Source organism: Lathyrus oleraceus, chromosome 2 (genome assembly GCF_024323335.1).
Source record: "Lathyrus oleraceus cultivar Zhongwan6 chromosome 2, CAAS_Psat_ZW6_1.0, whole genome shotgun sequence".
NCBI classification, from domain to species: domain Eukaryota; kingdom Viridiplantae; phylum Streptophyta; class Magnoliopsida; order Fabales; family Fabaceae; genus Lathyrus; species Lathyrus oleraceus.
Genome location: NC_066580.1, coordinates 392,376,447 through 392,448,535, shown reverse-complemented (window position 1 = coordinate 392,448,535; position 72,089 = coordinate 392,376,447). Strand labels below are relative to the sequence as shown.

At 36.9% G+C, this 72,089-nt stretch overlaps 1 protein-coding gene across 1 annotated transcript; it reads right to left on the bottom strand.

The window, feature by feature from the left end:
- Positions 1-22,997: 22,997 nt before the first annotated feature.
- LOC127121471 (UDP-glycosyltransferase 73D1-like) lies at positions 22,998-24,678 on the bottom strand. Its single transcript, XM_051051961.1, has one exon. It carries the CDS (start codon positions 24,586-24,588, stop codon positions 23,104-23,106), a length of 1,485 nt encoding a protein of 494 aa, XP_050907918.1. The 5' UTR covers positions 24,589-24,678; the 3' UTR covers positions 22,998-23,103.
- Between the last annotated feature and the right edge of the window lie 47,411 nt (positions 24,679-72,089).

The following is a 72,089-nucleotide window of genomic DNA, read 5'->3' as shown; positions in this document are numbered from 1 at the left end:
CATGATGTGTGGATTGGTACTTGATGAACTTTCATAATTTCAAATCTACCTTCTAAGTGATCATGGATCATTTAAGGTACTTTGGATTGATGCATAAGTTTGTCCTAAGTGTCATGAAGTGTGGATTGAAGTAATGAACCATCCTCTTAGCCTTTGTGCTTGATCATTCCCTCTTTTCTTTTTTGTGTCGCATGACTTTAGGATAATGATTTACATATCATTTCTCTAGCATGTATTAACAAAAACATTATTATTCATCGACCTCAAATAGTTGTGACTTTTACATAAGTCCAATTGTGATTGCTTAACATAGCGCTAAATTTGTCCCAAAAGCAAAATACATTTTTATAAGTGAGATTGTAAGTCTCCTACTCCCCATGGTATTGTGTGAAAATATTTCTCCATTTTCATTTGTGAGAGCTAGTGGCATACTTGTTGATTCCATCCAAGTTGAAGCCCTTCTCATAAATGATGTATATGTTCATATTTCATGCTTGTGGGTGAATAGTTGGATGTTTTCCAAAAAAATGACCAAACCATCCTTTATTATAATTTCTAACCTCATTTACTAACATTTTACTTGTATTAACTTTTATTTCCAAGTCATTTATTTTATGCTCTTTTACTTTATGTCATTTACTTTATACTTTATGTTTAGTATCCTATATCATATTATTTGTGATCTAGTCATTTGTTCTTTGTCCATTTGGACTTTACCTTCATATCTTTGCAAAGAAAACACTAATAAGAAAAAAAACCTAAAAAGAAACTTCGTTATCCTGATTCATGGACTTGTGGTTACTATCCTTGGCATCATTGTGGAGTTATGGACTTAAAATTAGGATCTTGACCTTTGCTTTGGGACTTGTGATTTGAGACCTTAAAATCCATCTAGTACCTTTGACTTTGGACTTTCTTTGGAGACTTGGTTGAGTTACTTTAGTTTCATCTGATTAATGGATTATTATTTGCTTATTCTTACTTGCTTGAGGCTTAATCCAAAGAAGAGAATTCTTGCTTGACTTATATCATAAAGCTTGCTATTTCTTGGTTAAATACTTCCTCTCTACCTTTTACTTTATGCTCTAGGATAGTCTCTTCTTCTCCTCCCATTCTTTAATTTTCAAAATCTTCTCTCTTTTTCAAAAAACATTTTTGTCTTTTAAGCTTGAACCACTTTCTCAATAAACCTTGACTTTTGTCAAGTGATTTTTAAAACATTTTTTCTAATAAATGCTAATTCATATTAAGCATATTGAACCAATTTCAAAATACTTAAAAAATGCATAACTCACTCAAATCATTTTGTGCTCTTTGTGCACTTTTCCTTTTAAAACTTTTCTCAAGGCATTAGACATAAGTTATTTCCATGATTGAGATATAATTCTTCCATCTCCATAGTATTTATGATAATTTTTTTCCATCTAAGAGAGTTAGTGACATACTTGTTGGTCCTTATCCAAGTTGAAGTCCTTCTTGAAATTCTGGTATAGTCAGAGTTCAGATGTTCTACACGAAGTCATGACATCTGATCCAACATTGTTCCTAATACAGCAAGACAGTTAGGAAAAATATAACCCAGTACTCATATACACACAGTCCCAGATGTCAGGACATCTACTAATCTACCACCATAGACAGAAGAACATCCAGTTTTGTCCATCTAGTACAAAGACACAGTATAGAACAAACATAGCCCTTTTGTATGATGTCTCAACATTGATTTGAACATCATTTGTTCCAATATTACAGAAGGATGAACTGTAACAGACCAACCAGTCTATCAGTAACAGCAGTCAATAATGAATGTCATAACATTTTGTTTTGCAATCATACTGCAGGCTATGTGTTAGGTCTGTTATTCCCTTCATAAACAGACTAAAACAGACTGAGTTATAACAAATAAAATATAGTGTGCAGAAGGTAAAAACACCAGTAATTGTTAACCCAGTTCGGTACAACGTTACCTACTCTGGGGGCATACCAAGCCAGGAAGAAGATCCACTATTAGCAGTATTAATTCAGAGTTAAACTCCCCCGTTTACAACTCTTCACTTAATCCCTACCCAATGCAATCTATACCTAGGCACTCCTAGATAGAAACCTCCAGTTTCCATTCCTATCATTACAAGTACCATGTAATGTTTAAACAACTTGAACTTGCTTCACAACTTTGTTCAAGAACACAATCACTCTTGCCTACGGGCTCTGAGTTACAAATAATCTCATGCTTTCAAGCACTGAGAAACACTTGGTAACCTTCCCACAGGTTGGGAGGTTTACCTCACACATACCCCTAATTTCTACATTGTTTGAGGCTTACAAAACCTAGGTTACAATCTCCTATTTATAACCTAGCCACCCAACTGGATTTGGGCCTTCAGAAATCGCAGCAAATCTTCTTCTTTGCTGTTACAGAGCTGGCAGAAATCTTCAGGTATAATCAAGGTCTTCAATCAATCTTTTATTTCCTAAAAGATCTCCATATTTGGGAACTGTATATTCACCAAATATATTACCAAATCTTCTGATTGAATCTTCAAGATCTTCACATAGGAGATAGGATATTCACCAGATCTCCTAATTAATCACAAACCAAACCAGAATTAACTGATTCAGTTTGATACACATGTGAGATGTCACAGTCCCGATGTCGTGACATCTTACATGACATGTTGGTCCAGATGTTGAATTTCTTCAACCCAACATATTAAAACAACAGAGGTGAGTACATTATTTGTTTTACAAAATTAATGCCAATCTTAAGGTACTAACAATCTCCCCCTTTGGCAAATTTTAGCTAAAACAAATAACCCAATATGGGTTTGCACTTCCTCTTTGTCCTCGACAGCCCCAATGCCACCACCACTGTTGGTGTACATGAGGAAGAAGCTGTACAAGACACAGGTGCATCACAACCCTTCCCCTCAACAGGAGGGCTTCCTGAAGAATATGTAATACTGAGTACATAGATAATGTAACTCAGATCACAAGACACAACTGATATACCCAGTTAGTGACTTTTGTGTCTGAATCCATCTTCTCCTTGCTATCAGATGTTGCTTGCTTCTGGTGCATCCTCAGGACCATGTTTCTCTCCCCCTTTTTAGCTAAACATTTACAAATGACACCTCCACAAAACCAGATCCAGGAGCAGTATGCCCAGATTTTAACAAACCCCATGGTTTAGAGGGAATGAAATGTCGCTCTTGTGAGAAGAGGAGTGCTGAAACATCCTTTAAATAGGCCAGACCATGCTTAGGAATTAACGGTAGGAGTAAATGCTTGGTCAAGATTCATAAATATTTGCTGAGAATCAGTCAGAGAATCACCACCAATATCCCAGACAATCTTTGAATACCTTTTACAGCTCTTGACTATTTCCAAAAACAGCGGTTCCAAGATTATTCCATAAATGCTGTCAGACACGTTACAAGCTATCTCTTAACATTTGATACTGCTTTTGTCTGCATTCTCCATATATTCTCCCTGTCACCATTCCCTAAGACCACTTCTCACCTCCAATGATAGCTTGACATCTGGCACCACACATCCACATTTCCTTATAAAACATCCAGCAGGAACATAGGATATCTTATGTTAAGACATCACATATGACATCTTGTGAACACTCTGTCCTTTTTGTTCACAAGGCAAACTAGCAGCACTTAAACCATACACCAGTAGTTTAATCACTAGCAGAAGCAAAAACAATTACTAGCTATGGCTACTAGTAATACACACATGCACAAGGGTACTTCTCCTCCCCCTTAATATGTGCAACAATCAGAATTACTAGTTATGGATGCAACTAGTAAGACACACAAATGCACAATGCACCAGGGTACTTCTTCTCCCCCTAAATCTGTGCATTCATAAAACAGCTACTGAAAACTCCAGCACCTGTACCAACCAGACTGTCATACTGACATCTGCTTTCATACTTCCTTATGACTGTAAGTTTCAGAAGGAAATAACAGTTTTGTCCAAGGCAATGTGATGACATCCGGTCAGACATTCTTCTGCTCACTCAGCCTTGACACACACCACATCATGTTGGTGTAAGCCCTAGAGGCCAATACTTTTGGTACTTGTATCGAATTATTTAAAGGCATTTTCTTTATTATGGTTGATTAATAAAGTCCCTAGAATAGATAGTCCGTTTAATGTATTAAGTGTGACTTAATCATGAGAACACATTAAACATAAGGGCACTATTCTTAAAGTATCCGTAGTCGAGCTTTAATGTGAAGTGGGATAACATTAAAGCATTAAGACTATTATGTTTGTAGACTGATGATCACATCTCATGGATCATGGATAAAGAGTTATCAAGTCTTAAACATAGGTATGAATATTAGGAGTAATATTTATACCGGATTGACCCGCTATGAGAATACTATATAGAAAGTTATGCAAAGTGTCATAAGTTATTCTCATGGTGATAATAGTGTATACCACTCTTCGACCTGAAACCACTATGGATCCTAGATGTAGAGTCGAGTGCTTTGTTGCTGATCCAACATTGTCCGTAACTGGATAACCATAAAGACAGTTGATGGGTACTCCACAAAGCATGCTGAGGGACATGAGTGTCCTAGATGGAATTTGCCCATCCTGCGTAACAGGATAAATGTCTATGGGCCCAATATTGAACTGGACAAGGGTGACACAGTCTATACCTTGTGTTCAATATAGACATAAGGGCAAAGGGGTAATTATACACATAATTATTATCACAGGAGGTTTTGTCAGATCACATGACATTTTCGTGACTTGGGTAGCAGTGATGTGTTGCTAGATACCGCTCACTGTTTCTTATGTTAAATGCGTGATTTAATATAATTGCCAACGCCGCGAAAACCTATAGGGTCACACACAAAGGACGGATTGATGAGAGATAGAGTAACTAAGGAATACCGTAAGGTACGGTGCACTTAAGTGGGAGACGAAATATGGTAAGGTACCAAATACTTAAGTGATTTTGGGCATATTATAAGATATGGGCCAAAATACACTTAAGTGGGCTTTTTAGCTTGAAGCCCACACAAGTGGTTCTATAAATAGAACCCCTTGGGTAGAAGCATTGTCACTCCACTCCACTCAGACAGAAATTCAAGTAGAGACTTGGAATTTTGTTTCCCTCTTTCTCTCACTCAAAGCCTTCATTCATAACAGCTAGCACTGCGATTGAAGGAATCCGTTCGTGTGGACTGAGTAGAGACGTTGTCATCGTTCAACGTTCGTGATCGCCCCGTGGATCTGTATCAAAGGTTTTGATCATTATCAGAGATATGCACCAAAGGTTTGAATCGCCACAAGAGGTAACGATTCTATCACTGATCATGCCCATTCGTAAGGATCACTAAATGGAGAAATTTTTTAAATTTCGCTGCGCCTTGGATGGCAATTCTCTTACAGTGGTATCAGAGCCACTTACGAAACCATGAATCTGATAACTGTTTTTGTTCTGTAATAATATGATTAAAGACAGAATGAATCAAAGGTTAAATTGAGATCGATCAAGTTACATATATGTGATATATGTAATCCTGATGCAAAATACATTATATATGATATAGTGTTCTTGTTTCGTTCATTCAAACCCTCAATGATTGTTTTCCTTTGAGCGATCAATGTTCGTTTGCTTCTTGATCCGACATTAGTATGGTGAAGCAATGACGTGTTGATCAATCATACTGAATTAACAATCGAGATGTGTTTGACGGTCTGAAATTGGTGCATCAGGGTTAGTGACGACACAAGGGTTGTGTTGTCAGAGAGTTATGCGATTGGGGTTTGACTGCACAAGAGTTGTGCGTTCTAAACACTTTTCCGAACAGTGTTAACCGGTTAACGCGTATGGTTAACCGGTTAACGCAATACGAAATAAAAATTTTAAGGTTTTCAAACAGTGTTAACCGGTTAACGCTTTTGGTTAACCGGTTAACGCAATACGAAATAAAAATTTTAAGGTTTTCAAGCAGTGTTAACCGGTTAACGCTTTTGGTTAACCGGTTAACGCAAGGCGGAAAACAGTTTTCCAAGACATTTTCAAACAGTGTTAACCGGTTAACACATATGGTTAACCGGTTAACGCAAGGCAGAAAAGAATTTTCTAAAAGTTTTCAAACAGTGTTAACCGGTTAACGCATATGGTTAACCGGTTAACGCAAGGAAAAATTCACCCGTTCGGCTAGAAAAAGTGCTTTGAAGTATCAAGTGTTGATACGAAAAACGAGGTCAATTTTAAATGAATTGTTCATTAAAATTTCTGGGCAGCGGAACACCTGTTCCCGCTGTCCGGGCAGCGGACCCCCGGCTAACTCTGCGTAGTGTGATCGGTCGTCGAAATTTAATTTGATTTTAATTAATTAAAGGAATTAATAATAATAATAAAGTGTTTATTATTGTCTTGTGGTGATCGGTTATGGCCTTAGTTTTCCTTTGTTTTGTTTTTGGTTTTTAAAATACGACCTGCGTGTCGTGCCTCTCTCTTAATCTCCCAAATGTAACTTCTCTTCTCATCTCACTCCCTCGTATGTAAAACGAGTTTCTTTTATGTAATGTAATGATATGAAGAAAGCAAAGAAGTCAGTGCCAAAGGAGGACAACCTTGAAGATCTTGCTTGGAGAAGCTTAGATCGTTGTTAGGTTAGCTTAGGTTCTCTCATTGGCTTAGGAGAACAATTGCGCTAGGGGCCATAACTGTTTCATTTTGTTTGTATGTATGTTGATGCATGTGAATGTATGTTGATGCATGTGAGAGACGGTTTATATGATAAACAAGCCGGTGAGATCAGAAAAATTGCAATTCCCTCAAAATAAATATTAAGTTTAAGCTTTCCAAGTTTTAACACTCATCAAGACTAGTATCGAATAATGTAGGTTTCGCCTACGCGAGATGCATGTTCTATATTAGTAAGGTGCGATGGGATAATTGTAATATCCAACTGTTAAAACAATGGGTCAAACTTAACTAAACAAATTATAATAAGATTATATATATGTTTAGAAGCAAGAGTTGGGAATGATCCATATGATGGATTGGAATAAGGAGTTATTCACCCAACTGAAATTTTCGAGAGTTGTATGAGATACAATTGGAAGGAGTTCCTACCTAAATAACCTAGTTTTGTGTAATCCGCCTACGCGGACTTAGAACGAAGTGAAATATGGATCTCGACCCACTAGAAAATCTTCCAACGGGATTTTCCGAATCAAATGATGAGGGTCATTTGTTTTGAGTAAAATAGTGGGAGCATATTTAATTAAAGGCCTAATTGAATATGTCAATGATACTTATATTTTCATTAATCCTTATGTAGATTACCATGACAGCAAACACCTCTAACAACATCCTGCGATCAATCCTTGATAAGGAAAAATTGTCTGGGACAAATTTTCTGGATTGGCACCGAAACCTGAGGATTGTCCTCAAACATGATAAAAAGCTGTATGTCTTGGAGACACCTGTTCCTGAAGAGGAACCTCCTAGTTCTGCACCTAAGGCAGAAAGAGATGCTTATAAGAAGCATGTCGATGATGCCAATGAAACTGCTTGTCTCATGATGGCTACCATGAACTCAGAATTGCAAAAGCAACATGAGAACATGTCAGCGTTCGATATGATCGAACACCTGAAGTTGCTCTATCAAGAGTAAGCAAGGCATGAGAGGTTTGAAGTTTCAAAAGCCCTTTTTCAAAGCAAGTTAGCTGAGGGAGCCCCTGTAGGTCCCCATGTACTCAAGATGATTGGGTATGTGGAAAACCTTGAGAGATTGGGTTTTCCCCTCGAAAAGGAACTTGCAACTGATTTGATCTTGCAATCGTTGCCAGATAGTTTCAGTCAATTTGTCCTAAATTTCAATATGATTGATATGGACAAATCTCTTCCTGAACTGCTCGCCATGTTAAGAACTGCCGAGCAGAATCTGAAGTCAAAAGGGAAGCCCATTCTGATGATCGGAAATGGAAAGAGACAGAACAAAAGACCCACTAAGCAGAGTGATAAGGGGAAGGGCAAGGAAGTTGCCAATCCCAGATCCACTGCTGCTTTGAAGCCTAGTGGAGGCATAGCAAAAGAAGGCACCTGCTTCCATTGCGGTAAGACCGGACACTGGAAGAGGAACTGCCCAAAGTACCTGGAAGATAAGAAGAATGGAGTAGAGACTTCAACTTCAGGTATTTTTGTTATTAATTTATCTACTTCTGCATCATAGGTATTGGATACTGGATGCATTTCTCACATTTGTACAAATGTACAGGAACTAAAAAGGAGTAGAGATTTGGCAAAAGGTAAAGTCGACCTACGAGTTGGCTATGGAGCAAAGGTTGCTGCTTTAGCCGTAGGAACTTTTGTATTGACTTTACCTAGTGGTTTAATAATTCAGTTAGAGAACTGTTATTATGTACCTGCAATTAGCAGGAATATTATTTCCATTGCTTGTTTGGACAAGTTTGGTTTTTCATTTATAATAAAGAACAATTGTTGCTCAATTTATTTGAATGATATATTCTATGCTACTGCACAAATGAACAATGGACTATATGTCCTTGATCTTGAAATGCCTATTAATAACATTAATACAAAAGGGTGAAACCTAACGAGTTAAAACCAACTAGGTAAGAATATTAAAACTCTTCGATCAGATCGAAGTGATGAGTATTTAATCCTAGAGTTTGATGACCATCTGAAAGAGTGTGGGATCCTATCCCAACTTACTCCTCCTGGAACATCCCAATGGAAGGGTGTATCTGAGAGAAGAAATCGAACCCTGTTGGACATGGTCCGATCCATGATGAGTCACACCAATCTTCCAAACTCCTTTTGAGGACATACACCATTGACATCAGCTTACACACTTAACCGTGTTCCATCCAAAAGGTTGAAAAGACACCATATGAGATATGGAGTGGTAAGAGACCACATATGTCTTACATGAAGATTTGGGGTTGCGAAGTTTATGTGAAACGACAAATTTCAACTAAGCTTGAGCCCAAATCTGACAAATGCTTATTTGTGGGGTATCCTAAAGAAACAAGAGGATATTATTTCTACAATCCTTCTGAGGGCAAAATGTTTGTCGCTCGAACTTGAGTTTTCCTAGAAAGGGATTTTATTTCCAAAGGAATCAGTGGGAGGAAAGTAGAACTTGAAGAAATTAAAGAATCACAAAGTATCGATACACCTATGGAGGAATTAGAGCAGGAAACACAAGTAGTTGCGTAAGAGCAACCTGCTCAAATAGAACAAGACCAGCGTAGGTCAGGCAGGATACGTCACCTACCTGAGATATATGGATATCTGATCAAGGTGATGTATTACTCATGGATCAAGATGAGCCTGTGACCTACTCATGGAATCTTCGTTTTGATGAAACAGTAAAATTGTATGGATTCATCAAGAACGAAGATGAGCCTTGTGTCTACAAGAAGGTTAGTGGGAGCATGATCGTATTCCTGGTATTATATGTAGATGACATATTACTCATTGGAATCGATATCCCTACCCTGCAACAAGTAAAGTCTTGGTTGGGGAAATGCTTTTCTATGAAGGACCTGGGTGAAGCAGCCTATCAGAATCTATAGAGATAGATCATTAAATGCTTGGCCTAAGTCAGAGTACATAGACAAAGTGGTAAGACGCTTTAATATGAATGATTCCAATCTGGTTATGTGTTTTGCTTAAATGGTGGCACTGTGAGCTTGAAAAGTTCAACGCAAGATGCAGTTGCTGATTCTACAATTGAGGCCGAGTATATTGCTGCCTTAAGTGCAGCAAAGGAAGCTGTTTGGATCAATAAACTTGGCATAGTCCCTAGCATTGTGGATCCCATTGGTCTTTATTATGATAACAATGGTGTTATCGCACAAGCTAAGGAGCCTAGATCTCACCAACGATCCAAACACATACTTAGGCGTTATGCGAAAATATGTAAAGTACCTACACTTGACAATGTTGCTGACCCACTGACAAAGCCTCTTGCGCAGCAGAAGCATGATGGCCATACTAGATCAATGGGCATACGGGGCATGCCTGATTGGCTCTAGTGCTAGTGGGAGATTGTTGGTGTAAGCCCTAGAGGCCAATACTTTTGGTACTTGTATCGAATTATTTAAAGGCATTTTCTTTATTATGGTTGATTAATAAAGTCCCTAGAATAGATAGTCCGTTTAATGTATTAAGTGTGACTTAAACATGAGAACACATTAAACATAAGGGCACTATTCTTAAAGTATCTGTAGTCGAGCTTTAATGTGAAGTGGGATAACATTAAAGCATTAAGACTATTATGTTTGTAGACTGATGATCACATCTCATGGATCATGGATAAAGAGTTATGAACTCTTAAACATAGGTATGAATATTAGGAGTAATATTTATACCGGATTGACCCGCTATGAGAATACTATATAGAAAGTTATGCAAAGTGTCATAAGTTATTATCATGGTGATAAAAGTGTATACCACTCTTCGACCTGAAACCATTATGGATCCTAGATGTAGAGTCGAGTGCTTTGTTGTTGATCCAACGTTGTCCGTAACTGGATAACCATAAAGACAGTTGATGGGTACTCCACAAAGCATGCTGAGGGACATGAGTGTCCTAGATGGAATTTGCCCATCCTGCGTAACAGGATAAATGTCTATGGGCCCAATATTGAACTGGACAAGGGTGACACGGTCTATACCTAGTGTTCAATATAGACATAAGGGCAAAGGGGTAATTATACACATAATTATTATCACATGAGGTTTTGTCAGATCACATGACATTTTCGTGACTTGGGTAGCAGTGATGTGTTGCTAGATACCGCTCATTGTTTCTTATGTTAAATGCGTGATTTAATATAATTGCCAACGCCGCGAAAACCTATAGGGTCACACACAAAGGACGGATTGATGAGAGATAGAGTAACTAAGGAATACCGTAAGGTACGGTGCACTTAAGTGGGAGACGAAATATGGTAAGGTACCAAATACTTAAGTGATTTTGGGCATATTATAAGATATGGGCCAAAATACACTTAAGTGGGCTTTTTAGCTTGAAGCCCACACAAGTGGTTCTATAAATAGAACCCCTTGGGTAGAAGCATTGTCACTCCACTCCACTCAGACAGAAATTCAAGTAGAGACTTGGAATTTTGTTTCCCTCTTTCTCTCACTCAAAGCCTTCATTCATAACAGCTAGCACTGCGATTGAAGGAATCCGTTCGTGTGGACTGAGTAGAGACGTTGTCATCGTTCAACGTTCGTGATCGCCCCGTGGATCTGTATCAAAGGTTTTGATCATTATCAGAGATATGCACCAAAGGTTTGAATCGCCACAAGAGGTAACGATTCTATCACTGATCATGCCCATTCGTAAGGATCACTAAATGGAGAAATTTTTTAAATTTCGCTGCGCCTTGGATGGCAATTCTCCTACACATCACCCCACTAACTAACAAGGTGCCATACCTTGTTATCTGAGAACACATAGACCACAAGCTTGATGATTACTTGCAGTGCAAAGACAGAACTCCCTCTGTCATGAACAACCAACTCTCCTCTTGAAACTTGGAGAAGAACATATCCAACACCCCAAGGTTGGACCTTTACAAACTTCCTGATTCAAGGAGAACCCAGACCACTTGATGAGTGGAAAACATAAGACGCATCTTCATGTCTTCAAGAGCACGCTCTCTGTTCAACCTTCTTGGATGAACACATCCACACTCTATGACAATCTCTCTTCTAACCAGAACAGAAAACAACATAACACCATCTGATATTCTTTAGATATCACTGAATCACAAGCTTGATCCACAAGAAACCAGACACAAACCCTAGCTCTCTCTCTAAATTTAGCTTAGTCTAGGTTGTGCTTTCAAACAGGTTTTCTAAGTCCCTTTTTATAGAGGTATTGGACATCTTGAAAACCCTCAGTATATTTTCCAATCAAATCTTTATAACAGCTGTAAAGATCGTCCTGGAAAATAAACAAATCTGGTTGATATCCCTGATAGAATGCGCCAGCTAGCCATATCTTCAATCAACCACTGATTGCCACCTAATTGTGCAATCACAAAACACCAGACATTCATACTAAATGTTTTGTGTACAAGATGTCATGACATCGGGTCTGACATCTAGGAAAAATCCTGCATTATCCAGTTTCCTTTTATAGCAGGTACAACCATATCAGTTACCATGACAATGAGTATGTCAACTGAAACAACCCTGCAGCATATGTCTTCCAATTTAGCTCCAGCAGGTACATCCAATATCAGAAGCCTTAGCATTGTAAGTGGCATTCTGAAACAATCCTGCTTGCATAAGTTCTTCAAATCCAGTAGTAAGCTCCAAGAGATGACTAGAAAACACCTCCTTTTGTCTTTAACTTACTACTTTTCTACTCAAAAGTAACTTGTCTTAGACTATCTTCAAGAATAATCAGTTGCCATATGTAGATTATCTTGAACCTTCGAACTCACTTCTGAGATAGACCAAATGCCACTGGTTGATTACCTCCTTCATGAATCCTCATATGAAAAAGTCAAATGCCACTCTTTGACCTCTCCACGTTTATCAGACTTCTCCCAAAGATATTCTGACCTTCCAAGTGAGACTGTACCTTCAAGCTTCTTGAAGTATCCAATCTACAACCCAATAGACCCTTCTATCTCAAGTTGATGTGCCACTTCACCAACTAAGATTCTGATGTTGAACCAAATGTCATAACCTTGTGTTTTGACATCTAGCTGTTGAATTTAGCTCCTTCTTCTGCCACTTGAAAGAACTTCCTCCCTTCACAGAACAAGAGTCCAATGTTCTCATAGACTTGATTGTGGAACCAAGTTTGAGTAAACAACCTCCATCCTGCATGTTTGCAGTTAAGTCATCCAAGCTCACACCTTGATGAATCCCTGCTTCTTCTCCAAAGGCCTCAGACACTCTGATGCATGAGTCTTCAGAAGGACCAGTTAGAAACTGTCCCTTCAGCTATACCAAGGATTCCACTTCCTCAAGCATAGTTGTTTCCATGATGTCAAGACTGCTGCCACTTGTTCTTGACTCCATAGTGAGCATTAGCTAATGCACTTCCTTACCTAGATCAGAAGTAAACTGATCCAAGTAACCACCATCAGGACTATGATGTTTGCTTCTTGTACACACCAAGGCTGAACATGTTTCTTGCTAGGAAACCTTTTCAGAGATCATATGCTTTTGCTTCCACCAAAGTGATAGATCATAAACCAATGTACTATCCTTCCTGTGATTCTGCACAGGATCTTGAAGATAAGATGTTCCAACATCTTTCAAAACATCATTTATCTTGAGCTCCAAGGATAATCAACTAACTGCTTGTACTTGGCACAAGTAGAAATTGATCTTAAATCCTTTCCCAATATTCCTTTCAGATACTTTCACCATAAGACTACTTTTGAAAATACTCTTCTAGTGTCAACATCTTCTGCTTGCAAGCACCTCAACAGTTTTGAAAATCGTCCCAGATTAAATTCACCCTTAGGAATGAGAGAGATGAATTCTTCCTTGCAAATGTGTCACACAACCACCAGAACCCATGTGACACAGGTCAACAGCCAACCAGACCCTAGGCTGACCGAACGTGAGGAGGTTAACCAAGACTCCCCCTCAAATTAACAATCATGGAAACTCCATACCAATATCCATGCATTGTGCAGACATGTCTCAACGTGACATACATTATCCCTACCAGTGGCAACTAACTCTATGAGTTATACCTATACATACTCCAATCACACCAATCAGACTCCAGCTGACCATCAGTACTAGTGAAGGAAGGCAACACCAGTCAATAGTAGATATGCATTGCCAGAGCATACTACCTTAACCAACCTCTGAATCTTCATATTCTCACTCCTTGAAAGAACTGCCACTTCTGAGCGTGGTGTTTGAATAACAAGATTCATGGTCCCAATCCTCTTAAATGAAATAACAATCAGGTTACCCCATTACTGACTTCTAACATCCAGGGAACTTGTCTTCCAACACAACATAGTACTTCAGGGAACAACTATCCAATCCTGATCAATCTATAGGAATAAGACAGACAGCAGGAAATTGCACCGTGTCACATCTCAACCAGCTCCACTTCTAGAGATCAGACGTCTAAAAGTGACCTTCTTGAGCACACAAACAGTTGACCCTACCCTTGTCAACTTAGCACCCACAGATGTCTCCTCTTCCAGGCCAGGAGTAGGTTCCAAACAAAGTATCCCTTTGTTTGACACCTACACACATCTGCTCTTCAACCAGTAGGTGCATACTTGTTGGACAACATGTTCTAACATCGCATAGAACATTAGTTCCATCTCCTTGGAACAAACCCTCCTTGAAAAACTTCAAGGTCTTCATATACACTACCCAAGAGAGTAAAAGAATCAGTGATCAGGTGATTCTTACCATCTGAAGTGAGAACGTCATGATGAGTGGACTTGTGGAGACTCAAGTATCTTTGACATCTTCAGTAGATTATGATGAAATCTTGAATACAACAGCCTTTCATCCACATGAGGGGAACCTTCATCAGAGTTTGAGTTTTGCCAGGTATTATGCAGCGGAAATCATAATACAACTCAATCTATGACCACACACTTCACCAGATCAGCCTCCAAGAACATACCAAGTTTGAGTATGTTTCAATACTAGCACAGCTGTTCCACACAAAGGCCAATTGCCAACTTCCATAGACAGGCACACACAGTTCCTGTCATGAGTAGTCCATCCACCTACTTCAAGGGACCATTCAGGGAAATCACAGAACCTTCCATAGGTTCCAACATCAGTACTGGCATAACTCCTTGCAGGATACCAGAAAGTATCACCCATGGATCTCATCCAGAAACAGAACAGGATGCCTGCTCTGATACCAATTGAAATTCTGGTATAGTCAGAGTTCAGATGTTCTACACGAAGTCATGACATCTGATCCAACATTGTTCCTAATACAGCAAGACAGTTAGGAAAAATATAACCCAGTACTCATATGCACACAGTCCCAGATGTCACGACATCTGCTAATCTACCACCATGGACAGAAGAACATCCAGTTTTGTCCATCTAGTACAAAGACACAGTATAGAACAAACATAGCCCTTTTGTATGATGTCTCAACATTGATTTGAACATTATTTGTTCCAATATTACAGAAGGATGAACTGTAACAGACCAACCAGTCTATCAGTAACAGCAGTCAATAATGATTGTCATAACATTTTGTTTTGCAATCATACTGCAGGCTATGTGTTAGGTCTGTTATTCCCTTCATAAACAGACTAAAACAGACTGAGTTATAACAAATAAAATATAGTGTGCAGAAGGTAAAAACACCAGTAATTGTTAACCCAGTTCGGTACAACGTTACCTACTCTGGGGGCATACCAAGCCAGGAAGAAGATCCACTATTAGCAGTATTAATTCAGAGTTAAACTCCCCCGTTTACAACTCTTCACTTAATCCCTACCCAATGCAATCTATACCTAGGCACTCCTAGATAGAAACCTCCAGTTTCCATTCCTATCATTACAAGTACCATGTAATGTTTAAACAACTTGAACTTGCTTCACAACTTTGTTCAAGAACACAATCACTCTTGCCTACGGGCTCTGAGTTACAAATAATCTCATGCTTTCAAGCACTGAGAAACACTTGGTAACCTTCCCACAGGTTGGGAGGTTTACCTCACACATACCCCTAATTTCTACATTGTTTGAGGCTTACAAAACCTAGGTTACAATCTCCTATTTATAACCTAGCCACCCAACTGGATTTGGGCCTTCAGAAATCGCAGCAAATCTTCTTCTTTACTGTTACAGAGCTGGCAGAAATCTTCAGCTACAATCAAGGTCTTCAATCAATCTTTTATTTCCTAAAAGATCTCCATATTTGGGAACTGTATATTCACCAAATATATTACCAAATCTTCTGATTGAATCTTCAAGATCTTCACATAGGAGATAGGATATTCACCAGATCTCCTAATTAATCATAAACCAAACAGAGAATTAACTGATTCAGTTTGATACACATGTGAGATGTCACAGTCCCGATGTCGTGACATCTTACATGACATGTTGGTCCAGATGTTGAATTTCTTCAACCCAACATATTAAAACAACAGAGATGAGTACATTATTTGTTTTACAAAATTAATGTCAATCTTAAGGTACTAACACTTCTCATGATGATGCAAAGTTCTCATACTTGTGGGTGACTAGTTGAGTATTCTCCTTAAAATGACAAAATGTGTTTCTATTAAAAACAAATCAAAAAAAAATCTTTGTTATTTTTACCACGAACTACGAGGTTTTGATCCTCAATCGCACTTTGTTGGTACGTAGACATGAGACTTTAAAAGATCTTGGCAAACACATAAATCATAAAAAATATTTCTTTTCCCATCTCTTCAATCTTTTGCAAACAACACCTTTTTCAAACTAAAATGTACACATTTTCAAAGAGGTTCCCATAGAGTACCATGAATGTTTAGGGTGCTAATATCTTCCCTTTGCATAACTAACTCCCGGATCCTTGTTCTCTTTTTATTAGTTTTTATCGTAAAACTTCTTCGGGTTTTGTTCGTACTTTTTTCCTTTTTCTTTGGAAACAATAAAAGCGCAGTGGCGACTCTTACTTTGTGAATTAAGCTAATAGATAACTCAATCTCAAAAAATTTACCGCTACACTTACCATGCATTGTTCATCATATTTATGAATAATGTTTTTTTTTTACAATTTAAAAAAAAATGTTATTTACAAAATAAAATATTTTAAAATTTATTATGTAACACAAATATAAGATTGTGTCATTAGCCAACTTTATCATTTCATCAACCACAAAAATGTATGTTATTAACCACTTATTATACTTATAATTTAGTAATCGTTTTCACTACTTCATTAACCAATAAAACACATAATATTAATCATTTTCTGACATTAAATTATAAAATATATTAATCAATCTTTACATTCTATTAACCAACTTTATTTTACTATTTAAGATTTTTTTTATGATTAATAACGCATTAACTTTATTTTACTATTTAATTTTTTTTTTATGATTAAAAACTTATTAACCAAGTTAGGATATGTATTAACCAATTGTATACGTAACATTACAAAAGTTGATGTACCATGTAAGACTTATTTTTCAATGTCAGAACACTCAATAACCAAATTATAAACTATAATAACCAACTTATTACACTACTATTTTTTAATGTCACCTCACATATTAACCAAACTATATGTTGTATTAACCAAGTTTTTACACACCATTAACCAAAATTATTTAGGAAGAAGAGAAAAAATGTATTTTTTTAATATGTAATTCATTGACATACGGTGTAGGTGTCAAAATTTGGTATGAAAATAACATTTTTTATCTGAATTTGGGGGTTTCGTTGCATACTTAGTTTTTATATTGTTTAAGTTGCTAGTATTTTTAAATTTAAATATGTTTTTTTTTGGTATGAAATGTTATTAACATTTTAAATAATAAATTTGAGTTTTTTGCACTACTACAAAAACTACATACAGCAATGCCCAAGTTACCACGGTTCTTTGAAGGACCGTGTTGACATCTCTAAACTCAGACACAAATGTTTTTTTAATTAAAAATTATTAACATATTACCACGGTTATTTAGATCAACCGTTGTGATATCTGTAACCTTTCATGAGTTTGAATCTCAGCACCAACAAATTTGTGATTTCTTCAATATTTTAGTTGCGCCTTTTGTTTTGATTTATTTTTAAATAAAAAATAAAAGTGATATCACTACGGTTGTTTACCCCAATTGTTGTGATATACTTTTCATTTAAAAAAATGTAAATGCTTAAAATCTGGCGTTGTTTCATTAAATTTTATTAAGTAAACCATATATCACCGTTGTTGGTTAAGATGACCGTGGTGGAATGACTTATTCACTTAGAATAAGCACAACTATCATACCTCTTCAGTTGCCATTTTTTTATTTCCATTAGCGAAATCATTTTCAACCCTAACATTCAGCACTGAGAAACGAAACAATCCATTTTCAATCAATATCATCTTCATCATTCATTAACGAAACAAACCCTTTACAACCAACTTCATCTTCATCATTCATTAACGAAACAAACCCTTTTTCAACCAACATCATCTTCATCTTAATCATTAAACCAACTTCATCGTACTTGGATTACATACCGTCGAGGAGGAAGACGCCACCAAATTCATCGTTCTTGACTCAACAAAATTTATTTAGCTTTTTTACTTATTCATCACGTTTCCGGTACATACACTTTTCCCCATGCATCAGTTGCCATTTTTTGTTAACGTTTATGTTTATGTGTTTATGTTGAATGTTTTATGTTTATGTTGTTAATTTTGAATGTTTTTGGTTGTTTTTGTTCTTGAATGTTTATGTTATTGTTATTCATGGTTATATGTTGACCGATTGTATGTTTATGGTTGTTGTTGTTCATGGTTACACGTTGTTGTTCTTGAATGTTTTTGGTTATATGTTGTTGTTGTTCATGTTTATTTTGAATGTTTTTGGTTGTTTTTGTTCTTGGATTTTTATGTTGTTAATGGTTTACATGTCCACCAAAACAAAATATGTCCATATGTTGTTATTGTATTCATGGTTATATGTTGATCGATTGTATGAAAAGAGTTCCACACCTTGGCATCTATATGTAAACAAATTTGATGGTTTGATGTTCCAAAATCTATATAGACTTGTTTACTTGCTTAGGACCCCTAATGTTGTTGTTGTTGTTGTTATTTCTTGAATGTGTATTAGATATATTTGTATTCATGGTCATATGTATGAAAAGAGTTTGTTGTTTATGTTTTTGGTTGTTGTTGTTCTTGAATGTTATATGTTGTTGTTTATGTTGTTGTTGTTGAATGTGTATGATCGTATTTGTTTGGTTAAGAGATTTGATTAATCTTGTATTGTTGTTTTTGAAGATAAATGATCTCTTCTTCATCTAGTATCAACAAAACTTGTACAAATGAAACTCGTACAAATGATTCTCAAACTATAGACGGAAAATAGAAAATGAAATAAAGAGGTGGCACAATGATGGCTAAATTAACAAAAGACCATAACTCGGGTAACAAATTGTCTATCAAGTTTAATGTCATATATTCGATAGTTGATTTTCCTTATTATTCACCTTTTAAGAGTTATATTGCGTTCATTGGACGTAGCAAAGTCAACATATTGATAAATGATTGAAAAGAAGCACCGGAGGATGTGAAAGAGAGAATATGGATAAACATATTCGTATTAATTTTAATTTTCATTGATTCAATATTAATTTTTATAATTATTAATACGTACTTATTGATGTAACTCTAGTTGACATTTGAGTTTTCCAAAGATGATAAGTTGAAAAAAAAGTGGATCACTTATGCTAGTATGTGTTGGAGGGGCTTTAAGTTACAGCTCACGCGTGACAAAATAAGGGATCCTAAGCCTAATCTTGAGCATTTGTGGATGAGATATAATTTTCTTGACAAGAAGGTTTGGAAAATGTTTGTGAAGTCTCGTAGTTCTGAGGATTTCCTAGTTAGTACCCCCATAGATTGTCTCGTGGAGGTTACAAGAAACTTGAGAAAACAATGATTAATGAAAAAAACAACAAATGGGAGATGATGACTTCATGGGTCGTAATCACAATCCATTTCCATCATCACGATATGAGAAGTGGAAGAGGGCTCAACAAAGACCAAATAGAGAGTACACTTCAGATGCCTCAATTGTAGGTGATGAGAAAATTATAAGTATGACTTGTTGTGCATATGTTATGTATTATTTAAATCGCTTTGGTAATTAAATATATATATATATATATATATCTTAATATGTTGTGTAGGATTCGTTAGTTTTGTTGGCCTGTGAAGGTCCTTTTGTTCCAGAGCAACGACATGGTATATTAATAATAGCAATCAGAACAAATGAGCATGGTTGGCGTGTCTGTGGTGTTGGAGATAGCATCAACCTGAGATTATTCTATGGTACATCAAGAAAAAGCACCAGACAGGCGTAAAAAGAAACGATTGAAGAGTTTGAGAAGAAGTTGGAAAGACAAAAGAAATAATTTGAAGACGCGTTAGCAAAGGATTGAGAAAATTGAAGGAAAGACCTGGAAAAATGAAAGAGTTATATGCGGTATGTGAGGATATTGTGATATCTGAAATGTATGATAATATTGTGTTGATTCTGTTTTGTGTTCCTGTTATTTTTATGATGTAGAGAATCAGTGGAACCTCCCAACAATGTACACATCAAGATAGTGATGATCATTTCTTGAAAGAATTATTATACATGGTGCACGCACAAAAGGAAGTTGTTCAGCTGTCCCCATCGATAATGAGATCCATAATAATTTATTGACTCCTTATGAAGAATCAATAACCAAATTGTTATGTCATGTTATGGATAAGAAATATCTAATTCCTCTTGATCTTGAACATGATCGAGAGTTAGAGTGTTTCCATGTCGATCCTAATGATATAAAGGATTTGGTCATTGAAAAACAATGGATAGACGTAGGGATAAGTTAGGTTTGGTGCACGTAAGTATATAATTAAATATCTCATTATGGTACATTCATCGTTTTGTATAGAACTAATTCCTCACTTATTTTTTGAATTTTGTGTAAACATTTAGTTACATTCATCGTGTTTGTATATAGTTAAATAAATCAGATATTTATGGGTTCTTGGATCCAGTTAGTATTTGATTTACAAGTAATATTCAAAAAAAGATTGAAACATACATAACATCATTGTTAGATGGGAGAATATACTGTTACTTAGCACCATTTCTACATGCGTGAGTAATTTTAAAATTGTGGTTTCTCTATTATAGTTAGTTTCCATGTCTTACCAAATACTAATTATATATGTCTGTGTTCATTTAGTGAACTTTTTCAGTTGATCATGATATCTCTTCGGACGAATATGATAACTATTTTTAGTAATATTTTCTTTGACTTTGTAATTAATTTAGCGTGTAATATTTTTAAATCATTTTCAATATATCGAGTTGTGGAGCGACGACACTGTATTATGATCAATTCTAGAAAAAAATCTTACATTTTGTATGTCCAAAGTAAGTGGATTACTTATGACATTCATTTATATATATAGTTACATACATGTGTGATTATATATTCATGAAATGTTTAAATTTGTAGATAAGGAGACAAGAAGAGGGATACGAGTGTGAGTATTATGTAATGAAACACGTGTTAAATGTTGTCTCTGCCGACATTGTTGATTTTTGGGATCAGGTATATATATTATCTCATAAAATGTTTATAATAACATATTAATGTTTAAGTTTTATATTATATTTCAAATCATGTGATATTCAATTTTCTTCACTTTTTTATGTAGACATTTAACGACAAAATACCTTTCTCCCCCGATGATTTAAAAGACATCCGTAGACGTTGGACGTTTATTTTCAATGTGCTACTTGAAAGTGCTAATATATGACTTTGGTTTTGATGTTTGTAAATATATTATTTTGACTTTGATGTTTGTAATAAATGAAAATTGTAACTATATCTTTGTAAATAATATTTTTGACTTTGATGTAAAAAATATTTAGGTTTGTAATATATGTATAAAATACAAATAAAAAGTACAGGTTTGTAATATATAAAAAAATAAAATAAAATTATAAAAAAACCAAGTATTTCACCACGGTTGATTAAGAAGACCGTGGTGATAGGTAGTGCGCCAAATATTATATAGCATACAATCTTTGAGAATCGAACTCGTGACCTTTATATATTGCACAACGGTTATTTACTATAACCGTTGTGATAGGTAGCGCGCTACCTAGTTTATCACAACGGTCACACACTCGTGGTGAAAAATAACATACTTACAATCACACCATACCTCACAACGGTTAGTCAACCGTGATGATATCCTTTTTCTAACCGTTGTGAAATGGATTTTCTGTAGTAGTGTTAATGCTTCGTTTAGTTAATATATATGTATTTTTTGTGTGTTATTTTTAATGATTAATTTTTTTCTTTAATTTAGACTCATTTTTTAAAATTAAAATAATGTATTCAAATTGATTGAGTTAGTCTTGCTAATCCCATCTTCGATCAAATATGTGTCCAATTAAATTCAGGGAAAGAAAAAATATGTGTCCAGTTAAAGTCACAGAAAGAGAAAATTTGTATGGACTGACCACCTACTACAATAATTGTTAGCTCACGAGGGATTCAAACTTTAACTCTAGAGAGAAGGACACTCCTTCGAGCATTTATCAGAGATCTAATCCCTTTAAGTATTTCAAATAATTTTTTAAGCATGTATCACACATTAGAGAATAAAATTGTTTTCATATATGATTGTTATTATAAAAAAAAATTAAAGATCATTGTTGTTCAACTCAACTAAAAAAAATAGTGGTGTAACTTAAGTTATAGTTAAAATAGGCTTAAAACCTTTTTTGTCATTTATTTTAATCTGATAGTTTATTTTGGTCTTTTAACTTTAAAAAGTATTATATTAGTCTCTCAACTATTTAAAATGTATCAGATTAATCTTTTTCGTTTAGTTAGCGACAGAAAAACCCAAAAATAAATTACTAAATTTGTCATTGATCAATTGATTTATGCTAATTAAGGCTCAAGCTTAAATATAATCCAGCAGATAAACCTCAAGTTGATCACTTATTTAAGCAGTTGATCACTTATTTAAGCATTGAAGATGAACAAAATATAATTTAGAATTAAACATGAAAGTTGTGAATAATTGAAATATCCTTTTGAGAGTATAAAAACCAAATAGATTGTATGAATACAACTCAAAAAATGATCAAAATACTAGGAAAAGGTTCGAAAGAAAATACAAGATAGAAAGCTTGGATTGATCCTTAAATTTGACATAGAAGGCAGACAAATTAAACTTCAAGACAAGCATAAATGTTGTAGCCAAGTGATATAGCTTTCTAATTGTTCAAGATTCATATTGATTGGGTATTCATCTCATCAATATAAAAAGAAAAAGAAAAAGAAAAACAAAGTTGATCACTAAAAAAAACTCTAGTAGTTTTTAGTAGAATGATAATCTATAATATCTTGAATTAAACATGAAATATTGAAGTGAGAAGAACCTTCATCCACATCTAAAGCCTTTATAGCCATATTTCCAAGCTCTTTTGCTCTACACCTCCTCTTTTCTCCTTCTACACCTCCTCCCATACACATCTCTATAACTTCAACAACTCTACATTTCTTCACCAACACCCCAGCTTTCTTTTCATCACCAAACCTCACTGGAACCTCAACACCAACCCCAACTCCAATCTTTAGAACTTCAACAATAAACTTCTCATTCACAAATTGTTCAGCAAATAAAGGCCATGTTATCATTGGCAACCCAAAACACACACTTTCTATTGTTGAATTCCATCCACAATGGGTTAAGAATCCTCCAATGGAAGGATGAGAAAGTATCAAAATTTGTGGTGCCCATCCTTTAATCAAAAGTCCTTTTCCTTTAACCCTTTCCTCAAAATTTTCACTTTTTAACCAATTTTCTAGCTCTAAATAATTCTCATAATTGGTTTTCACCACCCAAATAAATGGCCTATTTGATGATTCTAAACCTAAACCAATCTCTATTAATTGTGATGTAACAAGTCTACATAAACTACCAAGACATGCATAAATAACTGACCTTGTTTCCATTAGGTTAAGCCATTCCAAGCATTGTTTCTCTTCAATACAAGATTTGTTTCCTCTCTGAAACTTATCCAAACTCTCTTTATTGCATAAAGAAACTGGACCTATGCACCAAACTCTTTTGTTCATGACTTTCTCATACTCTTGAGCACAACCTTGTTCTAACTCCTCAAAACTATTTACAACAACTCCATGTGAAGAGATCTCAGCTTCATGCATTTTGTCTCTATAGTCATCAAGATCAGGAAGAGAAACAAACGTTCCGGGAAGCTGAGCTCTTGTTATCTCAATCCTTTGAGGCATTACTCCAGGGATCACGAAAGGGTCGGTGTCGGAATCGACAGAATGATGAGCATTGTGTAGTTTGATATTGTATGAGGCGAGTAACGAGAAACAAGACATGCCGTGGAAAACAAGTCTTGGAACGTTGAACTTTTTTGCCGTTGAGGATGTCCAAGAGATGCATTTGTCAGATATAATGCAACTTGGTGGGAAAGAATGGTTGGTGATGTAGTTTTCTAGAGGCTCTTGAAGCATGTGAAGTGCAGTGTAGAAGTTTCTGAGTAGGTTTCTTGATGGGAGAGTGTCGAGATTCTCGCAGGATAATGGAAGTTGAGCTTGTTGAGATGGAAATGGGAGTTCAAGGAGGTGAATTGGAAGGCCTGAGTTTGTTGATCTATGGATTGATTTGTGAAATCTTGAAGTGTTTTGAGGTGTTGTGAGTAAAGTGACTGTCACTTTTTGTTCTGCTAGGATTCTTGCCATGTCTATCATTGGGATCATGTGGCCTTGAGCAAAGAGAGGAACCAAGATGAAGTGAAGGTTGTTGAATTCAAAAGACATTGTAATATGTTTGGTTTGGTAATTGTTTTGGCTTGTTTAATTATGGTTGCTAAATTTCAAACTCCTTTATATAATTTAAAATGAATTTGAAGTTTAATTCTCCTTTCGCATTAAAAATTGAAATAAAAATAGAAAGATTTGTATGTCAACTTAAATACATTTGTTTTCTTTAGAGACATATTTTTAATAAACTCTAAAAGACTAATCTATATTTTTTTTCGATTATATTAGTCTTGATGGAATATCCTGTTAAAAATATCACATGGCTCTAGTAATAAGGTTGGGTTGGTATAGTCTCACATATGCAAAACGATGACCTTGACTTTGAAGAGTTCAAACGTGGCCATGCATTGCACGTAGCCTTTGAATGAGAACCACTTGGAATTATTTTGTTTTCTTAGTTATCTTTTTTAAAGTCTAAAAACATTTGGGTTTTCACTAGATTCCATTTAGAAATTTGTAGGTAGTTTTCCATAAATTTAATTTATATTTATGTATAAACTTATGTAAATTATTATATATTGCCAATCAACCACAATTCTTATATTATCCAATATATTTTTATTATAATTATATCTAAAATCATATTTAAAAATAATATAATATGTTAATAGTATACAATATTTTATTAAACAATGTATAATAATAAATTCATATTTTATTAATAATAAAATTAAAAATTATTATTCTTAAAATAATTTTTCCAATATTTTTTATAGGACATGTTTTAAAAATTGATGTATTTGATCCATATATTTATATATCAAATCAAATATCTCAATTTTTATAATACAAATATATATATATATATATATATATATATATGTGTTGGGTTAGGTGTTCATATGGTCAACGGTTGCCTTGCGTAACAAAGGAGCAAAATTAGTATAATTTGTAATCCTATTACTATAGATATTGTGGGCAACGACGTTGTAGCAGTATTATATTGTATTAATAATTTATATATTAACTTGATTTATGTTTGTATTTTCTTCTTTATTCAACTATTTAACTTTTTTAACTCATTTAAAAATAATTTCAAACCTATTTAGTGTATTGATTGTTTCAACTTCCATGTTATTTCAGTGTATTTAAGATCTCGTAATATATAATGACATTTTTGGCATATCAATTCATAATAAAATTAATTATTTTTATTTTCTCGCTACATATGTTTAAAACATTATTGTTGCACGTTTAACATTTTCTCTAAATAAAAATTAAAGTTGTTGGAGGAATTTTTTCATTAAGGAACATTGAATATTGTGAGACTTTCTTATAAATGTTCAAGTCTCCATCCTTTCAATCAATATGGGATTATTATCCATACTACTCATATTTAATACATTCTCATAGGAGTTTGGTTTTCTGTGTTATGGAAACTCATTGCTTTGGACATTTTCTACTTTGGACTGTATTAAAATTAGTATATTAATGTTGAGTCTTTTATAAGTTTTTATTTATCTATTTAGAGTTTTTTTTTCTATTTTTCATTTGGTGTTTACATAGTTTTACAAGTTTCTCATATTTACTTTTCAATTAGAAGTCTCTCCTAGGTTACCTAACCATTTAAAAAATAAAGACTTTTCATTTAATTTCTTTTTATCTTTTTTTTAGTTTGATTTAATTGTTATGCTTGTCAAAATTTCTGATAAGCAGTATTTTTATTTGTTTTAAAGGACTTAATTTCGTTGATATTTTTGGATGTTTTCCTCGATTTATTTTCAATATTTATGTTTTTTTTGTGTTACAGTTTTTTTTTTGGAGATATAGCAAGTTGAAACAAATCCCTTCAAGAAGAAACATTCTACATAGTAAAAATTAGAGGATAACTGTCAAGAAAAGAAAATTTTGGTAATCATATATAAGTTTACGGTCAAACGACAAATTTTCTATATTACTATGATAGAACTGTGTTTGGACCCTATCAATTTCACATTTGAAATATATATATATATTTATATATATATATATATATATATATATATATATATATATATATATATATATATATATATATATATATATATATATATATTCATTTTAAATATTGAAAAAATAAAGAGTAAAATATCTCGGCCTAGACTATTGATTAGAATCCGCTCATTCATCAACTAATAGAATCTATAAAAGAAAAGTGGGAAAAATAGTCATTTTACCATAAGAACATTTTAGTCATTTTTCATTAATTGAATAAAACTCCATGTTTAGACAAGAATAATGAAGACTTTAGAAATTATTATATTAGTGACAGGTAAGGAATGGCAATTTAGTGAATGGCAATTTAGTCTTTTGGGTCTTGGTAAGGAATCTATATAATGGGTAATTTAGGAACAAAAGTCCATAATTTCTTCTTCTCTCAAAATGAAGGTTGAACCTTGATCGCGCGACTATATAAGTCTGTCGGATTACTATCTGCAAGCGCACAGTCTATCGCGTAATTTTAAAAGATATCGAACTCACATGGACTAATAACCAAACTAATGTTATCTATCGATGATATGTAAAGCTAAGGCGAATGATTTCTTTGATTAAACGAATAAAAACTGAAACTAAAGTTAACTTAGAGAATGTGATAATAAAGAGAGAGACCGGAATATGGATTCTGCGCACCTCAAGGACTCTGCAACAGATTAACTCAGACTTACGATTAAATTGTGTTTAGTAGGACATATAAGTTTAAAGACTAAACCTCACACCCTCGCGCTATTAAATAAAGTCACACTTCCTAACCATGAGATTTTTCTCTCGCTCGCCCATTTTAATTAAGAAACGTATTTTGAAAACTGAGAAAGTCCTAATCGATGCCTAAAACGCTCTCGTCCTCTTTAGGATTGATGCCCCGTTCCTACTATCTGGTTCGACCCCCACGTTCTCCCAGTGCCAGCTCGAACCTTAATTGATTCTCACTCTCGTGACAAATCGTATTAATTTTAACTTAGAATGTGATATCAATAATAATAATAATAATAAAACACTATAATAAAAAACCTGTAAATGCAGGAAAATAAATGCGAGACTGGAAGTAAAACGGAATTGGAATAACTTCAATTTAAACGACAAGATTGTTGATCCAAGAGTACATACAAATCCTAAAACTAGTGCGTGGTAATCGCTCAATCGAGTGATTATCACTTGAAAATATAATTTGTATACAAACTAAATCGACAGCGCTTCGCCTCTATCTCCGGATGTCGAAAACTAGGTACAAAGGTGTCTTATATAGAGCTACAGCATGTGAAGCTGAAGGAGAAAAGCGATCCAAAATGCAGCGGAATTTAAAATTTCTCCTTTAGTGATCCTTACGAATGGGCATGATCAGTGATATAATCGTTACCTCTTGTGGCGATTGTAACCTTTGATGCAGATCTACGGAGCGATCACGAACGTCGAACGATGACAACGCCTCTACTCAGTCCACACGAACGGATTCCTTCAATCTTAGTGCTAGCTGCTACGGATGAAGGCTTTGAGTGAGAGAGAGAGAGAGAGAAACGGAATTGCAACTGCTAAAGTGCTTCTACACAAGGGTTCTATTTATAGAACCACTTGTGTGGGTTGCAAGCTAAAAAGCCCACTCAAGTGTATGTGGCCCATATCTTATAATATGCCAAAATCACTTAAGCGCGTGGTGTAACACCCCTTTTTCTACCCCAAATTACTTAGCATATAATCAGAGTAAATAAGCACGCATATAAACAAAAGGGCGTCACATCGACGTTTTCAAAAACTAAAAGCTTTCAAAAACCAAACATCATTCATATACAATACACCTGGTCATTTAACATAACACATTTCAATTATCATGAATATTCAAGAATATGCGTTCGCAGCGGAAAATGACGAATATCCATGCATTTCATAAAATGATCCATGTCCCATACCATGATCATCTCTCAATAATCTCTTCAAGATCAAATAAAACCATATCCAAATAAGACATGTATTCAATACTACTAATCTACCCAGTGTTACATGACCAGAGCATTGACTCACTACTTAGTCTCTAAAACATAGCACCGAAGCTCTCCAACTAACCTTGAGTGCTACTGTTCACTTACATCAGCGATACTACTCCTGAGTATCTGCGCGATACCCATGTAAAGGTAACATTCAAACAGAAAGGGTGAGAATTCAAATCATTATGAAGAAGTATAATCAAGCATAATGATTAAATCAATAATCAAAGGAATTCATCACACTTCATATAACCATGTAAATAATATTAACTAACATTTATTTCACATGTTTCAAGCACACACAAAACTCAAGGAGTATAATATTCAAACCCAATATCATATTCCCAAAAATACACATAACTACAATTATCACATAATCACATAATTTACCAAGTTATGTATCCAAATATCACCAAATTCAATTGCCATATCTCATACACACATCACACTCACACCAATGCAAACATTCAATTACCACATAACTCTAATGTGACTCAATGCATGACATGTGACTCTATGCATGTGGTACCAATGTGAACCCAACGTTTCACCGTTTTCCGATTCAATATCTAGAATCCAAGCCACCACGTCTATTTCCAATTAAGGATCAACGTCTGCTACGCCTATTTCCAATTAAGGAACAACGTGTGCTACATCTACCTCGCCTATTTCCAATTAAGGATCAACGAGTGTTACATCTACCTCGCCTATTTCCAATTAAGGATCAACGAGTGCTACATCTACCTCGCCTATTTCTAATTAAGGATCAACGAGTGCTACATCTACCTCGCCTATTTCCAATTAAGGATCAACGAGTGCTCATCTACCTCGCCTATTTCCAATTAAGGATCAACGAGTGCTCATCTACCTCGCCTATTTCCAATTAAGGATCAACGAGTGCTCATCTACCTCGCCTATTTCCAATTAAGGATCAACGAGTGCTCATCTACCTCGCCTATTTCCAATTAAGGATCAACGAGTGCTCATCTACCTCGCCTATTTCCAATTAAGGATCAACGAGTGCTACATGTGAACCCACAGTTTCACCGCTTCCACAATGAAGCCGACCATGCCATGAATGAATGTACAAATACCAACACATATGCAATTAAGATCATCTCTACCATCTTAACATTCCACATATCACCATAATTCAACTCTACGAATTATCCACCAATGGTACATATACACATTCATAACAAATACACCATTCACAAATCCACCAATGGTACATATACACATTTATAACAATATATCATTCACAAATCCACCAATGGCACATATACACATTCATAACAAATACACCATTCACATAATATGCAATTAACCAATTCATGTTACCACATGAATAATATCAACAAATAACAACAACTCATCAACATCTTAACATCATCGACCTAACAACATGATTATCAAGCAATCATATTACAACAATGCAACGATTCATCAACCAAACGTATAACCCAATATATTTATCAATACAGTAGGCATGTGAATATTATTAAAACATATTAACAATCAATACCATGTTTTAGGTATGAGCATTAGCTTTCTAACGCTTCAAACGCCACCAAAATCGGACTTACGAGTTAAAAGTTATGATCAAAACCGTGCACGAAGGCATTACCAAAAGTTGTTGTTTATTAAATTTTCCAACATAATTTTCATCTTCTTCAACCCCTAGAACGTCCATGAGATAATCTCCAAAGTTATTTTATTCCTGAAACAAAGTTATAGCCCTCTGTTTCAGCTATCCAACGCTTCGAACGACACTCGATTTAGACTTACGGATCAAAAGTTATTACCAAAACGATTTTGACAATAAAACATAAAAACAGGCCGCGAGTGTGACAGACAGCATGCAGAATTTTCCACGGTTTTCATCGTTGGAGGACTTCCGGACCTCCGATTTCAATTCCGTGAAAAAGCCAAACGTTCAGAAAATTATAACTCACACAATACTCCAAATATATAATATTAATTTGCAGTTTTAACACAATCAATCACCACAATCAAGCATAATCATCAAAACCTAACAATCCTAAAATCATGCAAATTAGGGATTTTAACCTAAACATACATCTACTCATTGACCCGATCATACTAACCCATAATAATAAGGATTCCCCCCTTACCTCTTCAATTTTCTGGAAACCCTAGCTCCTCTCTTGTTCTTCCCCTTTTCTCCTCACTTTTCCTCTTCTCTTTCTCTATTGCCTTCAATGATCAAATGAATCCTAATTCTCACTTTCCTCGCCTCTTACTATTTATATTAGTATTCTATTTGGGCTTAAGTCATTATACTTCTAATTTAATTAATAGGCCCAATAAGACCTAATATTTAAATATCTCTAATTAGTTCAATTAAATTAACTAACACCACATACACACTTAGTTAATTAATACAATTATTTAATTATATCTCATATCAACTAAATAATTAATTAACACACCAAATTAATTAATATAATCAATTATTATACTACCTAACAACCAATTAATTAATTAACACTCCAAATAAATAAAATAAAATATAATAATAATAGTATAATAAATAAATACTAAAATTGGGTTGTTACACGTGGTACCTTACCATATTTCATATTATACTTAAGTATATCGTACCTTACGATGTTCTACAATTCACTTAAGTGCACCGTACATTACAGTATTCCTTAGTTACTCTATCTCTCATCAATCCTTTCTTTTGTGTGTGACCCTGTAGGTTTTCGTGGCATTGGCAATTATATTAAATCACGTATTTAACATAATAAACAGTGAGCGGTATCTAGCAACACATCACTGCTACCCAAGACACGAAAACGTCACGTGATCTGACAAATCCTTCTGTGATAATACTTATGTGTACAATTATCCTTTTGCCCTTATGGCTATATTGAACATAAGGCATAGACTGTGTCATCCTTGTCCAATTCAATATTGGGCCCATAGACATTTATCCTGTTACGCGGGATGGGCAAATTCCATCTACGTCACTCATGTCCCTTAGCATGCTTCGTGGAGTACCCATCAACTGTCTTTATGGTCATCCAGTTACGGACAACGTTTGATCGGCAATAAGGCACTTGACTCTACATCTAGGATCCATAGTGGTTTCAGGTCGAAGGGTGGTATACACCATTATCACCATGAGAATAACTTATGACACTTTGCATAACATTCTATATAGTATTCTCATAGCGAGTCAATCCAGTATAAATATTACTCTTAATATTCATACTTATGTTTAAGACTTGATAACTCCTTATCCATGATCCATGAGATGTGATCATCAGTCTATATACATAATAGTCTTAATGCTTTAATGTTATCCCACTTCACAATAAAGCTCGACTACAGATACTTTAAGAATAGTGTTCTTATGTTTAATGTGATCTCATGATTAAGTCACACTTGATACATTAAATGGACTAGCTATTCTAGGGACTTTATTAAACAAACATAATAAAGAAAAAGCCTTTTATTATTAATAAATAATTCGATACAAGTACCAAAAGTATTGGCCTCTAAGGCTTACACCAACAATCTCCCACTAGCACTAGAGCCAATCAGGCATACCCCTAATGCCCATAGATATAGTATGGCCATCATGCTTCTGCTACGCAAGAGGCTTTGTCAGTGAGTCAGCAATATTGTCAAGTGTAGGTACTCTGCATATTTTCACATCTCCTCTATCTATTATCTCTCGAATGAGGTGATACCTAAGTATGTGTTTGGATCGTTGGTGAGATCTAGGCTCCTTAGCTTGTGCGATAGCACCATTGTTATCACAATAGAGACCAATGGGATCCACAATGCTAGGAACTATGCCAAGTTCACTAATTGTTGGTTCTAAGTGTTGGCAGCAATTTTGGTAAAACAAAGAGTGTTCACAAGATGTTGCATGTGATGTCTTAACATAAGATATCTTGTACCTGCTGAAGTTTAATATAATTATGCAGGATTGTTTCAGGATGTTATACACAATGTCATGACATCTGATATTATGTACCTGCTGGAAATTATAAATGGAATTATGCAGGATTGTTCCAGGATGTCAGACCCGATGTCATGACATCCTGTACACAGAACATTCAGGGTGAATGTTATGTGTTTTATGATTGCGCATTTAATGGCAATCTATGTATGACTGAAGATCTGATTTGCAGACGCATTCAATCATTAATTACAACCTGATTTACTTATTTTCCAAAGAGATCTAATCAGTTGTCATGAGAAGATTTAATTGGAAAATAGTTTTAGGGTTTTCAAGATGTCCAAGCCCAGCTGAAAGCTTCTATAAAAAGGACATGGAAAACCTGATTTGATACACAACCATACTGAGAAAAATATTGAGAGAATATAAGGGTTTGTGTCTTGTTTAGTCGTGAGACTTGTAAGCCATTCAGTTCATCCATAGATGATTGAATTGGTCTGATTTGTGGGTTGTAAATTGTCACTCTAAGCTTGTAAGCAAGAGTGTGTGTCTACTTGATCAAAGCTATTAAGCAAGATAAAGTGTGTGTCTACTTGATTGTAAATCAAGTGTGTGTAATTGAAGAGTGTCTTCTTTTCATAAGGAATTGTTGTTTAAAATCACAGGTGTGATTGAGGGGGAGTGAGTGGGTTCTCGTATCTAAGAGTGCTTAGGTAGAAATTGAACGGGTAGAGATTAGGTGAAAAAGGTTGTAACTTGTTGAAGTGTACTGAGAGTCTTTGAACTGATTCTATTTAGTGGATTTCCTTCCTGGCTTGGTAGCCCTCAGACGTAGGTGAGTTGGACCGAACTGGGTTAATAATTGCTTGTGTCTCTTGTATTACTATTCTTTATCTTTATCTTGTTTGTTTTACTCAGATATTAGTGTCGTGACATTACCTTCGACATCTCATATCTGATACCAGAATTTCAGTTGGTATCAGAGCAGGCATCCTGCTCTGGTTCTGGGTGAGATCTAGGGACAATACTTTCTGGTACTATGGAGAGAGATGGAGGATCTGTTCACAGGCCACCAATTTTGGATGGATCTAACTACGACTATTGGAAACCTAGAATGGTAGCTTTCCTAAAATCTCTTGATAATAAGGCTTGGAAGGTTGTGTTAAGAGGCTGGGAACATCCAATAGTTGCTAAGGAAGGAGAAGCTACATCTGTTAAAAAGTCTGAAGAACAATGGACCAAGGAGGAGGATGATCTAGCCCTTGGAAATTCCAAAGCATTGAATGCTATATTCAATGGAGTAGACAAGAATATCTTCAGATTGATAAACAACTGTGAGGTGGCTAAAAATGGTTGGGACATCCTCAAAACCACTCATGAAGGCACCTCTAGAGTGAAGATGTCTAGACTACAGCTGCTCACCACCAAGTTTGAAAATTTAAGGATGAAAGAAGATGAAAATATCCATGAATTTCATATGAGTATCCTTGAAATTGCTAATGCCTCAGGAGCCCTGGGAGAGAAGATGTTAGATGAAAAATTAGTAAGAAAAATACTCAGGTCACTCCCTAAGAGATTTGCTATGAAGGTGACAGCCATAAAAGAATCTCAAGACATCTCAAATATGAGAGTTGATGAGCTAATTGGATCCCTCCAAACATTTGAGATGGGAATATGTGATGAATCTGAAAAGAAAGCCGAGAGTATAGCCTTCATGTCAAACACTGAAGGGGAAGATGAGGAAGGTGGTCAAGATATTGATGAAGATCTGGCAAATGAGGTAGAAATGCTAGGAAGACAGTTCAACAGACTTATGAAAAAGATAGATGCAAGATCTAAGGCCAATGTCAAGAACATCGCATCTGACATCAGTAAATCCAACAACTTTGGAAGAAGAACAAGGTCTGAAGAAAATCCCAAAGAAGGAAAAGAAGTTCAGTGCTATGAATGTGATGGGTATGGTCACATTAAAACTGAATGTGGGACCTACCTCAAGAAACAAAAGAGGAGTCTTGTTGCCTCTTGGTCTGATGGAAGTGAAAGACAAGATTCTCCAAACTGGACAAATAACAGGAGACAAATCTGGCATTGGGTATAATGAATCTAAGCCTGAGTGCAGTTACACTGGTGGCAAACCTAAATCCAAACCTAAGTGCAACCATATTAAAAGCAAACCTGAGATGTCACATCATATGTCATAACATCAGAAGGGAAGACAGCAGAAAGGGAAACACCAAAGATGGAGATGCCATTACTGTGGAAAATTTGGCCACCTGAAGCCCTTCTGCTATAAGCCATATGGTTATCCTAGCCCTGTTCATCATCAGACTCACTATCAACCCAGACCAGAACATCACAGGCTTGTCAACAAGAAGCAATGGGTTCCTAAGACTAATGTTACAAGTCTAATAGCTCACACTTCCTTCAGAGTTTCAGCCAAAGAAGATTGGTATTTTGACAGTGGGTTCTCCAGACACATGACTGGAAACAAAAACCTGCTAACTGGCCTTCATCCTCATGCCATGAGTTATGTAACCTTTGGTGATTGATCAAAGGGTGAAATCAAGGAGATTGGTAAGCTTGATTGCCCTGGAGTTCCTGACCTTGACAATGTCCTACTTGTTAAAGGCTTGACTGCAAATCTTATAAGCATCAGTCAACTATGTGACCAAGGTCTAAATGTTAACTTCACTAAAACTGAATGTCTGATTACTAACAAAGAAAGTGAAGTGATCATGAAAGGAATCAGGACCAAAGACAATTGTTACATATGGAGCTCTCAAATTGGTTATTCCTCAAAGTGTACCTTAGTCAAAGAAGAAGGAGTGAAGACATGGCATCAATGTTTGAGCCATCTGCATCTTAAAGGGATGAAGATGATTATATCTACTAGAGGAACTCCCAAATTGAAGATTGATGAAAGAAAAGTCTGTGGGAAATATCAGACAAGGATGTCACACCAGAAACTCAGACATAACATCACTTCCAATGGTTTGAAACTCCTCCATATGGATTTGATGGGACCCATGCAGGTGGAAAGCCTTGGTGGAAAGAAGCATGTAGTGGTGGATGACTTCTCCAGATACACCTGGACCAAAAACAAATCTGATGTGGTTGAAATCTTCAAAGATTTTTGTCTGAAACCTCCAGGAGAAAAGCTCATGATGGCTCAAATAGATATGGATAATATTGGGTTTGATCAGATGGTAGAACATGTTACTAGTCAAATGCAGTCTGAAGTTGGAAAGAGCTGTGTTGGACTTGGACTACAAGTCAAGCAGATAGAAGGGTCTATGTTTTTATCTCAAAGCAAATATGCCAAGTACAATGTTAAGAAGATTAGCATGGAGAGTGCAAGGACTCCTGCTCCTACACATTCGAAAGGATTCAAAGATGAAAATGATGTTTGTGCTATATATCAAGCTGAATACATAGCAGTTGGAAGTAGATGTTCTCAACTGGTTTTGATGAAACAAATATTGATAGAATACAATGTCACACAAGATGTCATGACAGTGTACTGTGACAACCTGAGTGGTATAAATATTTCTAAAAATCCTATTCAGCGCAGCAGGACAAAGCACATTGATATTCGTCATCACTTCATTAGAGAACTTGTGGAAGAGAAAATCATAGCACTGGAGCATGTTACAACTGAAATGCAATTAGATGACATATTTACAAAGGCTTTGGATGCTAATCAATTTGAATGTTTAAGAGGGAAATTGGGGACTTGTATCCATGAGAATTTATAGCAATTAATGTGGAGTGGAAAAAGCTCAGATAAGGAAGATGACACTGATGAGAAGGCAATTGATTTGGAAGAAGAAAGCTCAGACGAGGAAGATGACACCTTGGTTCATCATTTGAGACCAAGTGTTTCAAAGAAAATGAAGACCAGGAAAGGCAAGTCTGTGGTTGATTAGATGACAGCCAGAACATGTAAGAAGGTTGTTGTTGTAGGTCCTTTTAAATCATGGAGTAAAGTGGAAGTCAAGAAAAGAAAGGTCAGAGAAAGTTCTGACTCCGAAGATGATGTCGAAGACGATGTCCTAGACATCTCTACTGCTAAAAGGCAAACTGTTAGAAAATCTCCTGTTAAGGTTGCAGTTGTGCATTTGGACAACATTTCCTTTCATCTGGAAGATGGTGCAGTCAAGTGGAAATTTGTTATACAGAAGAGAGTTGTTGTGGAGAAGGAACCAGGGAAAGATGCTATGGAAGCGAAGGAGGTTATGGAATTGATCAAGTCTGCAGGTTTATTGAAACTGTTAGTGCATTACCCCCGTGTTTTGAAGGGGTTTGTGGTAAATATCCTTGAGGATATTTTTGACAAGAACAACAAAGAATTTTGCAAGGTGTTTGTGAGAGGAATGTGTGTTTGGTTTTCCCCAACTGTAATCAATAAGTTCCTAGGAAGAGGAACAAAAGGAGTTGTTGAATTGGAATCCAAGGAGACAGATGCCCATACCTCAAGTGAGAGGTCTGATTCTCAAGACAATTCTAGTGGCAGTTCTGAATCTGATGTAAAGAAGATGCTACCTCCTCAGGCTAAGTTGCTGTTCTGGATGTTGTTATGACTGTTTTGGAAGCTTGAATGTTTTGTTTCTGTTGAAATGTTTGTATTTTATGGCAGTCCTTACTGATGCCTTGATGTAATATTTGGGCTCTTAATGAGTTCCATGGATTTCTAATTATCTCAGCTATTACAGCTGTGTATAATTATGGTTTGTATCTCCTAGCATTTATGTTTTAACATTTTATATGTTATAACATCTCTTGTGACATTCTCTGCTAGGCTGATTGACATTTATTTTGTCTAATTGGTCACCTTTGGTCTATTTTGACTAAAAAGGGGGAGAAGTGATTATGTGGAGAGCTACAGTTAAATGTGTAGTTGTGGAGATCTACAGTGTTGATGTAGCTAGTCAAGCTAAACAGATGACAGTTGATGATGTTGAATAGAATGATGTTCTATGATGTTCTGTTCTGTGATGTTGGAGGAGATGTCTGATGTAAGACAGAATGATGTTCTGTTTACAGATGTTGGAGGAGATGTCTGATGTAAGACAAAATGGTGTTCTGTTCTGAGATGTTGGAGGAGATGTATGATGTTATGTGCATGCTCTGTGTTATACAGGTGATGTTGAAGGAGATGTCAGAAGGAGGTTCTGAATGTTAACATGTTGAAGGAGATGTCAGAAGGAAATTCTGAATGTTAACATGTTGAAGGAGATGTCAGGATGTGATTCTGAATGTTAACATGTTGAAGGAGATGTCAGAAGGAAATTCTGAATGTTAACATGTTGAAGGAGATGTCAGAATGTGATTCTAAATGTTACAGATGTTGAAGGAGATGTCAGAGTGTGACTCTGATTGTTACAGGTGTTGTTATTACATGTGTTGTTATTGTTAAAGGAGATGTCTGTGTTGTACAGACTTAGTGGGAGAAGAAGTACCCTCTTGTGCATTTGTGTGTTTTACTAGTTGCTATCAATAGCTAGTAATTCTGTTTGCTTCTTGTCATACCCCAATTTTGTCCGACCATATTTAAATTTTCGTAAATTGATTTCATTTTTAATTTGCATCATATGCACAGCATGACATGCATTCCATCATGAATAATAACTAAAATATCAGTCAGAATAAATTTATTGAAAATACAGACAAATCGGTTGAATCATTTCCTCATGTACGAACAAAATCAGCGGATAAAAAGTTTCGAAATTAAAATTGCAGACGCCAGTATTATTAATCTACGGTTCATGTAGTTTAACCTGGTGTGCTCGTTGTATTTTCCAGCAGCTGTTTCAGTTGCATTTTGACCCGCCCGAGCCTTTTAACCGGTGCAAATTTATTTCAGAATTTGAAGAAACGTTGTATTTTTCAATAAGTATATTTTGCACTGATCATTTTCATGCATCCGATTTAATTTTTTGAGCAAAATTTTGCCCGACTTTTATTCATTTTTAGTCGTTTTAATTTTGTTCTTTCGTCAAAATAGTCAGATTGAATAAATAAAATTTTCCATGTTATTATTTTAATTTTATCATGATTATTTAAAAAGTTGTGAATTTTATTTGATTCAATTGATTTAAATTATTTTAAAACGATTAAATCATATAAAAACAACATTATAGGCATTTTAATTTATTTAAAAAGATGTGTTTATTTGTGTGTTTCTTTGATTTAATCCAAGTCATCGGTTCAAATTAATCAGTGGCCATTATTAGCAATCCACATTTATCCCATTTATCCAATCAAAATTAGGATTTAATTAATACTATTATTTAAGAAAATTTGAAAATAAGTAAAAAAATTCTCTCTCTCTCTCCAGTACATAGCTTCCAACGGTAAGATGGAAAAGAAATAAATAAAGCTTCCAACGGTAAAATGAAAAAGAAAAAATAAAAGTACACACAGAATCCTCTTTGGAGACCACACATACGTTATCCCTCTCTCTTTTCTCTCACACACTCTCCAATCTACCGCTCCACCCTCTAAAAAACAAAAGAAAGAAAATAGAAAAGAATCAAAAAAATCTAATCGGCAACCACACCCTTCCGCCGGAATCAACACAGCTCCGACCCCCGGCCCACAACAAATTCACCATAATATCCACCGTCACGCGTCTTCCGCATCTCCATGATCTTTCAACCTCTCTGATCGCGCCAGCCACAACCGTTCACTCTCAATCCGCCGGTAGCCACCACCACATGACCTTCATGACAACCCCTTAAACCTTCATCTCCGCCGACAAAACCCCAATCTCAAACACTTACGCCTCCTCATATTAATGTTCTCTGCCATTTTCTTCGTCGTGAGTTTACTTCATTTCTCAGAGGCTCAACATCGTTATACCCAAATAATAACGACACTAACAAAATGACATAAACTGCCTCTGTTTGGTTCTCTCATCCAGAGCAATCCTCCCTCTCCAGATCTTCAAGTTTTGAAACCATGTTATGATGGTTATGCTCCTCCATACGGATCTCCAATCTGGTATTATCTACACCGACGCGGTTACCGGAACTGCGGAAGTCGTTTGTGTTGGAGAAGTTATGAAACATGAGACTTGTCGATGATTGATTCTTTTTGGTCTGTAAAGAACATAAGCGTTTCCGAGTGTGGCATGATTTTAGGAGGATATTTTGATATTGGTTTCAATGCATGATCATTATACTGTTGTTTAGAGACTTGTAATATAGTAAGATTGGTAATAGGGCTCCATTTGGTTTTGAGTAGTGTTTCTATTTAGATTCTAGCTTTGCCGAAATCGCTTTGGTGTCTTTGAAAAACATTTTTGTGATATGTCAATTTAATTTTGGTTGTTATTAATTAATTTCATTGCATCGTATTTTTTTTTAAAAAAAAATCCGTGGATTCGGCGATTTGATACCGTTATGCCACCAAAGATACAATACATCAATATGATAATTCACCGCGTTATGATCTCGCGTATGACACAAATCATATTGTCATTTCGCTCTAACCGGTTTGAGCACATTGCGGTTCACTCATTTCCATCATTTTTTAATAAGTTAATTAATTAATGGAGATTTGTTTAAATTAATTAATTTTAATAATTAATTTTAATTATCTTGAATATATTGGTTTAAATCAAATGATTCTTAGTGATTATTATTTTTTTATTATATTAAAATAGTTTATTTGATCAAATTATAATCAATTAATTCTGTTTATTATAAAGTCATTAATTTGCTTCACCATCATCTCAACTCTCATTCCACGACAATCTCACACTCATTTACAAAAATCATTATCACGTCAATCACGATTTCATTCAATTGCATCATCAATTCCAAATCACTTTAAACCGTTAAGATCACATATTTCTCTATTTAATATCAAGTCCATTTTCAAACACCTTTGTAAGTCGATCGCTTAAAGCATTGTCATCAACCTCACATAGCTTACTCTTGGATTTTCTTACAATGAGACCTATTCGATTATTAATTAATCAGTTAGATGATTCATTCACTATAATCCAATTCATTCGCAAACACAAATTTAAAACCTCGATCCCACATCAAGTTTTCTTTATTAAAATTAAATTAAAGTACCTAACCACAATCAAATACCATTTCATTTGGAAATGAAAAGGGGGATGGTTTTGAGTCTTCAACTCCTCTCCTCGAATTTTTGAATACGAGTTCTCTTACTCGGTTAGTCAAATAATTGTCATTCCCATCCGCCTAAACACAGTTAAATCAATTTATTCTCATGATAGCGAATTGAAAAAGGAGATGGTTTTAAGCCTTTAACTCCTCTCCTCGAGTGTTTGAATACGAGTTTTCTTACTCGGCCAGTTAGACACTCGTCATTTCTTTACAAACCTCTAACTAGATCAAATCAAACTATTTCATAATAACGAAATGAAAAGGGGGATGATTTTGAGCCTTCAACTCCTCTCCCCAATTGTTTGAATATGAGTTCTCTTACTCGGTCAGTTAGACAATTGTCGTTTCTTTACAAGCTTCTAAACCCGATTAAATCAAAACACTTTTATAATAAGCGAAATGAAAAGGGAGATGGCTTTGAGTTTTCAATTTCTCTCCTCATTTGTTTGAATACAAGTTCTCTTACTCGGTTAGTCGAACAATTGTCATTTTTCTGCAAATTAATAAATTAATCAAAGCTATACGAAAAGGGAGATGGTCTTGAGTTTTCAATTCCTCTTCTCAAATGCTCGGATATGAGTTATCTTACTCAGCCATTCGAGCACTTGTCGTTTATTCTAAAGTACATCAACCATATACAACCTTATTTTCATATATATTCAGGTGAAACAGAAAGTGGTCTAGAGTCTTCTATTCCCTTTCCCGATTATTAGGATACGAGTTATCTTACTCGATTATCCGAGTATTCGTCATCCATTCAAAACACCTTAATTATTATCAAATCCTTTCCATAATTAAGGATGAAAAAGAAAGTGGTCTAGAGTCTTTTATTCCCTTTCCCGACTGTTAGGATACGAGTTGTCTTACTCAACTATCTGAGTAATCGTCATCCAACCAAAAACATCTCAACCAATCAAAAACATTCAACAAATTAATCCAACTTGTCACCCTCGTGTGATCAAAACTCTTTTTAGAGAGAACATTGCTAATCCTTTCTAATGCGCACAACAAACTAGCGCTTAAGCCTCCGCCGAGAGTAGACAAGCCAACGTTTAGCCTTTAGGATGCGATCTAAATAATTGTTCATTAAAAAACACCAACCAACCGTAGTTCCCCGAACTACGAATGCTCTGACTTCCTTATTGCACCATAAGGATACGTAGGCACGAGATTGCGAGATCTTGGCGAGCACACTAATAAAAAACCTCTCTTTCCCTTTTTGAGGTTCTCATCCATTTCTATTTTATAACCCAAAGATAACAAACAAACATAAATTAACACACAAAATGCAAATTAGAACTAAAAGGTTCCCGTTGAGTACAACGGACGTAAGGGGTGCTAATACCTTCCCCTTACGTAATCCACTCCCGAACCCAAATATGGTTGCGACGACCATTGTTCCATTTCCTAAAGGTTTTATCGATATTTTCCTATTCCTTCATTAGGATAAATAAAGTTCGGTGGCGACTCTGTTTGAACGTAAATTTTTTCCGCGACCATCGCGAGGAATCGTATTTTTCGAGATGCGACACTTCTGTTGCTACTTAAACTGTTGTTTACCTGCTGATGGTTTTTCTTGTGAACAAAAAAAGGACAGATATATGTTTTAGCAAAAAAAATCAAAGGGGGAGTTTGTTGGTTCTAAGTGTTGGCAACAATTTTGGTAAAACAAAGAGTGTTCACAAGATGTTGCATGTGATGTCTTAACATAAGATATCTTGTACCTGCTGGAGTTTAATATAATTATACAGGATTGTTTCAGAATGTCATACACGATGTCATGACATCTGATATTATGTACCTGCTGGAAATTATAAATGGAATTATCCAGGATTGTTCCAGGATGTCAGACCCAATGTCATGACATCGTGTACACAGAACATTCAGGGTGAATGTTATGTGTTTTGTGATTGCGCATTTAATGGCAACCTATGTATGATTGAAGATCTGATTTGCAGGCGCATTTAATCATTAATTACAACCTGATTTACTTATTTTCCAAAGAGATCTAATCAGCTGTCATGAGAAGATTTAATTGGAAAATAGTTTTAGGGTTTTCAAGATGTCCAAGCCCAGCTGAAAGCTTCTATAAAAAAGACATGGAAAACCTGATTTGATACACAACCATACTAAGCGAAATATTGAGAGAATATAAGGGTTTGTGTCTTGTTTAGTCGTGAGACTTGTAAGCCATTCAGTTCATCCATAGATGATTGAATTGTACTGATTTGTGGGTTGTAAATTGTCACTCTAAGCTTGTAAGCAAGAGTGTGTGTCTACTTGATCAAAGCTATTAAGCAAGATCAAGTGTGTGTCTACTTGATTGAAACTGCTAAGTAAAATCAAGTGTGTGTAATTGAAGAGTATCTTCTTTTCATAAGGAATTGTTGTTTAAAATCACAGGTGTGATTGAGGGGGAGTGAGTGGGTTCTCGTATCTAAGAGTGCTTAGGTAGAAATTGAACGGGTAGAGATTAGGTGAAAAAGGTTGTAACTTGTTGAAGTGTACTGAGAGTCTTTGAACTGATTCTATTTAGTGGATTTCCTTCCTGGCTTGGTAGCCCCCAGACGTAGGTGAGTTGGACCGAACTGGGTTAACAATTGTTTGTGTCTCTTGCATTACTATTCTTTATCTTTATCCTGTTTGTTTTACTCAGATATTAGTATCGTGACATTACCTTCGACATCTCATATCTGATACCAAAATTTCACTAATAAACTTTTTGATCCAAACAGCTTCCTTTGCTGCACTTGAGGCAGCAATATACTCGGCCTTGGTTGTAGAATCAACAACTGTATCTTGCTTTGAACTTTTCCAGCTCACAGCGCCACCGTTTAAGCAAAACACATAACCAGATTGCGATCTAAAGTCATCCTTATCCGTCTGGAAGCTAGCATCGGTGTATCCCATTACAGTCAGCTCTTCCTGACCTCCATATATCAAGAATGAGTCCTTAGTCCTTCTCAAATACTAAAGGATATTCTTGACAGCTATCCAATGAGCATCACCAGGATCAAATTGGTACCTACTCGTTGCACTCAAAGCATACGAGACATATGGTCGAGTACATAACATGGCATACATGATAGATCCTATTGCAGATGCATATGGAATCTTATTCATGCGATCCCTTTCTTCCTTAGTTAATGGGGATTATGTTTTTGATAGACACAGACCATGTTGCATAGGTATGAATCCTTTCTTGGAATCATGCGTATTAAAGCGTCTCAACACTTTGTCTATGTACGTACTTTGACTTAGGCCAAGTAGTTTTTGTGATATATCTCTATAGATTCTGATTCCTAATATATTGGTTGCTTCACCTAGGTTCTTCATAGAAAAGCATTTCCCCAACCAAGACTTTACTTATTGCAGGGTAGGGATATCGTTTCCAATGAGTAATATGTCATCTACATATAATACCAGGAAAACGATCATGCTCCCATTAACCTTCTTGTAGACACAAGGCTCATCTTCGTTCTTGATGAATCCATATTGTTTTACTGTTTCATCAAAACGAAGATTCCAGCTTCTAGAAGCTTGCTTCAATCCATAGATTGATCTTTGTAACTTACATATCTTTTGGGCTTCTTCTGGTATGTCAAATCCTTCAGGTTGTGTCATGTACACATCCTCAAGAAGATTCCCATTAAGGAAAGCAGTTTTGACATCCATCTGCCATATTTCATAATCATGATATGCAGCGATAGCAAGTAAAATTCGAACAGATTTAAGCATTGCAACTGGTGAAAAGGTTTCATCATAGTCAACCCCATGAATTTATTTATATCCTTTTGCAACCAGTCTTGCCTTATAGGTATGTACCTTACCATCCATGTCAGTCTTCTTTTTGAAGACCCACTTGCATCCTATTGGGTTAACTCCTACAGGAGGCTCTACCAAGGTCCAAACTTAGTTTGTGTACATGGAATCCATTTCAGATTTCATGGCTTCTAGCCACTTCTCAGACTCGGGACCAGTTATGGCCTCTTGGTAGGTCACAGGCTCATCTTGATCCATGAGTAATACATCACCTTGATCAGTTATGAGATATCCATATCTCTCAGGTAGGTGATGTATCCTGCTTGACCTACGCGGGTCTTGTTCTACTTGAGCAGGTTGCTCTTCCACAACTATTTGTGTTTCCTGCTCTAATTCCTCCATAGGTGTATCAATACTTTGTGATTCTTGAATTTCTTCAAGCTCTACTTTCCTCCCACTGATTCCTTTGGAAATAAAATCCTTTTCTAGGAAAACTCCAGTTCGAGCAACAAACACTTTGCCCTCAGAAGGATTGTAGAAGTAATACCCTATTGTTTCTTTAGGATGCCCCATAAATAAGCATTTGTCAGATTTGGGCTCAAGCTTAGTTGAAATTTGTCGTTTCACATAAACTTCGCAACCCCAAATCTTCATGTAAGACATATGTGGTTTCTTACCACTCCATATCTCATATGGTGTCTTCTCAACCTTTTTGGATGGAACACGGTTAAGTGTGTAAGCTGTCAATAGTGCATGTCCCCAAAAGGAGTTTGGAAGATCGGCGTGACTCATCATGGATCGGACCATGTCTAACAGGGTTCGATTTCTTCTCTCAGATACACCATTCCATTGGGGTGTTCCAGGAGGAGTAAGTTGGGATAGGATCCCACACTCTTTCAGATGGTCATCAAACTCTAGGCTTAAATACTCACCACCTCGATCTGATCGAAGAGTTTTAATATTCTTACCTAGTTGGTTTTGTACTTCATTCTTGAATTCCTTGAACTTTTCAAAGGACTCTGATTTGTGTTTCATTAAATATACATAACCATATCTACTTAAATCATCAGTAAATGTGATGAAGTACTGAAAACCTCCTATGGCTGGTATGTTCAGTGGTCCACATACATCAGTATGTATGAGGGACAAAAGATCATTAGCTCTTTCACCTTTTCCTGTGAATGGAGACTTTGTCATCTTTCCAATTAAACAAGATCTGCATGTCTCATATGATTCATAATTGAAATTCTGGCGTAGTCAGAATTCAGATGTTCTACTCCAAGTCATGACATCTGATCCAACATTGTAACTAATACAGCAAGACAGTTAACACATTAAAACCCTGTACTGACGCACGCTTTCACAGATGTCACGACATCTCCTTCTATGTCACCCTAGAGAGAATGAACCCCTAGTCCCGTGCATCTGGTATACAAACTCAGCAGAGATCAATCATAGCACTCACTTCTGTTGTTTTCCTACACAGTTATCAGCACGATGTCTTATCATCTGTTACATTATTCCAGTGTGCTTGCCTTTTTCTTGTATTTCCTAAAATAAAAGTTGAACACATTAATCTAATTTCCACTTATTAGATTGCTAACAAATAGGCTATTTGTTAGGTTCATTAATTGTAAGGTAGTAGTTGGTTTCCTGAATTTTAGCTCAGCTGTTGGATTCCTAAAGAATAGCCTGAGAAAAATACTGAAACAGAACAACTAATCATCCTACAATTTAGCACATGCTGTCAGGAATGAATGTCACAACATTCAGTTTGACAGTCAGATCATATACATCATGCTGATTCTGTTATGTACCTGAAAACAGACTGTGTTAAATTTGATGTACTGTAAAAGACCAACCAGTCTCTAATTCAGTATCAACCTACAAGAACAACTGTCTAGACATCCAGTTTGACAGTTTCCCAATGATCATTTGGCCAGGTCTGTTTTCTACTTGAAAGCCAAACTTAAATATATACTGAACTGAAGCAGAAAGGCCAACCTGCCTATTATTCAGTATATGCTGTCAATGATGAATGTCAAGACATTCTGATTGACATTCAACCAGAAAGCTATGTATCAGGTATGTTATTATCTTGATAGGCAGACTGAAATACAAGCTTAGTTATGGCATACAGGATTATAACATGCAGAAGGAAAACAAACACAGGAAATTGTTAACCCAGTTCAGTCCAACATGACCTACGTCTGGGGGCATACCAAGCCAGGAAGAAGATCCACTATCAGCAGTATTAATTCAGAGTTAAACTCCCCCGTTTACAACTCTTCACTTAATCCCTACCCAATGCAATCTATACCTAGGAACTCCTAGATAGAAACCTCCAGTTTCCATTCCTATCACTACAAATACAATGTAATGTTAAAACAACTTGAACTTGCTTCACAGCTTCGTTCAAGCACATAATCACTCTTGCCTACAGGCTTTGAGTTACAAAAACTCTCAGCTTTGAACACTGAGAAACACATGGTAACCTTCCCACAGATTGGGAGGTTTACCTCACACACACCCCTAAATTTTCATTCTAAGAGGCTTACAAACACTAGGTTACAATATGCTATTTATAACCTAATCACCCAACTGGATTTGGGCCTTCAGAAATCGCAGCAAACTTGTTCTTTGCTGTTACAAATACAGCAGAAAATTTCTGCTACAAACAAGGTCTTCAATCCTAAAATCTCTCCATATATATCTGAAATTCTGGTGTAGTCAGAATTCAGATGTTCTACTCCAAGTCATGACATCTGATCTAACATTGTAACTAATACAGCAAGATAGTTATTAACCACTGTACTAATATGCACACGTTCACAGATGTCACGACATCTCATTCTATGTCACCCTAGAATGGATGAACACCTGGTTCTGTGCATCAGGAAGAAAGACTCAACAGAGATCAATCCTAGCACTCACTTCTGTTGTTTTCTTACACAGTTATCAGCATGATGTCTTACAGTTGATTTTGGACATCATTTGTTACATTGTTCCTGTGTGTTTGTCTTTTACTTGTATTTCCTGAATTAAAGGTTGAACATGTTAATCTAATTTCCACTTATTAGATTGCTAACAACTAGGCTATTTGTTAGGTTCATTAATTGTAGGTTAGTAGTTGGTTTCCTGGATTTTAGCTCAGCTGTTGAATCCCTGAAGAATAGCCTGAGAAAAATACTGAACCTGAAAAACCAATCATCCTACACTTTAGCACCTGCTGTTGGGAATGAATGTCACGACATTCTGTTCGACATCCAGAACATATGCTGATTCTGTTATGTTCCTGGAAACGTACTGTGCTAAGTTAGCAGTACTGTAAAAGACCAACTAGTCTCTACTTCAGTATCAGCCTTCAGTATCAACTGTCAAAACATCCAGTTTGACAGTTTCACAATGATCCTTCAGCCAGGTCTGTTATCCTTGAATAGAACAGACTTAAATAAATACTGAACTAAAATAAACCTGCTTATTATTCAGTATACGCTGTCACTGTTGAATGTTACAGCATTCTGATTGACATTCAAACAGAAGGCTATATACCAGGTCTGTTATCAGCTTGATAAGCTGACTGGAATACCTGCTGAGTTATGACAGTAATAAACACATGCAGAAGGATAACAAACACGGGAAATTGTTAACCCAGTTCAGTCCAACATGACCTACATCTGGGGGCTACCAAGCCAGGAAGAAGATCCACTCTTAGCAGTATTAATTCAGAGTTAAACTCACCCGTTTACAACTCTTCACTTAATCCCTACCCAATGCAATCTATACCTAAGAACTCCTAGATAGAAACCTCCAGTTTCCATTCCTATCACTACAAATACAATGTAATGTTAACACACCTTGAACTTGCTTCACAGCTTCATTCAAGAACAAAATCACTCTTGCCTACAGGCTTTGAGTTACAAAAACTCTCAGCTTTTACCACTGAGAAACACATGGTAACCTTCCCACAGGTTGGGAGGTTTACCTCACACACACCCCTAAATTTTCATTCTAAGAGGCTTACAAAGACTAGATTACAATCAGCTATTTATAACCTAATCACCCAACTGGATTTGGGCCTTCAGAAGTCGCAGCAGACTTGTTCTTTGCTGTTACAACTTCAGCAGAAAAATTCTGCTACAAACAAGGTCTTCAAGTTCCTAAACTCTCTCCATATATATCTCCATATTTAGAGCCTATACATATTCTGATTGAGTTTTCAAGACCTCCACATGGGAGTTAGGATATTCACCAGATATCCTTGCTGATCCCAGAATATATACTGAATTAATTAATTCAGTTTTCTACTCAAGTGCGATGTCACAGACCTGATGTCGTGACATCGTACAAGACATGTTGGTCCAGATGTTGAATTTCTTCAACCCAACATATTAAAACAACAGAGGTGATTACATTATTTGTTTTACTAAAATTAATGTCAATCCTAAGGTATTAACAATCTCCCCCTTTGGCAAATTTTAGCTAAAACAAATAAGCCTCTGTCATTCTCTCCACCACCACAAACACCTATGTTGGTGTACATGAGGAAGAAGAGGAACAAGACTCAGTTGTACCAGAACCCTTCCCCTCAACAGGAGAGCTTCCTGAAGAGTATGTAATGCTGAGTACATAGACAATGTAACTCAGATCACAAGGCACAACTATCTTCTTAACTCAGATCACAGGACACAAGTGATATACCCAGTTGGTGGATTTTGTGCCTGACACCAACTTTTGTTTGCTACCACAGTCAGCTTGCTTCTGGTGCATTCTCAACCTCAGGACTGTATTTCTCTCCCCCTTTTTAGCTAAACATTTGTAAAGGCACCCCTCACAAAACCAGATCCAGGCGCAGCTTGCCCAAACCTTAACATACCCCATGATTCTGAGGAAATGGAGTGTTTCTCTTGTGAGAAGAAGAGGGCTATTACATCCTTTAAATAGTCCAGCCCGTGCTTAGGAATTAACGGTAGAAATTAATGCTTGGTCAAGATTCATTAATGTTTGTTGAGAAACAGTCAGGGAATCACCAACAAAATCTCAGACTATCTTTGAATACCTTTTATAGCTCTTGACTGTTTCTTTTTCAAAACAGCAGTTCCAGTGCATGGAGACTATTCCATATATGCAGTCAGACACGTTGCACGCGATGTCTTAACATTCCACGCGGCTTTTTCCTGCATTCTGCCAGTATTCAACATTTCCCAAGGTTCCTGTCATACCTCCAGTAGAGACTTGACATCTGGCACTGCTACAGTCAAATTCCCACACTTCAGCAGATGGTTACTCCCCCTGTACCACACAGCTGTAGCCATCAGGCTTATTCTGATTTATCAGAATTTGACACATCACCTTCATAATTCCTACTGACTTTAAGATTCAGAAGGAATTAGCAGCATTGTCCAGGGCAATGTCATGACATCCGGTCAAACATTCTTCTGCTCACTCAGCCTTGACATACATCACAGCATCCTGATAACTGACAAGGTGTCATACCTAGTTATCTGAGTACACAAAGACCACAAGCTTGATAATTACTTGCAGCTTCAAAGACAGAACTCCCCCTGTCATGGACACCCTACTCTCCTCTTGACACTTGGAGGTCACACATGAGCATATCCAACACCCCAAAGTTGGACCTTCACATACTTCCTGATTCAAAGAGAATCCAGACCACTTGATGAATGGAAAACATAAGACGCATCTTCATGTCTTCAAGAGCACACCCTCTGTTCAACCCTCTTAGCTGAACACATTCACACTCTGTGTCAATCTCTCTTCTAACCAGAACAGAAGACCACTTCACAAGATGTTCTAACATCGGCTGGGACATCCTTCATAACAAGACAAGGCACATCATCTGATAGTCTTCAGATATCACTGAGTCACCGGGTTGATCAAGAAGAACCCAGACATACATTGGGACATATACATTTTCATCCCATTACAAGAGATACTCTTCCATAGATAGCTCAGAACTCCTACCACAAGCTCCAAGAGATGAATAGAAAACACCTCCTTTAGTCTTCAACTTACTACTTTTCTGCTCAAAAGTAATTTGTCTCAGACTTTCCTCAAGAATAATCAGCTGCCATATGTGGATTATCTTGATTCTTCGAATTCACTTCTGAGATAGACCAAATGCCACTGGTTGATTACCTCCTTCATGAATCCTCATATGAAAAGGTCAGATGCTGCTTTTTGACCTCTCCAAGTTTATCAGACTTCTCCCAAAGATATTCTGATCTTCCAAGTGAGATTTGAACTTCAAGTTACATGTTAAACAAAGCTTAGGGTCTCTAAGACATGAACATGTAACATCTTCTCCAACCAGCAACTCCTAAGAACTGCAATGAGAACGATCCTTTTGAAGTACCCAATCTACAACTCTGTAGACCCTTCTATCTTAAGTTGATGTGCCACTTCACCAACTAAGAATCTGAAGTTAAACCAAATGTCACAACATTGTGTTTAGACATCTAGCTGTTGAATTCAGCTCCTTCTTCTGCCACTTGAAAGAACTTCCTCCCTTCACAGAACAAGAGTTCAATGTTCTCATAGACTTGATTGTGGAACCAAGTTTGAGTAAACAACCTCCATCCTGCAGGTTTGCAGTTAAGTCATCCAAGCTCACACCTTGATGAATCCCTGCTTCTTCTCCAAAGACATCGGACACTTTGATGCATGAGTCTTCAGAAGAACCAGTTAGAAACCAACCCTTCAGCTATACCAAGGATTCCACATCCTAAAGCAAGGCTGTTTCCATGATGTCAAGACTGCTGCCACTTGTTCTTGACTCCACAGTGTGCATAAGCTAATGCACTTCCTTACCTAGATCAGAAATAAACTGATCCAAGTAACCACCATCAAGTCTCTGATGTCTTCTTCTTCTTGTACATACCAAGGTTGAACATGTTTCTTGCCAGGAACCCTTTTCAGAGATCATATGCTTTTGCTGCCACCAAAGAGATAGACAATAAGCCAATGTACTATCCTTCCTGTGATTCTGCACAGGTTCTTGAAGAAGAGATGTTCCAACATCTTTAAGAACATCAGATATCTTGAGCTCCAAGGATAATCAATTAAATACTTGTACTCGGCACAAGCTGACATTGATTTTAAATCCTTTCCCAATATTCCTTTCAGATACTTCCACCATAAGACTACTTTGAACATACTCTTCTAGTGTCAACATCTTCTGCTTGCAAGCACTTCAACGGTTTTGAAAACCTTCTCAGATTAAATTCACCCTTAGGAATGAGAGAGATGAATTCTTCCTTGCAAGTGTGTCACACAACCACCAGAACCCATGTGACACAGGTCAACAGCCAACTAGACTTTAGGCTGACCAAATGTGAGGAGGTTAACCAAAACTCCCCCTCAAATTAACAATCATGGAAACTTCACACCAATCTCCATGCATTGTACAGATATGTCTCAACATGACATACACCATCTCTACCAGTGGCACCTAACTCTATGAGTTGTACCTAGACTTACTCCAATCACTCCAATCAGACTTCAGCTGACCATGAGTACTAGTGAAAGACAACAACACTAGTTCATAGTAGATATGCATTGCCAGAGCATACTACCTCAACCAACCTCTGAATCTTCATATTCTCACTCCTTGTAAGAACTGTCACTTCTGAACGTGGTGTATGAATAACAAGATTCATGGTTCCAATCCTCTTAAATGATATAGCAATTAGGTTACCCCAATATTGACTTCTAACATTCAGGGGACTTGTCTTCCAAAACAACATAGTACTTCAGGGAACAACTATTCCACCCTGATCAATATACAGGAGTAAGACACCCAGCAGGAAATTGCACAATGTCACATCTCAACCAGCTCCACTTCTAGAGATCAGACTTTTACAAATGACCTTCTTGAGCATACACACAGTTGACCCTACCCTTGTCAACTGAGCACACACAGATGTCTCCTCTTCCAGATCAGGAGTAGGTTCCAAACAAGAGTATCCCTTTGTTTGGCACCTAGTCACATCTGCTCTTCAACCAGTAGCTGCATACTTGTTGAACAACATGTTCTAACATCACATAGAACATTAGTTCCACCTCCTTGGAACACACCTTCCTTGAAAGACTTCAAGGTCTTCACATACACTACTCAAGAGAGTAAAGGAATCAGTGATTAAGTGATTCTTACCATCCTGAATTGAGGACGTCATTATGAGTGGACTTGAGGGGACTCAAGTATCTTTGACATCTTCAGTAGATTATGCTGGGGTCTTGAATAAGGCAGCCATTCATCCACATGAGGGGAAACTACATCAGAGTTTGAGTTTTCCCGGGTATTATGCAGCGGAAATCATAATACAACTCACCCAATGAACATACACTTCATCAGATCACCCTCCAAGAACATACCAAGTTTGAATATGATTCAATACTTGCACAGATGTCCCACACAAGGGTCCATAGCCAACCTCCAGAGACAGGTACACACCATTCCTGTCATGAACAGTCCACCCACCTACTTCAAGGGACCATTCAGGGAGAATACAGAACCTTCCACAGGTTCCAACATAACTTCTTGCAAGATACCAGAAAGTATCACCCATGGATCTCATCCAGAAGCAGAACAGGATGCCTGCTCTGATACCAATTGAAATTCTGGTGTAGTCAGAATTCAGATGTTCTACTCCAAGTCATGACATCTGATCTAACATTGTAACTAATACAGCAATATAGTTATTAACCACTGTACTAATATGCACACGTTCACAGATGTCACGACATCTCATTCTATGTCACCCTAGAATGGATGAACACCTGGTTCTGTGCATCAGGAAGAAAGACTCAACAGAGATCAATCCTAGCACTCACTTCTGTTGTTTTCTTACACAGTTATCAGCATGATGTCTTACAGTTGATTTTGGACATCATCTGTTACATTGTTCCTGTGTGTTTGTCTTTTACTTGTATTTCCTGAATTAAAGGTTGAACATGTTAATCTAATTTCCACTTATTAGATTGCTAACAACTAGGATATTTGTTAGGTTCATTAATTGTAGGTTAGTAGTCGGTTTCCTGGATTTTAGCTCAGCTGTTGAATCCCTGAAGAATAGCCTGAGAAAAATACTGAACCTGAAAAACCAATCATCCTACACTTTAGCACCTGCTGTTGGGAATGAATGTCACGACATTCTGTTTGACATCCAGAACATATGCTGATTCTGTTATGTTCCTGGAAACGTACTGTGCTAAGTTAGCAGTACTGTAAAAGACCAACTAGTCTCTACTTCAGTATCAGCCTTCAGTATCAACTGTCAAAACATCCAGTTTGACAGTTTCACAATGATCCTTCAGCCAGGTCTGTTATCCTTGAATAGAACAGACTTAAATAAATACTGAACTAAAATAAACCAGCTTATTATTCAGTAGACGCTGTCACTGATGAATGTTACAGCATTCTGATTGACATTCAAACAGAAGGCTATATACCAGGTCTGTTATCAGCTTGATAAGCTGACTGGAATACCTGCTGAGTTATGACAGTAATAAACACATGCAGAAGGATAACAAACACGGGAAATTGTTAACCCAGTTCAGTCCAACATGACCTACATCTGGGGGCTACCAAGCCAGGAATAAGATCCACTATTAGCAGTATTAATTCAGAGTTAAACTCACCCGTTTACATCTCTTCACTTAATCCCTACCCAATGCAATCTATACCTAGGAACTCCTAGATAGAAACCTCCAGTTTCCATTCCTATCACTACAAATACAATGTAATGTTAACACACCTTGAACTTGCTTCACAGCTTCATTCAAGAACAAAATCACTCTTGCCTACAGGCTTTGAGTTACAAAAACTCTCAGCTTTTACCACTGAGAAACACATGGTAACCTTCCCACAGGTTGGGAGGTTTACCTCACACACACCCCTAAATTTTCATTCTAAGAGGCTTACAAAGACTAGATTACAATCAGCTATTTATAACCTAATCACCCAACTGGATTTGGGCCTTCAGAAGTCGCAGCAGACTTGTTCTTTGCTGTTACAACTTCAGCAGAAAAATTCTGCTACAAACAAGGTCTTCAAGTTCCTAAACTCTCTCCATATATATCTCCATATTTAGAGCCTATACATATTCTGATTGAGTTTTCAAGACCTCCACATGGGAGTTAGGATATTCACCAGATATCCTTGCTGATCCCAGAATATATACTGAATTAATTAATTCAGTTTTCTACTCAAGTGCGATGTCACAGACCTGATGTCGTGACATCGTACAAGACATGTTGGTCCAGATGTTGAATTTCTTCAACCCAACATATTAAAACAACAGAGGTGATTACATTATTTGTTTTACTAAAATTAATGTCAATCCTAAGGTATTAACAATCTCCCCCTTTGGCAAATTTTAGCTAAAACAAATAAGCCTCTGTCATTCTCTCCACCACCACAAACACCTATGTTGGTGTACATGAGGAAGAAGAGGAACAAGACTCAGTTGTACCAGAACCCTTCCCCTCAACAGGAGAGCTTCCTGAAGAGTATGTAATGCTGAGTACATAGACAATGTAACTCAGATCACAAGGCACAACTGTCTTCTTAACTCAGATCACAGGACACAAGTGATATACCCAGTTGGTGGATTTTGTGCCTGACACCAACTTCTGTTTGCTACCACAGTCAGCTTGCTTCTGGTGCATTCTCAACCTCAGGACTGTATTTCTCTCCCCCTTTTTAGCTAAACATTTGTAAAGGCACCCCTCACAAAACCAGATCCAGGCGCAGCTTGCCCAAACCTTAACATACCCCATGATTCTGAGGAAATGGAGTGTTTCTCTTGTGAGAAGAAGAGGGCTATTACATCCTTTAAATAGTCCAGCCCGTGCTTAGGAATTAACGGTAGAAATTAATGCTTGGTCAAGATTCATTAATGTTTGCTGAGAAACAGTCAGGGAATCACCAACAAAATCTCAGAATATCTTTGAATACCTTTTATAGCTCTTGACTGTTTCTTTTTCAAAACAGCAGTTCCAGTGCATGGAGACTATTCCATATATGCAGTCAGACACGTTGCACGCGATGTCTTAACATTCCACGCGGCTTTTTCCTGCATTCTGCCAGTATTCAACATTTCCCAAGGTTCCTGTCATACCTCCAGTAGAGACTTGACATCTGGCACTGCTACAGTCAAATTCCCACACTTCAGCAGATGGTTACTCCCCCTGTACCACACAGCTGTAGCCATCAGGCTTATTCTGATTTATCAGAATTTGACACATCACCTTCATAATTCCTACTGACTTTAAGATTCAGAAGGAATTAGCAGCATTGTCCAGGGCAATGTCATGACATCCGGTCAGACATTCTTCTGCTCACTCAACCTTGACATACATCACAGCATCCTGATAACTGACAAGGTGTCATACCTAGTTATCTGAGTACACAAAGACCACAAGCTTGATAATTACTTGCAGCTTCAAAGACAGAACTCCCCCTGTCATGGACACCCTACTCTCCTCTTGACACTTGGAGGTCACACATGAGCATATCCAACACCCCAAAGTTGGACCTTCACATACTTCCTGATTCAAAGAGAATCCAGACCACTTGATGAATGGAAAACATAAGACGCATCTTCATGTCTTCAAGAGCACACCCTCTGTTCAACCCTCTTAGCTGAACACATTCACACTCTGTGTCAATCTCTCTTCTAACCAGAACAGAAGACCACTTCACAAGATGTTCTAACATCGGCTGGGACATCCTTCATAACAAGACAAGGCACATCATCTGATAGTCTTCAGATATCACTGAGTCACCGGGTTGATCAAGAAGAACCCAGACATACATTGGGACATATACATTTTCATCCCATTACAAGAGATACTCTTCCATAGATAGCTCAGAACTCCTACCACAAGCTCCAAGAGATGAATAGAAAACACCTCCTTTAGTCTTCAACTTACTACTTTTCTGCTCAAAAGTAATTTGTCTCAGACTTTCCTCAAGAATAATCAGCTGCCATATGTGGATTATCTTGATTCTTCGAATTCACTTCTGAGATAGACCAAATGCCACTGGTTGATTACCTCCTTCATGAATCCTCATATGAAAAGGTCAGATGCTGCTTTTTGACCTCTCCAAGTTTATCAGACTTCTCCCAAAGATATTCTGATCTTCCAAGTGAGATTTGAACTTCAAGTTACATGTTAAACAAAGCTTAGGGTCTCTAAGACATGAACATGTAACATCTTCTCCAACCAGCAACTCCTAAGAACTGCAATGAGAACGATCCTTTTGAAGTACCCAATCTACAACTCTGTAGACCCTTCTATCTTAAGTTGATGTGCCACTTCACCAACTAAGAATCTGAAGTTAAACCAAATGTCACAACATTGTGTTTAGACATCTAGCTGTTGAATTCAGCTCCTTCTTCTGCCACTTGAAAGAACTTCCTCCCTTCACAGAACAAGAGTTCAATGTTCTCATAGACTTGATTGTGGAACCAAGTTTGAGTAAACAACCTCCATCCTGCAGGTTTGCAGTTAAGTCATCCAAGCTCACACCTTGATGAATCCCTGCTTCTTCTCCAAAGACATCGGACACTTTGATGCATGAGTCTTCAGAAGAACCAGTTAGAAACCAACCCTTCAGCTATACCAAGGATTCCACATCCTAAAGCAAGGCTGTTTCCATGATGTCAAGACTGCTGCCACTTGTTCTTGACTCCACAGTGTGCATAAGCTAATGCACTTCCTTACCTAGATCAGAAATAAACTGATCCAAGTAACCACCATCAAGTCTCTGATGTCTTCTTCTTCTTGTACATACCAAGGTTGAACATGTTTCTTGCCAGGAACCCTTTTCAGAGATCATATGCTTTTGCTGCCACCAAAGAGATAGACAATAAGCCAATGTACTATCCTTCCTGTGATTCTGCACAGGTTCTTGAAGAAGAGATGTTCCAACATCTTTAAGAACATCAGATATCTTGAGCTCCAAGGATAATCAATTAAATACTTGTACTCGGCACAAGCTGACATTGATTTTAAATCCTTTCCCAATATTCCTTTCAGATACTTCCACCATAAGACTACTTTGAACATACTCTTCTAGTGTCAACATCTTCTGCTTGCAAGCACTTCAACGGTTTTGAAAACCTTCTCAGATTAAATTCACCCTTAGGAATGAGAGAGATGAATTCTTCCTTGCAAGTGTGTCACACAACCACCAGAACCCATGTGACACAGGTCAACAGCCAACTAGACTTTAGGCTGACCAAATGTGAGGAGGTTAACCAAAACTCCCCCTCAAATTAACAATCATGGAAACTTCACACCAATCTCCATGCATTGTACAGATATGTCTCAACATGACATACACCATCTCTACCAGTGGCACCTAACTCTATGAGTTGTACCTAGACTTACTCCAATCACTCCAATCAGACTTCAGCTGACCATGAGTACTAGTGAAAGACAACAACACTAGTTCATAGTAGATATGCATTGCCAGAGCATACTACCTCAACCAACCTCTGAATCTTCATATTCTCACTCCTTGTAAGAACTGTCACTTCTGAACGTGGTGTATGAATAACAAGATTCATGGTTCCAATCCTCTTAAATGATATAGCAATTAGGTTACCCCAATATTGACTTCTAACATTCAGGGGACTTGTCTTCCAAAACAACATAGTACTTCAGGGAACAACTATTCCACCCTGATCAATATACAGGAGTAAGACACCCAGCAGGAAATTGCACAATGTCACATCTCAACCAGCTCCACTTCTAGAGATCAGACTTTTACAAATGACCTTCTTGAGCATACACACAGTTGACCCTACCCTTGTCAACTGAGCACACACAGATGTCTCCTCTTCCAGATCAGGAGTAGGTTCCAAACAAGAGTATCCCTTTGTTTGGCACCTAGTCACATCTGCTCTTCAACCAGTAGCTGCATACTTGTTGAACAACATGTTCTAACATCACATAGAACATTAGTTCCACCTCCTTGGAACACACCTTCCTTGAAAGACTTCAAGGTCTTCACATACACTACTCAAGAGAGTAAAGGAATCAGTGATTAAGTGATTCTTACCATCCTGAATTGAGGACGTCATTATGAGTGGACTTGAGGGGACTCAAGTATCTTTGACATCTTCAGTAGATTATGCTGGGGTCTTGAATAAGGCAGCCATTCATCCACATGAGGGGAAACTACATCAGAGTTTGAGTTTTCCCGGGTATTATGCAGCGGAAATCATAATACAACTCACCCAATGAACATACACTTCATCAGATCACCCTCCAAGAACATACCAAGTTTGAATATGATTCAATACTTGCACAGATGTCCCACACAAGGGTCCATAGCCAACCTCCAGAGACAGGTACACACCATTCCTGTCATGAACAGTCCATCCACCTACTTCAAGGGACCATTCAGGGAGAATACAGAACCTTCCACAGGTTCCAACATAACTTCTTGCAAGATACCAGAAAGTATCACTCATGGATCTCATCCAGAAGCAGAACAGGATGCCTGCTCTGATACCAATTGAAATTCTGGTGTAGTCAGAATTCAGATGTTCTACTCCAAGTCATGACATCTGATCTAACATTGTAACTAATACAGCAAGATAGTTATTAACCACTGTACTAATATGCACACGTTCACAGATGTCACGACATCTCATTCTATGTCACCCTAGAATGGATGAACACCTGGTTCTGTGCATCAGGAAGAAAGACTCAACAGAGATCAATCCTAGCACTCACTTCTGTTGTTTTCTTACACAGTTATCAGCATGATGTCTTACAGTTGATTTTGGACATCATCTGTTACATTGTTCCTATGTGTTTGTCTTTTACTTGTATTTCCTGAATTAAAGGTTGAACATGTTAATCTAATTTCCACTTATTAGATTGCTAACAACTAGGCTATTTGTTAGGTTCATTAATTGTAGGTTAGTAGTCGGTTTCCTGGATTTTAGCTCAGCTGTTGAATCCCTGAAGAATAGCCTGAGAAAAATACTGAACCTGAAAAACCAATCATCCTACACTTTAGCACCTGCTGTTGGGAATGAATGTCACGACATTCTGTTCGACATCCAGAACATATGTTGATTCTGTTATGTTCCTGGAAACGTACTGTGCTAAGTTAGCAGTACTGTAAAAGACCAACTAGTCTCTACTTCAGTATCAGCCTTCAGTATCAACTGTCAAAACATCCAGTTTGACAGTTTCACAATGATCCTTCAGCCAGGTCTGTTATCCTTGAATAGAACAGACTTAAATAAATACTGAACTAAAATAAACCTGCTTATTATTCAGTATACGCTGTCACTGATGAATGTTACAGCATTCTGATTGACATTCAAACAGAAGGCTATATACCAGGTCTGTTATCAGCTTGATAAGCTGACTGGAATACCTGCTGAGTTATGACAATAATAAACACATGCAGAAGGATAACAAACACAGGAAATTGTTAACCCAGTTCAGTCCAACATGACCTACATCTGGGGGCTACCAAGCCAGGAAGAAGATCCACTATTAGCAGTATTAATTCAGAGTTAAACTCACCCGTTTACAACTCTTCACTTAATCCCTACCCAATGCAATCTATACCTAGGAACTCCTAGATAGAAACCTCCAGTTTCCATTCCTATCACTACAAATATAATGTAATGTTAACACACCTTGAACTTGCTTCACAGCTTCATTCAAGAACAAAATCACTCTTGCCTACAGGCTTTGAGTTACAAAAACTCTCAGCTTTTACCACTGAGAAACACATGGTAACCTTCCCACAGGTTGGGAGGTTTACCTCACACACACCCCTAAATTTTCATTCTAAGAGGCTTACAAAGACTAGATTACAATCAGCTATTTATAACCTAATCACCCAACTGGATTTGGGCCTTCAGAAGTCGCAGCAGACTTGTTCTTTGCTGTTACAACTTCAGCAGAAAAATTCTGCTACAAACAAGGTCTTCAAGTTCCTAAACTCTCTCCATATATATCTCCATATTTAGAGCCTATACATATTCTGATTGAGTCTTCAAGACCTCCACATGGGAGTTAGGATATTCACCAGATATCCTTACTGATCCCAGAATATATATTGAATTAATTAATTCAGTTTTCTACTCAAGTGCGATGTCACAGACCTGATGTCGTGACATCGTACAAGACATGTTGGTCCAGATGTTGAATTTCTTCAACCCAAACATATTAAAACAACAGAGGGGATTACATTATTTGTTTTACTAAAATTAATGCCAATCCTAAGGTATTAATAATATCTCCTTATTTTGAGCCTATATATATTCTGATTGAGTCTTTAAGACCTCCACATGGGAGTTAGGATATTCACCAAATATCCTCACTAATCCCAGAATATATACTGAATTAATTAATTCAGTTTTCTACACATGTACGATGTCACAGGAATGATGTCGTGACATCGTACATGACATGTTGGTCCAGATGTTGAACTTCTTCAACCCAACATATTAAAACAACAGAGATGATTACATTATTTGTTTTACAAAATTAATGCCAATCCTAAGGTATTAACAATCTCCCCCTTTGGCAAATTTTAGCTAAAACAAATAAACATTACACTGGACAAAACATCCCAATATGGGTATGCTCTTCATCTCTGTCATTGACTCCACCACCACAAACACCAAAGTTGGTGTACATGAGGAAGTAGAGGTACAAGAATCAGTTGTACCAGAACCCTTCCCCTCACCGGTAGAGCTTCCAGAAGAATATGTAATGCTGAGTACATAGATAATGTAACTCAGATCACAAGACACAATTGTCCTCTTAACTCAGATCACAAGACACAAGTGATATGCCCAGTTAGTGACTTCTGTGCCTGAAGCCAACTTCTGCTTGCTACCACATTTTACCTGCTTCTGGTACATTCTCAACCTCAGGACTTTATTTCTCTCCCCCTTTTTAGCTAAACATTTGTAAAGGAACCCCTCACAAAACCAGATCCAGGCGCAGTTTGCCCAAACCTTAACATACCCCATGATTCAGAGGGAATGGAGTGTTTCTCTTGTGAGAAGAAGAGGGCTATTACATCCTTTAAATAGTCCAGCCCGTGCTTAGGAATTAACGGTAGGAATAAATGGTTGGTCAAGATTCATTAATATTTGCTGAGAAACAGTCAGAGAATCACCAACAAAATCTCAGACTATCTTTGAATACCTTTTATAGCTCTTGACTGTTTCTTTTCCAAAACAGCAGTTCCAGTGCATGGAGACTATTCCCTATATGCAGTCAGACACGTTGCACGCGATGTCTTAACATTCAACGTGGCTTTTTCCTACATTCTTCAAGTATTCTTCCTATCAACATTTCCTAAGACCACTTTCGTACCTCCAGTAGAAACTTGACATCTGGCACCACTAAAGCCAAAATCACAAACACCAGTAGATGGTTACTCCCCCTGTACCACACAACTGTAACAGTCAGGCTTATTCTAATTTATCATAATTAGACACACCACATCCATATTTCCTCATGATTTTAAGGTTCAGAAGGAAATAGCAATATTGTCCAAGGCAATGTCATCACATCCGGTCAGACATTCTTCTGCTCCCTCAGCCTTGACACACAACACATCAACCCAATAACTAACAAGGTGCCATACCTTGTCATCTGAGAACACATATACCACAAGCTGAATGATTACTTGCAGCACAAAGACAGAACTCCCCCTGTCATGAACAACCCACTCTCCTCTTGAAACTTGGAGATCACACATGAGCATATCCAACATCCCAAAGTTGGACCTTCACATACTTCCTGATTCAAAGAGAATCCAGACCTCTTGATGAATGGAAAACATAAGACGCATCTTCATGTCTTCAAGAGCACCCCCTCTGTTCAACCCTCTTGGTTGAACACATCCACACTCTGAGTCAATCTCTCTTCTAACCAAACCAGAAAACTATTCCACAAAATGTTCTAACATTAATTAGGACATTCTTCACAACATACCAAAGACCACTATTTGATAATCTTCAGATCTCACTGAGTCAACAGATTGATCCAAATGGACCCAGACATAAATTGGGACTTATACATTCTTATCCCAATACGAGAGATAATCTTCCATAGATTGCTCAGAACTCCTACCACAAGTTCCAAGAGATGAATAGAAAACACCTCCTTTTGTCTTCAACTTACTACTTTACTGCTCAAAAGTAATTTGTCTCAGACTTTCCTCAAGAATAATCAGCTGCCATATGTGGATTATCTTGATTCTTCAAACTCACTTCTGAGATAGACCAAATGCCACTGGTTGATTACCTCCTTCATGAATCCTCATATGAAAAAGTCAAATGCCGCTTTTTGACCTCTCCAAGTTTATCAGACTTCTCCCAAAGATATTCTGACCTTCCAAGTGAGATTTGAACTTCAAGCTTTTTGAAGTGTCCAATCTACAACCCTGTAGATCCTTCTATCTCAAGTTGATGTGCCACTTCACCAACTAAGAATCTGATGTTGAACCAAATGTCACAACATTGTGTTTTGACACCCGACTGTTGAATTCAGCTCCTTCTTCTGCCACTTGAAAGAACTTCCTCCCTTCACAGAACAAGAGTTCAATGTTCTCATACACTTGATTGTGGAACCAAGTTTGAGTAAACAACCTCCATCCTGCAGGTTCGCAGTTAAGTCATCCAAGCTCACACCTTGATGAATCCCTGCTTCTTCTCCAAAGACATCAGACATTCTGATGCATGAGTCTTCAGAAGGACCAGTTAGAAACTATCCCTTCAGCTATGCCAAGGATTCCACTTCCTAAAGCAAGGATGTTCCCATGATGTTAAGAAAGCTGCCACTTGTTCTTAACTTCATAGTGTGCATTAGCCAATGCACTTCCTTACTTAGATCAGAGATGAACTGATCCAAGTAACCACCATCAAAACTATGATGTCTTCTTCTTCTTGTACACACCAAGGCTGAACATGTTTCTTGCCAGGAAACCTTTTCAGAGATCATATGCTTTTGCTGCCACCAAAGAGATAGATCATAAACCAATGTACTATCCTTCCTGTGATTCTGCACAGGGTCTTGAAGAAGAGATGCTCCAACATCTTTAAGAACATCAGTTATCTTGAGCTCCAAGGATAATCAATTAACTACTTGTACTTGGCACAAGTTGACATTGATCTTAAATCCTTTCCCAATATTCCTTTCAGATACTTCCACCATAAGACTACTTTGAAAATACTCTTCTAGTGTCAACATCTTCTGCTTGCAAGCACTCCAACTGTTTTGAAAATCTTCTCAGATTAAATTCACCCTTAGGAATGAGAGAGATGAGTTCTTCCTTGCAAATGTGTCACACAACCACCAGAACTCATGTGACACAGGTCAACAGCCAACCAGACCCTAGGCTGACCAAACGTGAGGAGGTTAACCAAAACTCCCCCTCAAATTAACAATCATGGAGACTCCACACCAATATCCATGCATTGTACACAAATGTCTCAACATGACATACACCATCCCTACCAGTGGCAACTAACTCTATGAGTTATACCTCTGAATCTTCATATTCTCACTCCTTGAAAGAACTGCCACTTCTGAGCGTGGAGTTTGAATAACAAGATTCATGGTCCCAATCCTCTTAAATGAAATAGCAATCAGGTTACCCCATTATTGACTTCTAACATCCAGGGGACTTGTCTTCCAACACAACATAGTACTTCTGGAAACAACTATCCAACCCTGATCAATCTACAGGAATTAGACAATCGGCAGGAAGTTGCACAATGTCACATCTCAACCAGCTCCACTTCTAGAGATCAGTCTTCTAAAAGTGACCTTCTTGAGCATACCTACAGTTGACCTTACCCTTGTCAACTTAGCACACACAGATGTATCCTCTTCCAGGTCAGGAGTAGGTTCCAAACAAGGTCTCCCTTTGTTTGACACCTAAAAACATCTGCTCTTCAACCAGTAGCAGCATACGTGTTGAACATCATGTTCTAACATCACATAGAACATTAGTTCCACCTCCTTGGAACAAACTTTCCTTGAAATTCTTCAAGGTCTTCATATACATTACCCAAAAAAGTAAAGGAATCAGTGATCAGTTGATTCTTACCATCCTGAAGTGAGAGCGTTATGATGAGTGGTCTTGAGGAGACTCGAGTATCTTTGACATCTTCAATAGATTATGATGACATCTTGACTACAGCAGCCTTTCATCCACATGAGGGAAAACTACATCAGAGTTTGAGTTTTTCCAGGTATTATGCAGCGGAGATCATAATACAACTCAACCTATGAACACACACTTCACCAGATCAACCTCCAAGATCATACCAAGTTTGAATGTGATTCAATACTCGCACATCGGTCCCACACACAGGCCAATTGCCACCCTCCAGAGACAGGTACACACCAGTCCCGTCATGAACAGTCCATCCACCTAGTTCAAGGGACCATTCAGGGAAATTACAGAACCTTTCACAAGTTCCAGCATCAGTGCTAACATAACTCCTTGCAAGATACCAGAAAGTGTCACCCATGGATCTCATCCAGAAACAGATAGGATGCCTGCTCTGATACCATTTGAAATTCTGGCGTAGTCAGAATTCAGATGTTCTACTCCAAGTCATGACATCTGATCCAACATTGTAACTAATACAGCAAGACAATTAACACATTAAAACCCTGTACTGACGCACGCTTTCACAGATGTCACGACATCTCCTTCTATGTCACCCTAGAGAGAATGAACCCCTAGTCCCGTGCATCTGGTATACAAACTCAGCAGAGATCAATCATAGCACTCACTTCTGTTGTTTTCCTACACAGTTATCAGCACGATGTCTTATCATCTGTTACATTATTCCAGTGTGCTTGCCTTTTTCTTGTATTTCCTAAAATAAAAGTTAAACACATTAATCTAATTTCCACTTATTAGATTGCTAACAAATAGGCTATTTGTTAGGTTCATTAATTGTAGGGTAGTAGTTGGTTTCTTGGATTTTAGCTCAGCTGTTGGATTCCTAAAGAATAGCCTGAGAAAAATACTGAAACAGAACAACTAATCATCCTACAATTTAGCACATGCTGTCAGGAATGAATGTCACAACATTCAGTTTGACAGTCAGATCATATACATCATGCTGATTCTGTTATGTACCTGAAAACAGACTGTGTTAAATTTGTTGTACTGTAAAAGACCAACCAGTCTCTAATTCAGTATCAACCTACAAGAACAACTGTCTAGACATCCAGTTTGACAGTTTCCCAATGATCCTTTGGCCAGGTCTGTTTTCTACTTGAAAGCCAGACTTAAATATATACTGAACTGAAGCAGAAAGGCCAACCTGCCTATTATTCAGTATATGCTGTCAATGATGAATGTCAAGACATTCTGATTGACATTCAACCAGAAGGCTATGTATCAGGTCTGTTATTATCTTGATAGGCAGACTGAAATACAAGCTTAGTTATGGCATACAGGATTATAACATGCAGAAGGAAAACAAACACAGGAAATTGTTAACCCAGTTCAGTCCAACATGACCTACGTCTGGGGGCATACCAAGCCAGGAAGAAGATCCACTATCAGCAGTATTAATTCAGAGTTAAACTCCCTCGTTTACAACTCTTCACTTAATCCTTATCCAATGCAATCTATACCTAGGAACTCCTAGATAGAAACCTCCAGTTTCCATTCCTATCACTACAAATACAATGTAATGTTAAAACAACTTGAACTTGCTTCACAGCTTCGTTCAAGCACATAATCACTCTTGCCTACAGGCTTTGAGTTACAAAAACTCTCAGCTTTGAACACTGAGAAACACATGGTAACCTTCCCACAGATTGGGAGGTTTACCTCACACACACCCCTAAATTTTCATTCTAAGAGGCTTACAAACACTAGGTTACAATATGCTATTTATAACCTAATCACCCAACTGGATTTGGGCCTTCAGAAATCGCAGCAAACTTGTTCTTTGCTGTTACAAATACAGCAGAAAATTTCTGCTACAAACAAGGTCTTCAATCCTAAAATCTCTCCATATATATCTCCTTATTTTGAGCCTATATATATTCTGATTGAGTCTTTAAGACCTCCACATGGGAGTTAGGATATTCACCAAATATCCTCACTAATCCCAGAATATATACTGAATTAATTAATTCAGTTTTCTACACATGTACGATGTCACAGGAATGATGTCGTGACATCGTACATGACATGTTGGTCCAGATGTTGAACTTCTTCAACCCAACATATTAAAACAACAGAGATGATTACATTATTTGTTTTACAAAATTAATGTCAATCCTAAGGTATTAACAATAATCAAAAGAGTCCAAGAGTCCATCTTTATGGAGTTTGAAAATGTGTTTCTCATTTATGTGGCCTAATCGACAATGCCAAAGGTAAGTTGAATTTAACTCATTAGGTTTCATCCTTTTAGTATTAATGTTATAAATAGGCATTTCGAGATCAAGGACATATAGTCCATTGTTCATTTGTGCAGTAGCATAGAATATATCATTCAAATAAATTGAGCAACAATTGTTCTTTATTATAAATTAAAAACCAAACTTGTCCAAACAAGAAACGGAATTAATAAACCACTAGGTAAAGTCAATACATAAGTTCCTACGGCTAAAGCAGCATCCTTTGCTCCATTGCCAACTCGTAGGTCAACTTCACCTTTTGTCAAATCTCTACTCCTTTTTAGCCCCTGCACATTGGTACAAATGTGAGAACCACATCCAGTATTTAATACTCATGATGCAGAAGTAGATAAATTAATTTCAATAACAAAAATACCTGAAGTAGAAGTCTCTACTCCATTCTTCTTATCTTCCAGGTACTTTTGGCAGTTTCTCTTCCAGTTTCCGGTCTTACCGCAATGGAAGCAGGTGCCTTCCTTTGCTATGCCTCCACTAGGCTTCAAAGCAGCAGCAACAGTGGGTTTGGGTTTGGCAACGTCCTTGCCTTTCCCTTTATCACCCTTCTTGGTGGGTCTTTTGTTTTGTCTCTTTCCATTTCCGATCATCAAAATGGACTTCCCTTTTGACTTCAGATTCTGCTCAGCAGTTCTTAACATGGCTAGTAGTTCAGGAAGAGATTTGTCCATATCATTCATATTGAAATTTAGGACAAATTGATTGAATCTATCTGGCAACGGTTGCAAGATCAAATCAGTCGCAAGTTCCTTTCCAAGGGGAAAACCCAACCTCTCAAGGTTTTCCACATACCCAATCATCTTGAGCACATGGGGACCTACAGGGGCTCCCTCAACTAACTTGCCTTGAAAAAGTGCTTTTGAAACTTCAAACCTTTCATGCCTTGCTTTCTCTTGATAGAGCATCTTCAGGTGTTCAATCATATCGAACGCTGCCATGTTCTCATGTTGCTTTTGCAACTCTGAGTTCATGGTAGCTAGCATGAGACAATCAGTTTCATTGGCATCATCGGCATGCTTCTTATAAGCATCTCTTTCTGCCTTAGGTGCAGAACTAGGAGGTTCCTCTTCAGGAACAGGTTTCTCCAAGACATACAACTTTCTATCATGTTTGAGGATAATCCTCAGATTTCGGTGTCAATCCAGAAAATTTGTCCCAGACAATTTTTCCTTGTCAAGGATTGATCGTAAAATGTTGTTAGAGGTGTTTGTTGTCATAGTAATCTACATGAAAATAATGAAAATATAAGTATCAATAACATATTTAATTATGCATTTAATTAAATATGTTCCCACTATTTTACTCAAAACAAATGACCCTCACCATTTGATTCGGAAAATCCCGTTGGAAGATTTTCTAGTGAGTCGAGATCGACATTTCATTTTGTTTTAAGTCCGTGTAGGAGGATTACACAAAACTAAATTATTTAGGTAGGGACTCCTTCCAATTGTATCTAATACAACTCTCGAATATTTTAGTTGGGTGAATAACTCCTTATTCCAATCCATCACATGCATCATTTCCAACTCTTGCTTCTAAACATATATAATCTTATTATAATTTGTTTAGTTAAGTTTGACTCGTTGTTTTAGCAATTGGATATTATAATTATCCCATCGCACCTTACTAATATAGAACATGCACCTCGCGTAGGCGAAACCTACATTATTCGATACTAGTCTTGATGAGTGCTAAAACTTGGAAAGCATAAACTTAATATTTAATTTGAGGGAATTTGCAATTATTCTGATCTCACCGGCTTATTTATCATATAAATCGTCTCTCACATGCATCAACATACATTCACATGCATCAACATACATAATGAAACAGTTATGGCCCTAGCGCAATTGTTCTCCCAAGCCAATGAGAGAACCTAAGCTAACCTAATAACGATCTAAGCTTCTCCAAGCAAGATCTTCAAGGTTATCCTCCTTTGATATTGAATTCTTCTCTTTCTTCATAACATTACATTACATAAAAGAAACTCGTTTTACATACGAGGGAGTGAGATGAGAAAAGAAGTTACATTAAGAGATTAAAAGAGAGGCACGACACGCAGGTCGTATTTTAAAAACCCAAAACAAAATAAAGGAAAACTAAGGCCATAATCGATCATCACAAGACAATAATAATAAACACATTATTATTATTAATTTTAATTCTTTTAATTAATTAAAACCAAATTAAATTTCAGCGACCGATCACAATACACAGAGTTAGTCGGGGGTCCGCTGCCCGGTCAAGGAGGCAGCGCCCCTTGCAGGGTTAAAGGGGCAGCGCCCCTGGCCAAAAAATTTAATGAACAATTCATTTGAAATCGACGTCGTTTTTCGCATCAACACTTGATACTTTAAAGCACAACTCTTGCGCAGTCACAACCCTAATTGCATAACTCTTTGACAACACAACCCTTGTGCAGTCATTAACCCTAATACACCAATTTCAGACCGTCAAACACACCTCGATTGTTAATTCAGTATGATTGATCAACACGTCAATTCTTCACCATACTAATGTCGAATCAAGAAGCAAACGACCATTGACCGCTCAAAGGAAAACAACCATTAAGTGTTTGAATGAACGAAACAGAAATAGTATATCATATATACCGTATTTTGCATCAGGATTACTTATATCATATATATAACTTGATCGATCTCAATGCATAACCTATGGACGATCGATGTATCGCTGCTTCACCATACTAATATCGGATTCGGAAGCATAGTCAACATCAATCATCCAAATCGTACACACATTATGCCAAATTTAATTACTCGTTTATTCTTTGATTGATTATGTCTTTTAATCATATTAATACAGAAAATACAGAAAATAAACAGCTATCAAATGCATGGTTTCGTAAGTGGCTCTGATACCACTGAAGGAGAAGAGCGGTCCAAAACGCAACGGAATTTAAAATTTCTCCTTTAGTGATCCTTACGAATAGGCATGATCAGTGATATAATCGTTACCTCTTGTGGCGATTGTAACCTTTGATGCAGATCTACGGAGCGATCACGAACGTTGAACGATGACAACGCCTCTACTCAGTCCACACAAACGGATTCCTTCAATCTCAGTGCTAGCTGCTACGAATGAATGCTTTGAGTGAGAGAGAGAGAGAGAGAGAGAGAGAGAAACGAAATTGCAATTGCCCAAATGCTTCTACACAAGGGTTCTATTTATAGAACCACTTGTGTGGGTTGCAAGCTAAAAAGCTCACTCAAGTGTATGTGGCTCATATTTTATAATATGCCAAAATCACTTAAGCGCGTGGTACCTTACCATATTTCGTATTCTACTTAAGTACACCGTACCTTACGATGTTTTACAATTCACTTAAGTGCACCGTACATTACGGTATTCCTTAGTTACTCTATCTTTCATCAATCCGTCCTTTTGTGTGTGACCCTGTAGGTTTTCGCGGCATTGACAATTATATTAAATCACGTATTTAACATAATAAACAGTAAGCGGTATCTAGCAACACATCACTGCTACCCAAGACACGAAAATATCATATGATCTGACAAATCCTTCTGTGATAATACTTATGTGTACAATTATCCTTTTGCCCTTATGTCTATATTAAACACAAGGCATAGACCGTGTCATCCTTGTCCAGTTCAATATTGGGCCCATAGACATTTATCCTGTTACGCAGGATGGGCAAATTCCATCTAGGTCACTCATGTCCCTTAGCATGCTTCGTGGAGTATCCATCAACTGTCTTTATGGTCATCCAGTTACGGACAACGTTTGATCAATAATAAGGCACTTGACTCTACATCTAGGGTCCATAGTGGTTTCAGGTCGAAGGGTGGTATACTCCATTATCACCATGAGAATAACTTATGACACTTTGCATAACATTCTATATAGTATTCTCATAGCGGGTTAATCCAGTATAAATATTACTCTTAATATCCATACCTATGTTTAAGACTTGATAACTCCTTATCCATGATCCATGAGATGTGATCATCAGTCTATATACATAATAGCCTTAATGCTTTAATGTTATCCCACTTCACAATAAAGCTCGACTACAGATACTTTAAGAATAGTGTCCTTATGTTTAATGTAATCTCATGATTAAGTCACACTTGATACATTAAACGGACTAGCTATTCTAGGGACGTTATTAAATAAACATAATACAGAAAAAGCCTTTTATTATTAATAAATAATTTGATACAAGTACCAAAAGTATTGACCTCTAGGGCTTACACCAACAGAAGCTTCTTCATTCATGTTCCAAAGTCGTTGAGGAAAAGTAGGGAAGTGGGAAGGACTGAGTTCAACCCACTTCCAGGCATTCTGTTACTACAGGCAGATGGAGGTCGCCACAAGGTTCATGGCGATCGCCATGAGCTTTAAATGAAGGGGTTGACGTGTCCTGGTGCCATGGTTAACGCCATAAGGCCGTGGTGAACGCCATGCACCATAATGTTGTATTTTTGCACTTTTCTTCACTCACAATTTCTAGATCCAATATCATCTTGTTTGAACTTTCTAATTTATGGTTGGTACGTGCTACTTCTTTCGCATCCCATTGTTACAAATGTTTGTCTTCTATCCAAACCACTATCGGAACTTCCGATTACAACACCAACTCCAATTTCCCGACCTCCCTACGAACACATTGTATCATATGTTCACGAATAATGAACTTTTCTTTATTTGTAAATTGTGCACGAACGTATACATCGACAACAACCGATCGAGCAATCGGCTTAACATCATCATTCACTTCATCTAGTTTAACATCATTATTCACTTCATCCAATTTAACATTATGCTTCACTTCGGACCGATTTAATATTCACTCTCAATATATTTGGAAAACATATACGGGTGCTGAAAATCAAACTAACAGAACATCAAACTTTGTCTGGAGATGCATATCTGGATTCAACGTTCATTTTTTCAACTTAAAAATCAAGATGGATAATGCTAACTTATTTTCTTGGGGCACAAGTTAAAAACCCACGAATAGAAAAAAAATTATTGGAAAAAACAATAGAATCATTAATTATAAATTTATATTAAATTCACCGCACAATTTCCAAAAATATTTTTTACTTTATTTATCTCTTAACTTATGGGGGCACAAATTAGTATTACCCAAACAAGATTAATGCAATAATGAGAGATGCAATTAATGAACTTTACTTGTAATTTCAGCTTATTTTTCTCCCTTTGATATGATGAAATACA

Excerpts from the sequence above, each read along its gene's own strand:
- LOC127121471 (XM_051051961.1), bottom strand. The coding sequence starts at position 24,588 with ATGTCTTTTGAATTCAACAACCTTCACTTCATCTTGGTTCCTCTCTTT.